Source organism: Phyllostomus hastatus, unplaced genomic scaffold (genome assembly GCF_019186645.2).
Source record: "Phyllostomus hastatus isolate PE091 unplaced genomic scaffold, TTU_PhHast_1.1 phas_contig_113, whole genome shotgun sequence".
Taxonomy (NCBI): Eukaryota; Metazoa; Chordata; class Mammalia; order Chiroptera; family Phyllostomidae; genus Phyllostomus; species Phyllostomus hastatus.
In genome coordinates, this window is record NW_025333530.1 from 12829822 (window position 1) to 12894145 (window position 64324).

Consider the following 64324-nt stretch of genomic DNA (forward strand, 5'->3'; position numbering starts at 1 on the left):
GATTCCAACAAGTGCTACATTCAAGGCTGCTCTTTTCTTAACAAGGAACATTGGGTAAATAGGAGAGCAGCCTGCCAGTGGAGCCAGAGCAGAACCACCTTGGAAGAGGGAATAAGCAACTGGCCTGATTCAGCAGCAATCACCTATCTGTGCTTCCCAGTTGTAGTGGCAGTTTGAGGGGAATGTGCAGCCTGGTTTGGAAAATCACCCCTGAAGAGGGCAACAACTCTGCCTGACTGCTAGGAGCCCTACCTGGTGTCAGTGCCCCCAAAGTCAGGCCCCAGGGTGAGGAAATAGCCTAGAACATCGGGTAGACAGGACTACTGGCAGGAAGGGCCATCTCAGGGCTCAGGCAGTAAGACTCAGTAGGCCTGGGATGGTTTCTAGTCAACAACAAAGAAAGCCTCCCCTGTGGTCCAGGATCTCGAGCACAGGGATCTAAAAAAGGACCTAGAGCCAGGAAACACATGCCCAGGAGCACTCAGCAGAAAACGGCCTTCTTCCCCATGGTTGTAGCGCAGAAGACAGGCAACATCCACCAAGTCCATACTTGGGTCACATGTGTGGGTACTCTGTACTTCACAGGATCCTGAGGGGAAGGTGATGGAAAGGAAGACACAACTGAGTAGCAGAAGCACGAATCTCATCAAGTCCTGCTACAAGGAGGCACACAAGGGTAGATATCCACCAACCAAAAGGTCAAAAGGTGGAAAGTCGTCGGAGTCAAGCTCTAGGAAAGGGCCAGTACCTTTTTCAAGATCTGGATATGGTCAGAGGGAGAAGAAAAAAGGCGAAGGTCCAGTCTTGAGAATATTCAGTATCAACTAGCAGGTATGCAGTACCTACTACATGCCAAGTGACTCCACCCAGTTAAGTCCTCATTCCCACGGTGTCCCTAGGCAACATTGTCATTTCTCCTCCTCCCCCTTACACCTCTTCTCAGGGAATAGCAGGCCTTTGTGCCAAACCTGAGTGTCATCCTAGGCGGCCCCCTCTCCCTCACCCCTCACACTCACAGGCCAGGTCCTGCCTTTTCTTCCTCATGACAGAGCTCTCTCCTCCTATTGTGGCCCTTGGGCCAAACACCACAACCGCAGTTCAGCACCTTTCATGCAGATTGCTGCAACAGTGCCGGCGCTGGGACCTTTCCTCCTGCCTTACCCATGTCCACACTGCTGTCAAAATGGTCTTTCTTAAACATAATTGCAATAATTTATAATAATTTAAGCCTGCGCCCTGCTTAAAGCCCCTTCTTGTCTCCTCAGAGCCCATAAAATGGTATCAAAATTCCATGGAATAAAAGGCCCGTAGACTACATGGCTCCCCAACACACTCAATCTTCCAGTCATCCCACACTCTTTGCCAGTCTCTAAACTATTCCTCTCCATCCTCTGGGCCTCTGCACAGGTTGTCCCCTTGTCTATCTCCCATGAGACCTTGAGACTGCAGCTTAGCATCCCCAGCACTTGGTACAAAAAAGTGTCATCTCATTTGAATGAATAGATGGAGGACTATGGGAAAGGATAAGTAAAAAATCTCATGAGGCTGTGGTATTTTTCCCCTTTGTAACAAGGAAACAGATTCAGAGATGTGAAGCCACTTGTCAAGGTCACACTGAATCAGTACTCATCCTACCATACTCTGCTGCCTCAGAAGAGCCCTGGAAGACCCAAGACAGGAGAAAAAGTGGAACAAGATGAGTTTAGGGCAGCACAGGGCAGGGGTCAATAGTGGTCGAGGAGAGGAAGTAGAGAATGAGGTCTGGAATGTCGGTGCTATGGTTAAATAGCTCACAGAAAAGAAGAGGCTTCAGAGACTGGGAGGTTTCAGGCAGGTATCACTGAGGTACAAGCAGGAAGAAAATCCTCCTCCTCTAGAAATCAGAATGGGACTAGAGAAAATCCCGGGGCTAAAGAGAAGACAGGACACCACGATGGGGGAATACTAGGCTGCTGGGTATGATGGCCAGGCTGTGTTCAGGTTATGAAGACTTGACTAATGGGGTGAGCCCTGAAACAGAAGTAATTCCTCCTCATTCCCAAACCCCTGTCAAGGGACAAATATAATTGTGTCCCAGTCTCAGGAAGAAAAATTGGGACACACAGACTTGATCTTTGGTCTATGGAAACCTCAGCTTCTTAGCCCTTGGTGGTAATGCTATTAGGAAATCCGGGATCCTTGAGGAAAAGATAAAGGCTTGAATAACCCTACTGTCCCCATTTCCCATTCCTACCCTCTTTTCTGAGCCTCTCTACCCCAGCCCTTCCCAGAAGCTTTCCCCATTTCCAGCACCACTACTCCTTTGAATGGCAGCTTCTTCCATGGTCTCCAGCTGTGGAAGACCATCTCCGTAAGACCCATGGTGACTGAAGAAGAGCCACCTCAGCCTAGGCCTGGCCCTGCCCTACCTGTACCTGGTCAGGTCTCCAGGCCTGGGGGACACAGCTGTGCTCTCCTCCAGCAGATGAGACTCAGGATGCCTACATGCCCTGGGAAGCACCAATGGTGCTGCTGGGCCAAAGGAGCTCAGCCACTTCTGCACCAGCCTGGAACAACTAAGTCAACTCAAGCCAAAGCAGCTCCTAGGTATGCCCTCTCAGAGGGAAGCTTGGACTCAAGCTGATCATGGAGAAGGCAAGTTACTCAGCTCAGGACTCTGACTTAGTTCTTCTGTGTCCCCATCCCCACCCAAAGCCAGGGAAAAACTTGGACCCAGGGTAACCATGAGGTCAACACGTGTCTACCCTCACTGTGAACTTCCAGCACTGTAGTATGCTCCGTGTGTCCCTTCACTAGATCTGAAGAAATGAGTGGCTAAACTAGGACGTGCCCACTGTCCCCCACCCAGAGACCTAATCATCATTACCCTTGGCCCAGTGGAAAGCAACAGAGAAGCTCTGCACATCACCCATCCCTTCAAGGAGGCTGGCCTGCCTTTCCCCGCCACTCCTGCTCAGTCAGCCCAGCCTGAGCCACCCACACCCCACCCCCTGTCAGCAGTGAGCCCTATCATCAGGTGCTAATTAAATCCCCTAATGAGGAAATAAGGATGCAGAAGCAGCTCCACCATGGCCTCCCCAGCCCACCACCCTCATCTCTCCATTGGACTTATCACTCGTCACAGGATGTTTACAATAATTTTTAATTTGTGCAATTATTAATCACTTTTCTATCTGCCTCATTTACATAATAATTAGTCATCTCACTGTTTGGCATGCCTATGAATGACAGTGTTTTAAATTGAATTAAGATTTTAATATTCTATTTTCCTGCTTTCTTTCCCTTCTACATGCTAATCAAAGTCAGATTTGCCAGCCAGAGGGAGGTGCAGAGGAGGCTGGCAGGCATTGGACTTGGCCTGCTCTGTGCTCCTGAGAACTGTGCTGGGAGGAGGGCCTGTCTGCAGGAAGGAAGAGCAACTCCTCAACTCCCTAAACCTGGCATTCAAGGGGTTACCCAGCCTTGCATAATGAGTAGAGATGAGTGAGGAGGGGGCAAAGAACTGGGGAAGGGGAGACCACACTGGCTCAGTGGGCCAGAGATCATGGAAAGCACTTTCATTTTTCTTCCCAAACAGGCTGATTTTTGCAAGGGGAAACTGGAAAGTACATTGCAGGCCAGTAATTGATCCCCTGTTACTAGTCTAGGTTAACTTTGATGGCTCAGTGGCCCCCAGGTAGAGAAGCAGACTGGCATAGTCTAAGACCCATGGCCATTCCTCAGAGAGACCAAGAAAACAAACCTGCCCCACTCCAGGCCCTCTGTCCAGGCTGGGATCCTCACAGACCTTGACAGGATACAGGACTTGTTGCCCTCTATCAGGATAGCAGTGGGTTTCTTCCTCCCTTCCCTACCTCCAATCCCCTCTCAGACCAGTACAGGAATCAGCTCTAGCCCCACCTTTCCACCCACTATTGCTTGCCTCTGTGTTGCCATGGTAATCCCAGGGACTTCCCTGGATACTCACTGCTGCTCCAGAATTCTCTGCTTAGGCAGGGCACCTCTTCCTGCAGCCTGCTTAGAACACATCCCCTTTTACCATCACTGAAGACAAAAGGTATGATCACCAACCCGTGCTCTGCAAAGTCAGATACTGGCCTCTCCCTTTACATGAGTAGGGAGAGAAGAGGTAGGAGGGAGACTGATAAGAGCCAATTGCCCCGGGCCAGGCCATCAAAGCTCGGGGCAGGGGAACCAAACTCCACTCTGCCACACAGGTTCTCCCCTGGGGAAGGATCCCATGCTCCCAAAGAGAGCAAGATCTCCCAGCTGTGCACTTACAGATCAAAGAAGGAAGTCTGCTGGATGGGAAAGAAGGAAATGAGGTCTTGCTGCCAGAGTTAAGAGTACCTGAGAGAAGAGCCCTTCTCCTTCAAAGGACTCCATGCCTGCTCTGTATTCCCCACCTGTAAGTCAGTCAGCAAGGTCAAGCAGAGATGGTTCCAGGCATTCCTGGTGTCCATTCTGGCCCCAGGATGTCCCTGGGCTGACCCATGAGCCCTTCTGCCTAGTGTTAATCCAGCTAGGAAGGCAATGGCCTCAGGAGCTGATAGGACCAGGAACCCACCTGCCAGTCTTTGCCTGAAAGGGCAGGACAAAAATTGCCAGGTTCAGGAAAGGCACAGGTCAAACCAAGAATTATAGGGAGCATTTGAGAAACTGGGCACCAGGGCTTTGGGATGTGTCCCAACACATCCCAAATGAGAGGGATCACACAGCCTTCTTCTCACGTTGTAGACCAGGCCCAGATGAGCCGACTTGATTTCTCTTACCTCCTTACTCAGGGGACCCCAGTCCTAACCACACCCAGCTTCACCCACCACGGCCAGCTCTCTGCTCCCAGGCTCTTCTGACTGTGAGACCTGCATACATAGCTAGTGTCACAGCAGCCTCTGCTGGCCACCTGAGCTTTCCACACCTCACCTTGGGATGAAAGAAAGGCCAGCACATCCTCAGAATTATGATCACCAGGCATTTCAGTAACTGACCTGGGTCAGTCCTGGTTTATACCTACTGTCTCAGCATAATTATTAATAAATAGCACACATAGTTGCACACATACACCATTCATTCTCAACAGTGTCCTCAACTGGAATAATAAATTAAATGATCTCCTCAAGATCCCAGAGAGACTAGGGAAAAAGGGGAAAAACTCCAAGCATGGAGACAAGTAACCTCTCCACCCAACCAGAGGGGCAGTTACTCCCTTTTAGTCATCACAGGAGGAAATTCAGAATCCACAGCCCTGGGCCAGAACACAGGCATCTTGATAGTCCTGCTGGGGAGAGAGGTAAAGCAGGTCTTTCCCATAGGAGAAAATACTTGACAGAAGGAACAGAAAGAAGACAGAAGAGCAGACCCAGCAAAAGAGTAGGAAGACTAAGGGCATAAAGTGCTAGTTCTACATATGTCCAGCAGATGGCAACACAGAGTATTCCTTATGGATTCAAGGCCATTGCAGGAGGACAGCCTCATATGGCTCTGGGTGTGACCTCGGCCCTTCCACAAAACCCACCTAGGCAACAAAGCCTCTCTCCCCTGTTTACCCAACCCTTCACCCACCTTCTCCCAGTTGGCTTCCTAGCCTGAATCACAAAATCAATAAATTAAGACATTTAGTTACCATTTAGTCCCCTTAAAAAATATACAGTAAAATATTTTCTTAAAAAGACATTTCAAAACCTCCCCCTTCCTCCCCATCTCCCACCCTACCTGAAGGCAGAAGAAAGAAGTCAGAACAATCAGACCCAGGGTAGTGGGACTCCTGTATCCCTTCCTCTCATGCTGTAGCCTGGTTGATGCAAGGCTCTTAGGGAATCCTTTTATCTCCACTCATCTGGGTTGGAATCCCTGAATACAAAGGTATAGGGGCCACTGTGTTTCTCTGTGTGATAGAAATGGAGTCATAGAAATCAGGGAATATCTATATATTCTGTCATTCGGAGAAGTTATTGCAAATTAGCTGCCAAGTAATATACAAATGCACACTATCTACATCAGATACCAACAACTGTGGTATTTGGGGGACTCAGACAGCAGTAACAGTCCCACTTCACAAAGCCTTGTCAGATGAGTGGGAAAAGAGAAACCAAGCTGGTGCATACAGGTTTTCCTGCACTGCCTTCCAGCTCCTAAGTACCCCTCCCAGGTGAAGCCTGCAGCCAGGCCCTGCTGGAGTCAGAGGAAATCACACCCCACATGGAAGCAGCTCAGGATCTGGGTGGTCAGCCCCTGGGCCTCAGACCCATGCCTCCACCATTTTCCCTCCAGCCTAATGCCAAGACTTCCCAGGCATGTGGCTGGAGCCAAATGGGATTTTTATGCCCCTTTTTGCCCATACAGGAGAGGATTCTTGTGAAAAGGAGAAATATCACAAAATCCTTAGAAAAATTTCAAAGATGTCCTACCTACACTTGTACATCACTTGCTGAGTCCTGAGAGTTCACATTTGCACGGTTTTTACCTGCAATGGAACTTCAACCTAGCATTTTGGTGAATTCAACAAATATTTATTGAGTGTCTCTTATAGTCCAAGCTTTGTGTAAGATGCTGGAGATTGTGATTCAAAGTTGGGCAGAAGGAGCGTACACACCACAACTGACTACAATACAAAGAAATTTATACTATAGTTATGTACGTACAAGTATTATGGAAGCAAGCTCAAAAAGGAAGCATTTAATTCTGCCATCCTTGGTAACAAGGGAGCCAGGGAAAACTACACAAAGGAACATTTGAGCAGGGCCCTGAAGGATGAGTACAGTTCTGCTAGGGAGAGGAAGAACAGGCCAGAAGCAGCAGTTTGGAAAACCAGAGGCCTGAACCAGTGGCATCTGACCAAGTGAGAAGTCTTGAGAGTGCTGGGAAAGGGCACGTTGGTCAAGTCAAAATGGACCCAGACAGAATGCTGAGCTCTGGCACATGCTGTAGACAGGGCTTTGTCCTCCATCTGTCTCCTACCTAACCATGGAGGACAGTCCAGTCCTCAGTCTTCTCTGTCAGTACTAGGACAATCATGCTTCCCCACCTTCTTCCCACAAAAGCCACAACCTCCCTGGGACTGGGTTGGCTGGCAGAGCTACTCCATGAGTACCTGAGAGGCAGTCCATGTGTTGATTAACCATTCACCTCATTGTGGCATTGTGGCCATGAAAATTCACCCAGATGACTAGAGATCTCAATCAAGGTGCTTTCAGGGCATCCCAAAAAATGGGTCACAATCCACAAACTAGCATGATGAATGTTGGGTGCAAAGTGCCACAAAAACTCAGAAAGGCTGAACTGAAAGCAGAACCAACACGGAGAGCAGTAAGTAGCACAGGTCTACGTTCCGAGTTCTTGAGTTCCTAAAAGGCACACAGGCCCTTCTAGCCTATGCCACACAACCCAGGGCCTCCCAGCACCTCAGGTGGCTGCTAGAGTTTATCCTTTCCAACACTTTGTTTAGTCAATATCAAGACTTTCCAAATTGTGACTCAGAAGTGAAGTCCTCTCCAGCATGAGACCACAAATATGAACTTCAGGAGCAGGAATGAGCCAGAGAATCCCACTCAAGCCCCCTCCTCTCCTGCACCAACAAAAACCACACTCTCACCACCCTAAATGTTGAGAAAACATAAAAGAACAAAAGAGTGGGGTTTCTAGAAGCTGAAGGTAATTATACTGGGTAGACAGTAGAGGTAACTGGGCTCTATCCACTCCATTCCCTCCCACAGTATGTGTCAAGGAGCCACGGAAACTTCCAACCATAGTCAGTTCAGTGGGAACCAATGGTGGGGTGTGGTCACCATGCAAGGTAATCCAATCTCAAATATTTTGATTACAATATAATATCTCAATGGAGGGAAGTGACAGTCCTGTTGTACTCTAATCAGAACACCCTGGGTGTTAGGACCCAAACCAGCTGCTGTACTTTAAAACTGGCAGCAGCAAACTGGAATCAGTTCAGAAAAGATAGTATGGGTCTCAAAATCGTGTACTCAAAAGATGGTTGAAGGAACTGGAAAAATGTCAGGCCCAACAGCTTTCCTCTAAGGTCAACATAACTGTGACACTACTTCCTCATCATAAAGAAGGTGCCACAATTAAGGGAAGAAATGTCTTACTGTCCACTACTCAAGCACAATGAATCCCAGAGATCATTCCCTTGGTCCCTGCTTTCAGGTTCATGTGATATGCCCCAACCAACACAGCACTTGCAGAATGGTAGAGTTCAGGAATAGTTCTTGTAGCTTATTCATTGTCCTTGAGCTTTGACTTGGAGACCACACTTCAGACCACCCCCCAAGGTTCACTAGGGGCATGACTCTAGACCCACTCCATTGACCACCTTGGTGCTCTCCTATGGTCCTTCACCCTTTCTGTCACCTCCTCCTCTCATGTCAGCCTCCAGCTGGGTATGCTTGGTTCTCTCACTGCAATGGGGGTGGAAGGGAGGGATGAGAACCCATGTGAATTGTCTATAAACATAATTAAACTTTCTATGTAGGAAGATTAGTTTGCTACTACCTTATTATGCAAAACCTGTCTACTTCAGTTCTAAAGTTTCAATACAAAACTCTCCTCCTATTACCTTAACCTCGTGGCTCCAGTAAAGGAAGAAAGTAGGGCATGGGAAAAAAAATTATCCCAACACATCCAAAATGTTGTCGTAGAAGAGGGGTTACTAGTCTGTTTTTGTAAGTTTCAAGATGAATAATTCAGACAAATGGTGAAGCTACGGGAAAACATAACTGAAAATAGCTATAGTTGTCCAAAAATGGAATATGTATGTCCCAGGAGGCAGTGAGAGGGTAGGAAGTGTTTGAGCGTGGATGGGAGTGGCACTTCCCGGAAATGTGACTTGCCAGGGGATTCCAGCATGGGTATGGGTATGAGGATTAGATCTCTTGAAGGCCCTGTCCAACTTTGATTCCAAGATTAATATAATTGGTACTGCAGGTTAGGGCAGCAGTTCAGCTAGTAAACCAATGGAAAATACTTTAGAATTCATTGGTGTGGGAAAAGTGTAGTGAATTAAAGTCCTTTAAGGTGTCTTCCAACTCTGAGATTCCTGTTTGTGATTCCAGGATCTGAAAGTGTCAGCTACTGGCAGATCTATACAGCTGACAAGATGCAGCCCAACCCTGTGTCTCAGCACAAAACCTGGTGTTTGTGTGTGTGTTGGGTAGAGATAAGGTCAGGAAAAGACAGGTATCTTCAGGGCCAGAGCTTGGATGCACACACACGTGCATGCACACTTCTCACAGACACAGTGAAAGTCCAGAGTTGAACTTGAGGCCTGAGCAATTCCACAATCACCCTCACCTAGCTTAGCTGGTCACAGAAGTCTGCTATTAGGGACACAGCTGCCTCCACCTCCTCTCCCAAAGCCAGGAAGAAGCTTTCACATTCAGTGAGGAAGACCATGGTAACTAATCTAAGTCACCAGATCTCAGAACCAATGTCAATATGCCAAAGCACAGGGACTCAAGTCAGGAGCTGGGGGATAGAGGACAGGCCTGAGCAGTTACTGCCAACATGACCCTGATAGCCAGTGGACCAAACTGCCCCCCTTCAGCCACCTCTGTGGGCTCTGTGACTGTGAGTGTTCTCTACTTAACTCACTGTGTGGCATCCCCCTTCTCACCTGACCCAATGCCACTGTTCTCTGCTTCCACCCCTCTACTGTATGTTAACAGGCAGAGGACACAGGAAACTTCCTGTCCTGGGTACTGCTCCAGATCAGGGTATGCTTGACCTCAGTGGTTCAAGTGCAGTCCTCCCTGTAAAGTTGTCATTGGCCCTTCCCACTACAGCTGCAGCCTCCCAAAAACAACTGTAGGTACAACAGCCCTTGACAGCTCCTTTCCCCACCCTGCAGGACATCATACACCCTACCCTGACTCCTCCACTTTATACTGGCCAGTCAAAAATGTCCTTTCTTCACCAGCCAGAAAGCTGCTTCTTAAAGGACAGCAGCCCATCCTCCTCCAGTCTCCTAACCTTGAACCTCAAATGCAGAATCTAAGCTTGGCCAGTGCAGAAGGCCATCCCTCCTCCCTCTCACCAAGGCACTGGAGGGGCTTCCACAGATCCCATAGGTGTTTCCTGGCAACTTCTGAAGCAGGGAGGAAACAGAACCCCTGGCTGTGCTCTAACCCTTTTCTGCTCCTGGAGTCAACTCTTTTTTCTGCCCCTTAGGAAACAAAGACCCCAGAGCAACTGCCCCAAACCCTTGGTCTTTCTATCAGTGAGTATACAACTAACCATCCTCACTGTGAGCCACTCCACCAACTGGTACTACTTTTAAGGCAAAAACAAAAGTAAAAACAAAACCCTTAATTAGTCACTAATACCTGCTTTTGAAACGCCTTTAAATTCAGAGAAAGCCCCACCCCCACCGCCACCCCAGGCCCACAGCTAGTTCTTACTGATCCAAATAAACTCAATTGGGTTCTACCTGGACTCCACCACCACCACTACCAACCCACATCTCCTCTTAGTGAGGGAATGGGCTGCCATGAAGTAGATGGGAAGAATCACTGAATAGGCCTATCACTACTACTCCCACTGCTCCAGACACCCCCTCTCCTGGGGACAGGAGACTGCCCTTCTTCAAATAGTACAACACTCAGTCCCACCCAACATTAGACACTGGATCTCCAAACACACTCAGAGAACAGCCATCCTGGTGGTTCAGGTAACGTCCAGAGTGGGACTAGCATGGAATCAACAGAGACACATACCATTGATGCAGCAAACAAGCTCTTGAAACATCTTAACATTTTAAGAGAAGATACTACTAAGCACCTACTACATGCCAGACACTAGGCTACATACTTTATTTCAAATCCTCTCAATAACCCTGGAAGGGATATATTTTCCTGAATTTGTAAATAAGTAAATGGTGGCTCAGAGAAGTTAAGTAACTGCTAGAAGGTAGCACCTGCCTAATTTTTGGTGCCCTCTTACTCTAGGAGACTGACTCCCCACTGACTTTCCCCATTAAATAGGGGAAGACAAAAAGGACCCCTCTGAACAAAGGGGCAAAAGTGAACTTCCCACTATGAGGAAGCAGCACAGGGGGTTGCTTTGCAGCAGCTTGGAGCCTCTTCCCAAGGCTCCTCTCTCTATACAACCCCCTACCTACTTCAGCCAGCACTACAGAGCTCAATAGCTCCCCTCAGTACACATGGGAGAATGTTACAAGCCCTGGAAGACAGAGCCTGTGACTTAGCATGGAGAGAGGCCCTCTCATTCAGGTGAGACTTAGCATAGTGGGGTACAGGGTAATGGGATAGAAGAGTAGCACTCTGCATAAAGCAGGAACCGAACCTTCTGTTCCCAACCCACCCACGTCACCCTACCCAGGGGCACTCCTGTCCCCCGGAAGATCCCGGGGGTGGGAACCACCAACCCAAGAGAAAACAATAAGCAGCAAAGCCCTGGCTCTCTCTATCTAAGAGCCCTTCAGGCAACATTTGGCTATGTGGTAATCCAAAACCCCTCTGGGAGGGCACCATGCCAACCACCCCATTCCAGGCTGCCGCCCTCCTTGATTGGGCTAAACCAGCTATTAGCCCTGTAGTCCAGGTTGTCAGAGCTCAGGTGATCCAATAGGGGCTGGGAGGACATACGGGGATTCCACACTAAGGACCCTTTAGTTCTGGTCTTGGGGAGGCAACTCTTGAGGTCAGAGTGGTGGAAGAGGCAATGCTGATATATTTTACGTGTGTTGTTCCCATGATAAAAGGCCTGGTCGAGCAGAGCCAGCCACACAGGAGCCCAGGTAAGGGTCCTAATGCATACCTTTCATTTCCTGACTTCCCCACAAAAAGGTGCCTCTCTGCACCATTCCTTGCTCCCCTTTGGTGACCACTACATGACCACTATTCTTCAGATTTCCTTCCAGAACCCTCCTCTTGGTCAATCGATGTTCCTAGTTCACATTCAGGGCAGAAAAATAGCACCAATAGTATATCTGGGCTATATGGAGTAGATGAGCCAGTATCAGAGTGACTTCCAAGCACCAAGATGAAGTCAAGTCCTCAACCTGACCAGGATAAAAGCAGCTGGGAGATCAAGTGAGTAAGCAAAACTGTTGGCAATCTGCTGGGTAGCCATGGGGGTAGAGGCCATAGGAGGGCCCTATTTCCCACAGTAGTAACTTCAGAACTCATTCTTCCATTCATTTCAGAGTCATAGCTATAGAAGGTAACAGAGTAAAGGACTAATTGTTTTAGAATCCTGGGCCTTCGTCTAGTTCAGATTTACTAAGTTTTCATAAAGGACGGACTATACTAATCTGGACTGGTGTGGCTCAGTGGATTGAGCACCAGTTTGCAAACCAGTCTGATTCCCAGTCAGGGCACATGCTTGGGTTGCACACCAGGTACCCAGTTGGGGCAATGCGAGAAGCAACCAACTGATGTTTCTCTCCCTCTCTTTCCTCTAAAAATAAATAAATAAAATCTTAAAAACCACCACCACCACCAGACTACATGTTGTTCCATCAGCCTCTTCCCCTGTGCATCCCTGCAAGACATGAACTCTAACTGCAAGCCAGGAGGTAAAAGAAGGAGGTTTCTCTAGAACCAGGCATTCCACTTACCTGTCCTTATCCTTCCTGGCTTCTCCCCTTTTAAAGCCTGCTTCCTTTGGGGCTCAGAATGGCCCCTCTACATCCCTCTGACTACTCATCCCTGAAAGGCCAGAAGGCCCAGCTCAAACCCAAAGCCAGTCATATGTGCACAATGTTATAGAAACCACCATCCTATTCCAAAGTGGTAGATGAAAGAACACACACACACAAACACAAAGATACAAAAATGTCATAAAGCCCCCCACCAAAAAAAAGAAAGAACACCTTTACCCGCAAATGACCAGGGATAACAGCCCAAGGTCATTTAGAAGAACAAGAACAGTTCTTCCCCCCCCCCCGCCCCCCCCAGCAAACATATGTCCAAGCTCCTGTTTTCCAAGACCACATTCTTTAGGCGTTAACCTCAAGCTGCCTAACAGGGTGTTTGAGAAATGCTCTCCATTGCCCTAGCCTTTGGCTGCAAGTGTTGTACCTTCTCTGCTGGGTCTTAGAATGATAATTGAGGAGTATGAAAAGAAATAAAGATAAATTAAAATTTAATTTTCAGAGAAAAAATGTTTTCATTCTAGATTACCTGAAAATATACTGTCTAGTTTAGGCAAATACACAAATGAAAGGTAAAACAAGTGTGCAGATGGCACAGCACCCTTCTATTTGGCATGCCTCAGTTGGTTCACAGGTATAGATTCTGATTTGTAGAAATGTTTTTACCTCATGCAACAAATATATCCAGATGGTGCAGGACACTGTCCCTGGCTGGCAACCCATTACCCATCAGCATCAGAAGCCAAGCTGGCCAAAATAGATGACCACCCTGGGTAGGAAGAGCACTGCCAAGTCTGAAGGAGACATAGTGACCAGGGTAAAGTGCCCAAGCTCTCTGTCTAGAGAGGTAATCAGTATGAAGGTCCTAACTATTCCCTCCAACCCAATGGTGGAAGCAGGGAACAAGAGAAAGAGTTTACCCTGACAGGACACTCCTACTCCACTTTTCTTGGGAAATCTAGAAATTTGGCTTTCCTGAATCTGCAGCTACTTACAGACTCTGCTGTCTCCCTGACCACAGAGGTGAAGTACATAAGCAATTAACATGTTTTACACATGGTATACACATAATAAAAAATAGCAATTAAAAATCATTACTATTATTTCCCCAGACATGCATTCCTCTCTTCACAGATTCTACCTCCTCCCAAGTCCCTGGTAAAAAGTCAAATGTAAATGCTTCTCTAGCACATTCAGGGTCTTGATAGCCAAGTTCCAAACTGAAACTCCCAGCAAGCAATTCTTCCAGGACTGCAGAACTCAGCACCAAGTACACTGTGGAGACTCTCATTACAAAAACTATTAGAAGCCCTGTTAAGAACTCCACTGTGGTGGGAGGCAGTCCCCTGAACTCTTGCTTTACTTCTCACCTTGCCACCAGAGTGAGATGGGACAGAACTGCAGGAAGTCTGATGTTTAAGTCCTGGCTCTTTTTCAACTCAGAGCAATTCTGAGCATACATACCTAAACTATACATAGATAAACATCCTTATATATAACTCTTTGTGGATTTGTGCAAATTCTCTGAAAGATCTAGCCAGGATGGAACTGGTTTGAAGTAAGGTATGTACACACTTAATGCATCAGTTATCTATTGCTGTATAACAAATTACTTCAAATTAGAAACTTAAAAAGAGTTATCATATAACCCAGCAATTCTACTCCAAGAAAAATGAAAATATATGTCCATACAAAACCTTGTCCACAAATGTTCACAGCAGCAGTATTCACAATAGTCAAAAAGTGGAACCAACTCAAATATCCATCACTTCATACATGAATAAAATGTGCTATATTCATACAAGGGAGTATTACTCAGCCACAAAAAGGAATGAAGTACTGATACATACTACAACATGGATGAACCTTGAAAATATTACGCTAAGTGAAAAGAGCCATACACAAAAGTCTACATATTATGTAACAGTCCCATTCACATATTATATGAAATGTCTAGAATAGGTAAATCTATATAGACAAAGTGATTGCCTAGGACTGTGAGAGTTAGGGACAGGTGTAGAGTGACTGCTAAAGGATACAAAGTTTCTTGTACCCACAGGGTAATCAAAATGTTTCAAGATTAATTTTGGTGATGGTTGCACAATTCTTTGATACCTCAAAGTCACTGAACTGTATGTTTTAAATGGGTAAAATCTATAATATATGAATTATATCTCAAGAAAGCTGTTTTTAACAAAATAATAAACATCTATAATCTCACAGTTCCTTTGGGTTAAGAATTTGGAGCTGTGTAATTCTGACTCAGGATCTCTCATGAGGCTGTGGTCACACTGTTGATCAGTGCAGATGCATCTTAAGGCTTGAATGAAGCTAGAAGATCCAGTTCCAAGCTAGTTCACTTACACAGTTGATAATGTTGTGCTCTCTACTAGTGAGAGGCCTCCATTCTTCTCCACATAGGCCTCTCCAGAGGGCTGGCTTGAGTGTCCTAAAGGCAAATGCTTCAATGTCTCTTATGAGGTCATAAGTCTCAGAAGTCACACATTTCTCATACATCCTATCAGTTATGTGTTGGGAACCACCATGCCTGGTTTCAGAAGCTGTAACCCCTGCCAAGGCTAAGGCTGAGGGAGCGACCTTGGACCATAAGCCACCAAGGAGACAAAAGCTTATCTCCCTGGCAGGAGGACTGCTTCTACCCCTTTTACTTCATTTGTAACTGGCTCCCAATGCTTGGTTGGTTAGCCAACGATGGGTAAGATTCCCCAAAGCAGGGAATGACCTAAAACAGGCACGGTCATGTGGGAGTCCCCCAAGGAAGGACTTTGGGGGCTACAGCAAAAGGGGGTGATGGGCCCTCACCCCTCGGCTTTGACAAAGCCTGAGTCCTCACTGTCTGCGAGAAATCTCCTAATCTCCTGGCTGCCTTACTTCCCTTGCTCCACCTAAGCCTGAAACAGTGACAGAGGGCGGTACAGCCCTGTGCTGGAAAGGGCAGGTTCCCTGGGCGATTAGGCCTAAGAAAGAATATGTAAAATCCTGTGAAACCTGCTTTGTTTAGAATGCTCTCAATTAAATGATAAGGGTCCAAACAAGAAGTTAGTTTGTTCCTCAAAGTTTTACAGCTCTTTAGCTATCTGACCCTGACTCAAAACAGGCCCTCAGAGTTCTTTGTTATCTATTGTTTGATCCTTACTGCCTGGCAATGATTAATGAGCCTTACCTGAATTCTTGTGTAAACAAACCCAATAAAAGCCATTGAGGAGAAGGCTCTTGGCCCTTCTCCTGTGAGAGATCAGCCACCTTTCCTCCCTAAGCAGATCATGCCTTGGTAGACTTATTCTCATCCGTGGCGGATGGGGGGCTCTGTGGACAAAGTTCCCCCACAGTTATACACCCCAGTAGTGGAAGGGAACTGCAGAGGGCTTGAATACTAAGAGTCAGAGGTCATTGGGAGCCACCTTGGAAGCCATCTATGGACACTTGAAAAGGAAGACAAGATAATAACCACTAACAATTCTGTGACACATACTATGTGCCAGCCACTGTTTTTAAGTTCACAATAGACTTGGAAATTAAGTACTATTATCTCCATTTCACAGATGAAAAAACTAGGACACAGAGAAATTAAATGGCTCATCATGGTCATGCACTTAGAAACAGCAGAGCTGGGATTCAAACTCAGGCAGTATAGTGCCAAAGCACACTCTTAAAAACTATGCAACATGGCATCACAAATATTACTTATTTCAATTAAGTGTTCACCTAGAATGGATGAACCAGTTGAAACGCCCATGAGTTTTCATTCCCCATGCTAGTTCAGTCTCATTAATTTTTGCCAAACCAATAAAATATAAGCTCATTAATGTTTTGTTTGCAGTTCTCTGGTTACTGATTAGGTAACATATTTATTAGCCATTCTGTTTATCCCTTTAGATTTTACCTATTCATATGCTTTATGCATTTTTATTTTGTTTTTTTCTTCCCAATTTGCAGTAGTTATTTCTATATTCAATCCCTATATAATGCAATCTCCTATCAGTTTTAGACACTACAAATATTTTCTTCTAAATTACTCCCATTTGTAGCCTGAACTACAGGATGCTTTGTTGACTAGAAATCTTTCATTATGTAGTCAAAGCTATCAAATCTTATGGATTGTGCTTTGGGGAATCTTCACAAATCTATCCTTAACACAAGGTCACAAAGACAGTCTCTGTTTTTTCTTATTGGCTTTAGCATTTTACCTTTCGTTTAGGTCTTTAATCACTGTAGAATCTGTCTTTGTTTTATATGGTTTGAGGTAGGGAATTGACTTTGTCCATACAATAAGCCAATTTTCTGAGCACCATTACCCATCACTTCCTCACTAATTTGTGATACTACTTTTATCAGATCTCCAAATAGCCATGTAGGCTCCTAAGTCCAGTTTAGCACTAACTTTTATTTTCTAAGTGAAAAGTTCTACCACTGTGAACGTTCATACTGACACAGGGCTCCCCCCACCCCGCATCTGTGGAGAATGCATTCGAGCATCCCCAGTGGACACCTGATATCATAGTTAGTACTAATTCTGTACCTACCATGTTTTTTCCTATACATACATACATACATATATATACCTCTCACTTAAAAAAAGCACTTTACAACTTCTCTTTAGCATGTCTAAACTGCCAGCATCACTACTCCTATGCTTTGGGGCCATTAGTAAAATAAGGGTTAGTTGAACATAATCACTGCAATACCACAACAGTTGATCTGATAACCAAGATGATATGAGGTGACTCACAGGTGGGTAACATATACAGCACAGAGACGCTGGACAAAGGGATGATTCACATCATGGGCAAGATGGAGTGGGACAGAGCAAGATTTCATTATGCTACTCAAAATGATGGGCAATTTAAAAGTTATTATTTCTGGAATTTTCCATGTAGTATTTTCAAACGTGTTGACTACATGTAACTGAAACCACAAAAAAATGAAATCCCAGATAAGAGGGGAGACTACTTTCTACATTAATGAAAAATCCAAATCAAACCATTATCCTCCATGATCCCTGGGGGTTCCACATTATTAGCTTATATTCTTCCCAAAAACAGAAAACCCAGTTAAGAAAGTGATTTTAAAAAAATAAATGTATGTTTATTAAAAAACCCAACCAAGAACAAACCCTGGGACACTGAGAAATCAATGTTTCTTCTGAAAGCCAGCAACAACAGCCAGTGTCGGCACACTTGAGACATTACAGATGCCTCAGTCCAAACATGAGGTCTCAAATATTCTTCCTCTCAAATGCTAGTGGTCAAAACTAGCATTCAAAGAGTTGCTGGTCTGTGTGGGCCTGATTATTAGCATAGACAACTGTTACAGCTGGATATCTGGCTGTCCTGTGTCTACTACCACAACCCAAACACCCCCACAGCCCCAGAAAAGTTACATGTCCTCAACACTCCACTTGTAGGCAAGTTCCTCCACCGCCTTCTTGCTGGCAAGCCTGGCAAAGCGCTTCTGTTCAAATCCATTGGATCTGTAATCAAAAAACACTAATCAGCCAGAATTCTGTACTGGACATTTATTTTTTTTAAAAAAAGAAAGGGGTTTACAACCTAATGAATTAGAAAATAGGCATGTGAAAATATTTAAGGCATATGCAATAGAATAAGAATGGCAAAATATATAATTCAGCCTTTTATTAGTACTTATTTAGATCATTTTCTCCTACTTGACAACTGTTTCAAACATTTACCACTCTCTAAAGGCCCAACTCACTCTCAGCTGATGTCTACATCTTATACCTTATCCATTTATTACCTAAACATTTAGTGAATTCTTTACATACTAGGTATACACTGTATCATGAAAATGAGTATGACACAGCACCTGTCCTGATGAACTCACAGACTAGTAGAGGAGAGTAACATTTAAACAAGTAATTAAAATAAAAAACGTAAACTATGGTAGAAGTATATATTGGGTATCACAGAAACAGAATGGAGATCTTACGCAGTTTGGGAGGGAAATGGGCAAGTATAGTCAGGAAAGGCTTCTTGGAGGTAGACCCTAAGCTAAGTCTAAAAGACAGAATTAACCAGAGGGTTGGAGGTGGGGAGAGACAGAAGTGTTGGAAGGGCATTTCCAGACAGAGTAAAGCATGAGCAATAAGAGCAAAGACACAAAAATAAGAAATAGCCTTCTATATGCAGGGATTCAAAAGCAAACTGGTATGGCTGGAGTCTAAAGTATGACAAAGGGAGTAGCACAAGACAAAGTTAGAAAGGTAGGCAGAGGCAAAATCATAATGAGCTTTGTAGACCAAAATGAAAAGCTTAGATTTCATCCAGTAGAGAGATATTTAAAGCAGGGGTATAAACTGTACTTCAAAGAGAAAACTCTGGAAGAGACCAGAGACAGAAAAGTGACTGCCATGGTACAGACAACAGATGATGAAAGCAATGACAAAGAAGAGGGAGAGAAAGAGAGAAGACATAATAGGACTTAGTGACTGACCAGGTATATAAAAACAAAGGAGAAAGAGTTAAGTTTGACCCCCAGGTTAATAACTGTAGTGACTAGATGAATGAGACTACTACTTATCAGAATAGAATACAAAAGTAGAACTTTTAGAGTAGGGGAGACTAATGAGTTGTTTTGAATACATTGTATTTAAGGTGCCTTAAGTACATATCAACAGAGGAATATAATATGCAGCCAGATATACCAGAATGAGCTGCAAATACAGATTTGGAAATCATGTACATAATGAAGGTGAAGGATATCATGTACATAATGAAGATAAGATTTGGCCAAAGAAGGCACATAAAGTAAGAACAGCTAAGGGTTATGAATGGAGCCCTGAGAAACATTTAAGCGATGTACAGAAGAAAAGCTCTTAATGGTGGCCAAGCAGAAATAATAAGAGAAAAGAATGAGGAGTAAGGTATCATAAAAGCCAATTCAGGAGTTTCAAGGAATGGACTTCAACTCCCTTCTAATATTATGCATCTCTCTGTTGTATATAAACTTCTTAAAAGGGCCTGTATTCACTATCTGTACTTCCTCATTTCTCATTCATTCCTTAACACATTAGAACCTAGTGTCACATAGTGAAACATAGTTTCACTATGTCACAGAGCTCTCTCACTTTAAGGTCATCAGTGACTTCTCTTATTGCCAAACCCAGTGATTTCTCCCTCTCCACAAATCAGTCACCAAGTCCTGCCACCTTATCCCCTAAATACTTCTCCACCTCTTCCTCTTCTCCATTCTTAGTATCACTACAGTACAGAGCTTCATCCCTGTAGCTTTATCTACTGTAACAACCTCATCTTTCTACTTCCAAACTATGTCTTTCAAATGTTTCAAATTACTGCCATAATGACTCATTCATTTAAAATAGAGAAATGGCCCTGGCTGGTGTGGCTCAGTGGACTGAATGCCAGCCTTCGAACCAAAGGGTTGCTGGTTCGATTCCATGTCAAGGCACATGACTGGGTTGCAGGCCAGGTCCCCAGCTGGGGATGTGCGAGAGACAACAGATCAATATATCTCTCACACATCAATGTTTCTCTCCCTCTTTCTCCCTCCCTTCCCCTCTCTAAAAATAAATAAATAAAATCTGTAAAAAAAAAAATAAATAAAGTAAAATAGTGAAATACTGTTAATCCTTCAATGGCTCCCCTTTGTCTCTAATGTGATAACCAAGCTCCTCAGAAATGTTTCCAAAGCCTTCTGTGACCAGGCCCTGCTTACGTTTCCAGTCCATCTCATAAAACTCCATTTCACATTTAATGCTATAATACTATGACAGTGATATGACTATATCACTATGACATTCCATATGCTTAAACGTAATCCTCTTCCTAAACTTCCTTCCTTTCCTTATCTTGACTGGTAAACAGACATCACTAAAGACTAAGCCATATTCCCCAAGGCTAAATTTACTGTTCCTCTGTGCTCCCAAAGCACCTTGAAAATTCTCTTTTAATACTTAGCAAGTAGCACTGAATTTATTTACTCTTTGTCTTTTCCTTTAGATAGAAACTGAATTCCTGGGCTCAGGGACTGTCTCTCACTAATTGTGAGACCCTGGCACTTGTATGTAGCTACTTAAAGTTATAACACGTATGCTAAGTGTCAGTGAACTAATTGGGATAACAGGCTTCCCTATTTCCTAAGGCCTTCCCTAAGGGATGAATAAGATAAGTAATAGGATTTAGGAAAAGGGAAGCTTATTATGAATGGCACCATATCCATCCTTAGAAGCATGCATGGTATTCTGGAACACCAAGGAAACTACTGCTTCTTGCCTTGGGTAGTAAGTACTTATAGAGCATGAACACTAATATGATCATATACACAAAGGACATATGAATAATAAACAAAACCCTAAAATTTTAAAAAAACAAAGTGCAAGAAAACTCACAATAGAAAGAGATTTGGACTAGAGAATTAGGAGCCCAGGGTTCCAATTCCAGCCTTATCAGGTGAGCTGAATGATTCTAGGTCAGTTGTTAAATCATCTGGGCATCAGTTTCTCTTTTAAAGAATGGGAGTTAAGACTAATTAACCTTATGGGTTTTTTGAACTGTAACATACTACAGATCTGTTCTAGAAATATTCATTTTCAGTGGGTCAAAAACAAAACTAGAAATTATGATGAAAGAATAAATAATCAGAAAGTAAGTTTGAAAAAGGGAACTAAAAGGAAAGAATGAGGAGTAGAGAAAAATTTCTGGGAGAGATGTTAGTAAATTAGACAGCAGTAAAAAACTAAGTGAGGAAGAGTTCGAACTTTTGGGTACACAAATTTAGAAAAGAGAAAAAACAATAAACTAGGATAGCAGGAAACATCTTTAGGGTTGTGGCTACAAAAATTCTACTTCTGGCTATATGGCAAATTAGCATTTGGGAAAATCTTCCTCCTATCACACAAAGGGCCAGTATGCAATCAGCTTCAAACCAAAGTAGTAAGCTAGCCTGAAACCACAGCCACCCTAAGGATACCTATGAATATGAGGAACTAGAGCCTTGAACTTGGATGGCAACTTCAGGAACAGAAGACAATGATTTAGGCCCATAAGGTAGAATGTGCTACTTTCTAGTTACAGCAGAGGAACTTGGGCAGACTAACCTTCCCTGAGATAGTAATTATTAAATATAGGCAAAATATAAAAATATAAGTATCTGAACATATTTAAACGCATGAGAGTGACCAAAAGCAGGCAGAATCAGGATGGGAATCTAAGTGTGAAAAGAGATTTGTGAGGCTTTTTGCAGATGGTACTACCCAATCTACATAGCTCATGGAGGCAGAAAAAACTATAAGTTTATTGGCTTGAGGTGTCAGTACAAAGTGTGAAGAGCAGCTGAAAATCCTGAAAAGGGATAAAACCCAAAATCTACATATAAACTGTCCCCAAATCCTTGGCTAACAGCTAAAATGTGCTTGTGCAGAGGAAACCCCATTAGACCCAATGAAAAAGCAGCAGCTAGAAATTAAAAGAACTGAGCAGAAACTTTAGCTGCTGCCCACTGCAAAGGAGCAGAGTTTGTAGTTCAAAAATAGTCAAGTTAACTGTCTGTTAAAATAAAAATCAACACACATCAGGGGAATAAAACAGAACTGAAAGTCTCTACAATGGATCATTCATAATATCCAGAACACATTAAAGAAAAGAGAGACTTCTGAACAAGATGGTAGCATAGGTTAATGTGGTAGTTGAATCCTCCCACAACCACATCCAAATTACAGCTAAACTACAAAACAACCATCATTTAGAACCACCTAAAATCTGGCTAAATGGAAGTCCTACAAGTAGGGAATTAAAGAAGTAGCCACATTCAGACTGGTAGGAGGGGCAGAGACATAGAACAGACTGGTCTCACATCCATGCATAGTGGATAAAAATCAGGAAGAAGAGCCATGGCTGCTATGGCTCAGTTGGTTGGAGTGTCATCCTATAAACCAGAAGGTCACACGTTCAATTCCAAGTCAGAGTACATACCTAGGTCACAGAATCCATCCTCAGTTGGGGTACATATGAGAGGCAACCAATCAATGTCTCTCCTTCACATCAATGTTTCTCTCCTTTCCCTTCTCTCTCCTTCCCTTCCCCTCTCTTTAAATCAATAAGTATGTCCTTGGCTAAGAATAAAAAAAATCAGAAGGAATATCTCAACTGTGGAGATCTTCCCTGAGGAGTGAGGGTTCCCAGCTCTACACCAGGCCCCCAAGCCCATGGTTCCAGTGTTAGGAAGAGAAGTCCCCACAACTTCTGGCTGTAAAAATCAGCAGGGATTGAGGCTGAGGGAGACAGAGAGCTACGGGAGTCCCAGGCAGTTCTTCTTAAAGGTCCCATGCACAAACCTACTCAAACTCACTCCCTCTGAGCTCCAGCACTGGGGAAGAAGCTTGAAAGGCACCAGAGACATATGAGGAGAAACTGAATTGTCCAGCATCAGGGCAAGAGCTGGGAGAATAGCATTCTCCTAGACAGAAGTGATGGCAGAGGCCACTATTACTTCTCTGAGCCCTCCCCGCACAGAGCCAGCAGGCAGGTGCCACATATGAGACAAACTTCATCACCCTGGCTCACACTATCTGCCCTACCCTGCCACACCCAATTTTGACACCCATCCAAGCCATTTCCAGTGGCTTTTCGATACAAAAGGCCTGTCTTAGATCATCCATCAGATTTTCCCAAAATCTTTCCAACAAGCAGCATCTGGCCTCAGCATGCCCCATACCTCTCACTAAGTGGCTACAAGCTTGGCAATAGCAGCAGCCAGCCTTGGGTCACAGCTTGGCCTCGAATGGACACTTCTGAGCCCAGCACAAGTAGGAGCCATCTGCAGACTGATCTGTAGCTCATGCCAGGTGGCCCCAGGTGGAACACAGATGGCAGCTGACCTTGGCCTACGTCTCCCAGGAGACCCCAGAGCCAGCACTACCACTGAACACCTTCAGAACCCGTTGAAGCATCATCACCCAGCCACCTCTACAAGCAATACACTCAAGGGGTGGGCTGAGCAGGCACCAGAGCCCCACTGAAGTAAGCCCTGCTCCATGGGGTGGGCCCCTGCACAGCTGATTCTCCACGAAGATTAGAGGTCAGTGGTCACATGCAGTCCTGGCAGCTGATTAGCCTAGGGGTAAATCCCTCCCATTGATGTGCCAACAGCAATAGAAGCTCAACTATAATAGGAGGGTATACATTGTCCACAGAGAAGGTTCACCTGTGGGGCCCAACCTGGGTGACTGGAGAGGCTGTGCCACTGAACCCTATAGGATACCTACTACATAAGGCCACTCTACCAAGCCCAGAAGACAAAGCAGCTCTACCTAATACACAGAAAAATACATAGGAAGGAAGCCAAAATGAAGACACAAACATGTCCCAAATGAAAAAACAAAACTCCAGAATAAGTACTAAACAAAATGGAGACAAGCAATCTACTAGATGCAGAGTTCAAAACAGTGGTTATAAGAATGCTCAATGAGCTTAGTGAGAAGCTCAATGGCATAAAAAAGGACTAGTCAGAAATGAAGAATCCAGTAACTGAAATGAATAATTTACAGGCAATCAAGGGTAGAGTAGACGAAGCTGAGGATCAAAACAGCAATTTGGAATATAAGGAAGCAAAAAAATACCCAAAGAGAACAGCACAAAGAAAAAGAATCCTCAAAAATGAAGATGGTACAAGGAAGCTCTGGGACAACTTCAAGTGTACCAACATTCACATCATTGGGGTGCCAGAAAAAAAAAGGAGAAGAGCAAGAAATTGAAAACCTATTTGAAAAAATGACAAAACTTGCCTAATTTGGTGAAGGAAATAGACACACAAGTCCAGGAAGTGCAGAATTCCCAACCAGCCAAACCCAAAGAGGCCACACTAAGAAACATCACAATTATAATGTCATAGGTTAAAGACAAAGAATCTTAAAGCAGCAGGAGAAAGGCAGCTAGTTACCTACGTGGGAGTTCCCATAAGACTGTCAGCTCATTTCTAAACAGAAACCTTACAGTACAGAAAGAGAATGCAAGAAATATTCAAAGTGATGAAAAGCAAGGATCTACAACCAGGATGACTTCCCAGCAAAGCTATCATTTAGAATGGAAGGACATACAAAGAGTTTCCCAGAATAAAAAAAGCTAAAGGAGTTCATCACCACCAAACCAGGATTATATGAAATGTTAAAGGGTCTTCTTTAAGAAGGAGGAAAAAAAAGATGAAAAAATAAGAACAATAAAATAGTAATAAATACACACCTATCAATTGAATCTAAAAAACAAAATAAACGAACATGCAGAACAAAAACATACTCATATATACAGAGAACATTTTGATGATTGCCAGATGGCATGGGGATTGGGGACATGGAGAAAAAGGTGAAGGAATTAAGAAGTATAAATTGGTAGTTACAGAACAGTCATGGGGATGTAAACTACTGTGTAGGGAGTAGTGTCATATATCCTAATAACTATGTATAGTGTTTGATGAGTGGAAGATTTATCAGGATGATCACTTAGTAAGTTATGTAATGTCTAATCACTGGGATATACACCTGAAACTAATATAATAATGTATGTCAATTGTTACTGAAAATAAAAATTATTAAAACAGGGAAAAATTCAAAATAAAAAAATAAAATGACCAAATATGCAAAGAAACAGAAAATGTGGTCAAACTCAAGAAAAAGCTATTAACAGGTGACCCAAATTTGCAATAAGCAGACAGGACTTGAGAGCACTAATTATAAATATTCTCAAGGAAGAGAAAAATGTCTCATAATGAATGAACACATGGAAAAGCTCAGCAAAGAAATATAAACTGTCAAATAGAAATTCTAGAGTTGAAAATACAATGAACTAGCTTAAATGAAAAATTCATTGTATAGGCCTAATACATTAGAGATGGCAGATGAGTCAATGAACTTGAAAATGGATCAAGAGAAATTATTCCATATTAAGAAGAGAGAAAAATTAATTAAAAAATGAACAAGACCTCAGACATCTCTTGGAGAATATTAAGTGGTAAAAAACAGTGTAATTGGAGGAAGAAAACAGTGGTTAAAAAAATAGTAACTAAAGAAAAAATAGCCAAATATTCCCAAATGTGAAAAACATAAACTCAGATCCAGAAAACTTAACAAACCCACAGCAGGATAAACACAAAGAAAACTACACCTAGGTACATCATAGTCAAATTGCTGAAAATCAAAGACAAGAAAATCTTGAAAGCTTCCAGAAAAAAATATATTACAATATGTGTGTGTGTTAATAATAAAAGAAATGAGGACTGAAGGTTGACTTCTAATCAGAAAAAATGGAGGCCAGAAATGATAAAACATCTTTAAAGGGCTGACAAAACTGTCAGAAGTCTGGTACTGTTGACCAAGGTACACTGGATACTCAGGTACTCAGAAATAGTACAATTATAACCCTATGTAGGCTATAAGTTAAGGATACATATTGTGATCCTTAGAGCAAACACCAAAACAAAATGCAGAGAGGTAAAACTAAAAAGATAATACAACAATTAAAATTGAATACTGCCCTGCCTGGTGCGGCTCAGTGGATTGAGCACCAGCCTGTGAACCAAAGGCTCGCTGGTTCAATTCCCAGTCAGGGCATATACCTGGGTTGCAGTCCAGATCTCCAGTACAAGGTGCATGAGAGGCAAACAACACTGATGTTCTCTCCCTCTCTTTCTCCCTCCCTTCCCTTTTGTCTAAAAATAAATAAATGAAATCTTTAAAAAAAACAAACAATGAGTTAAAAAAAATTGAATACTAACTTACACGGCTAAAATCCAAAACACTAACAATACCAATGTTGGCAAGGATATGGAGCAATAGGAATCCCCATTCTTTGCTGCAATGTAAAATATTACAGCCACTTTGGATGACATGTGGCAGTTTCTTATAAAGTTAAACACAGTCTCAGCATACAACCCTGCAATTGCTGAGTATTTATGCAAGTAAATCAAAAACTATGTCCACATAAAAACCTATATGCAAAAGTTTATTGCAATTTTATTCATAATCACTAAAAACTAGGAGCAACCAAGGTATCTGTAGTTCATCCATACAATGAAATACAGCTCAGTAATAAAAAGGAATAAAGTACTGATCCATGGAAGAACATTAATAAATCTTACATGCATTTTATAGGAAGTCAGGCCCAAAAGGCTACAGTGTATGATTCCATTCACATGACATTCTGGAAAAGACAAAACTACAGGTACAGAAAGAGAGCAGTAATTACAAAGGACTGGTAGAAGGGACTAAAAAGGACTTACACAAAAAATTTTAAGATGATGGATCTGTGCTATATAGTAGTAGGGTGGTATATGAATGATTCTGCATTTGTCAGACCTCAAAGAACTATACACCTTCATAAAGAGTAAACATCAATATAAGGAAACGACAAAAGAAAAAAATCACCCAGAATGTCAGGAGATCCCAGGATAGAGTGAAGACTATGACAAATGAATCTACCTATATTACAAATGTATGACATAACAGCAGTGGAAGGAGTGGGGAACAGGGAGCTGACCCTTTATATTGAATATGGTGTTCTGACTAAACTATAAGGGAAATAACAAAAGAAAATGCACATAAATGCTATACTCTGCTTGGCAAATTTGTTTCTCATTTCTGAATTTTTAAATTCTGGAACTGTTTACATGTATTTTGGGATAAGCAAAATGGAGAGTACATGGTGAGTGCCAGATTTCTAAATGTTGGAGAGGGTATTTATTATAAATAAGCAAGAAGGAAAGGTACTACTGGATTAGAGTTAGTTACATCAGTATGAACTCATATGTATGTATATACACAGATACATAAAGATAGATGAATACAGAAATAATCAGAGATATGTGGGTACATGAGGATTACTATACATGTATTACCTAGCTCTGTCTGCTAAGAGGGCTTAGAAGCAAGGACACCCAGTAACATCAATTACTTCTAGCAGTCAGATCTTGGATTCTTATACCAATTTCCACAAAAAGCAGCCAGAGTTCCTTAAAGAAATGGCTGATTCTAGGGTTGGGACACAGAAAATAGAAAATGAGCCTGGAGCATCTTACAGTATCAAAAACAAGGTACTCAAAAATAAAATGGGGGCATGAGAAAGGGACACCTGAAAGAATTCCTAATTCCCAATAGCTACAGAATGGAACAATTTAAATAAAAAAATAAATCAAATACTACTGCATTACAATCCAAAATATAAAATATACATGAGTCCATAACAATATAAATAAGATTGAGTAAATAGGGAAATGAAAAAAATCTTCCCTACAGAAAAAGTCCAAATATAAGTAGCTGTCCGCCCACTAGTCCCCTTTTGAATATAAGCTGAACTCAGTAACTCGCCTCCACAGAAGAGTACAGAAGGGGAAGAAACAATAACTTTAAAGTGGAGAAACCCATCAAACACTACCTTAACCTTGTGATTAATATAAACATTACTACTGATGTCACGTGACTAACGTACCCACTGAAGTGATGCAATGAAAAGGGCACTCCACCACTGTGGCATTCTTTCCAAAACCCCATAACCTCAGTCTAACCATGAGAAAAACATCAGAGAAACCCAATCTGAGAGTCATTCTACAAAATACCTGACCATACTCCAAAAAACTATGAAGGTTAAAAAAGCAAAAACTGAAAAGACAGATCAGAGGAGACTAAAGAGACATGACAACTAAGTGCAATGTGGTATCCTGGACTGGACCCTTAGGCAGAAAAAGGACATTTATGGAAAACCTGGTGAAAGCCAAATAAAATCTGCTACATTAATAACATACCAAGGTTGGTTTCTTAGTTTTGATAAACATATCGTGGAGATGTAATGAATGGTAGTGAAATTAAATGAGTGTATGGGAATTCTTTATACTATCTTTGCAAATTTTCCATAAATCTAAAATTATTTCAAAACACAAAGTTTATTTAAGTTTTTTTTTATTTTTTAAAGATTTTATTTACTTATTTTTAGAGAGAGAAGGGAGGGGGAGAGAGAGAGAGAGAGAGAGAGAAGAAACATCAATGTACGGTTGCTGGGGGTCATGGCCTGCAACCCAGGCATGTGCCCTGACTGAGAATCGAACCTGCAACACTTTGGTTCGCAGCCCGCGCTCAATCCACTGAGCTATGCCAGCCAGAGCTAAATTTTTTTTCAAAACACTGCAGATACATATTTCCTTCAAGTGCAAATGGACTATCCACCAAGGTAAACTATATATTGGGCCATAAAAGATCAAAATATTACAGAGCATATTCTCTGACCTCAGTGGAATTAAATTGGAAATCCATAACAGCAAGATATTTAGAAAAGTCTGAATATTTGTAATTAAACAATGCTCTCCTAAGTAACTCATGAATCAAAGAATGAACCAAAAGAAAAATTAGAATTATTTTGAACAAAATCCAACCTACATGCCTGAAAAAAAGTCTCAGCAAACTAGGAATAGAAAGGAACTTTCTTAACTCAATAAAAGGAATCTGTAAAAAAGCTATAGCTTAAAACAGATATAATGGTAAAAAACTGAATGTTTTCCTTCCAAGATTAGGAACAATGCAGAGTTTTCTTTTTCTCTAAGATTAGGAACGAGGCTCTTCTTACTATTTTTATTCTACATCTGCACTGGAAGTTCTGGCTAGTGCAGTAAGACAAGAAACAGAAACAAAAGGCATATGGGTTGGAAACGAAGATGTAAAATTGTATTCATACAGGACATGATCCTCTAAGTACAAAATCTTATGGAATCTACAAAAAGGCTATTGTGCTTTACTTCAAAGAAAACAGCTTGATCATATTTGTTGCCAAATTTGAACTCTCAAGTATAAATTAGAATTTTGAAAAATTTGTATCCATCACCACAAACTCTTTAGTGTCCTATTACTTAAAGATTTTTGTGATGAGATGAGAGGCAATGTTAACAAATCATCATTTGATATTGTATAATGAAATATGTCAATATTTGGAAGGTCTGAAAAACCAGCAAAATAGTATTTTCCAAATGAGTAGTGCACAATGTTATAAAATCATGAAGGTGTGAAATATCCACCCCAAAGTAGGGGAGGGGGGAATCCTAATAGATTTTAATGTAACAGTATTAAAAGTCTTTTTGATATAGTTTTAATTTTCTAAAAATTTATTTATTTTTAAAGAGAGGGGGAGGGAAAGAGAAAGAGAGGGAAAGAAACATCAATGTGTGAGAGAAACATCAATCTGTTGCCTCTTGCACACACCCCAATCGAGGACCCAGGCATGTGCTCCCACCAGAAACTGAACAGGTGACCTTTCGCTTTGTGGGGCGACGCCCAACCAACTAAGCCACACCAGTCAGGGCTTGGTATAGTTTTAGATTCCACATTACAAATAACCTTTGAGAAACTGGAGTTTTTGTGCATATCAAAAAATATAATACCTTCTTGTTTTCTAATCACCTCTATATAAGGCTGAATTTTCTTCCTATACTTCAACTAAATATATTACAACAGACTAAATGCAGAATCCTGTCTATTATTAAGCCAGACATGAATGAGATTTTCAAAATGTAAACCAATTCCTTGCCCTAACCAGTGTGGCTCAGTTAGTTGGGCATCATCCTGTAAAATGAGGGGTTGCTGGTTCAATTCCCAGTCAGGGCACATGACTGCACTGAGGGTGTGGTCCCAGGTCAGGGCACATGTAAGAGGCAACCAAACAATGTTTCTCTCTCACATTCTCCCTCTCCCTGATGGTTCTCTCCTCTCTTTCTCCCTCCCTTCCCTTCTCTCTAGAAATAAAATAAATGAAATCTTTTTTAAAAATGTAAACTAATTCAATTCTTCTATTTTTTGTTTGAAAAATATAATTATTTTTCTTTAAAAATATGGTCATTATGCTAATATGATGGCTTCATCACTTTTTAATGAATTAATAAATGCTTTTTAGACTTCTCAGTTTAATTTTAAATGTGATAAGTATTAAAAATATTAATAGATAACCAACACAAACAAAGGTTTTTCAAGGTCTTAAATAATTTTTAAGAATGTAAAAGGGTCTTGAGATCAAAAAGTTTGAGAATCACTGTTTTAGATGTTTAAACAACAATGTCCTTCAGTAGGCAAAAGGAGGTGGGATCCAACATGTAAGTAGAGGGGCTGACTTTGAATAGATGCACACATAGTTCATCTATGGTAACAGACTGAAAGTTAGAGCATGTGCGTTCATATGCAGGCAGGTGAAAAGAAAAGGTGGTAGAGGTCAATGAGGTACTACAAGTAATCACTCCTAAGACAGTGAAGGGATGGTTCAAGGGTTACATTTTAGATACAACATATAGAAGGCTCTAGTCTACCACCCATTATTCATCCCCTAAACCTTAGAAAATATTATTGAAAGTGACGATTTCAAAAACAAAGGGTACCCCATCTGGACCACCTGAGTTCTTTCTCTAGAGGTTTTTAAGCTTTGAAAAGGAAAAAAGGAGGAATGTTCTAAGCATGGGAAGTGGGATTTGAGGACCTCAGGAATAGAAGCAAGCAAACCACAAATTATTAACCTTGTCACTAGAGCAGAGAATGAAGCAGAGTATAGAGGTGATTTACAGTTAGAGAAGGTTAGGGCAGATGGAAGAAAAAACAAAAGTATAGGAAATATTCAGGGGTACCTGTCCACTCCATCCCAGCGATACCCAGGCCAGATATTGAATCTGTTGGGAGGAGGTGCTGGGCCACTATAACGAGGTCTCACTAATGAGAAAAAGAGAGAAAACACATCAGTTATCTATACAATTCAATTCAGTGGGGGGAAAAATATTATACAGAAATCTCAATATTAAGTTGAACCTAAAATCCCAAAGACAAGGACTCTAGGATTCTATGGGAAAGCCTTCTTTGCATATAGCTTTGTACCATCACCCTAACGATCCTCTCTCCTCATAAGTCATTTCCATCTCTGATGATTCCCAGATGGCTCACCTTTCTTATTCTTGTTCTCCTTGGCCTTATTCTTCTTGATAAAGTTGGCCATAGGATCCCCCTCTCTTTCTTGTTCTCTCAGCATCCGATCCAGATCTTCATCATCAATATAGCGGGCCAGAGGCTTTTGCATTTCCTTTATTGCATCCTCCACATTTTGTTGCTGCTGCCGGCTCTGGACAAGCCTGGGCAAAAAGAACCAAGAGTATCTGCTATACTGTTTGGCATTTTTACTCTTACACTTACATGAACCACACCACTACATTTGAAGAACCTCCTCTTTCTAGCAGCCTAGGCCAAATAATGAAAGGGTAAAATTCCTAAAATACCACTGGCAGTGGAAAATATATCAGTATTTAGAAAGGAGACTGACTGAACACAATGAGTTTCCAATTCCTAAAAACAGCATTAAAGGCAGAACATAAACCAACTGGTCAGAAGAGTAGGGAAATAATTCCCTCCAATCACTGCAGTCTTGTTTTACCTTTCAGTGGCTTCCTTACCCTTTTCCCCACTGGGCATACAGCTCATCTCTCTCTGAGTCCTTCTCTGCTTTTCTCCTTTGCTGTAAACGTTCCAGTTTCAAATTCCTCTTACGACCAGACTTATCTCGAAATATGGTTTCAGCATATTGGAATTCACCTACAAAGGAAAATTATGCCTTTAAAAATAAACATCAGGTATCAAAATCAGAAATAATATTTTAATAGCTCAACCACTTAAAATAGTAATCAACACTTAGGATTCTGATACTAAATAAGAACTTCTGCAGCCAGACTACAAGTAGTTCCTAGTAATACCTTAGTGCATATTGGTGATGATCTTGAAAACTATTATGTTTCAAGGAAAAGAACCACTTGGACCCACTGAGAAGTTAAAATAATGCATAATACCAGATAGCAATTAAAAGCTTAAAATATCAGGTACAATAAGCTACATTTAAAAAATAAAAACAAAGCTACATGAACCTCAATTGATCTCTGCGCTTTCACATTTTTACCTTCAAATGCCATGGTTTCTTGGTCCCGTTTCTTGAGTTCCTGCTGTTCTCGCTGTACGTCAGTTAACACCAACCCAGTTTTAGCCCCAGAATACATGTGTGCAGCCTATACAATGGAAAAGGAACCATCCAACATTAATGTGACAAAGCAGCAGTAGGCTCTATGGGTATACACAGTTAATTGCATTTTTGTCTAAAGATTGACAGTAACCAAATTAAAAACTCTAACTTTGTAACTGTATTATTAGCCACAGGATTCACAAAAATAGAAAAGAAATTAAATTTGATGGAAAATCGATAGTACTATCAAGTTTAAGAGTAAACAAAAACATAAACCAAGAAGATATGAAAGAGTAGGCTAAGCATCTGTATTTCTGATTTTTCAGCATATAAACTGCATATGTGAGGGCTCACTCTCAGGCCACTTGACCAGAAACCAGTATCAAGCTCTAAGCACTCCGGTAGAGACTCACACTATAAAATATTCCATTTAAAATACAAACTCAAAACTAAGGGGTGTCCAACGCACAGCCCACAGGCCACATGTGGCCCAAGATGGCTATGAATGCCGCCCAACACAAAATAATAAATTTACTTAAAACCTTTTTTTGCTCATCAGTTTTCATTAGTGTTTGTGTATTTAATGTATGGCTCAAGACAACTCTCCTTCCAGGGTGGCCCAGGGACGCCAAAGGTTGTACACCTATTAAGCTAAGCCCTCCAGTAGAGATCCACTCTGAAAAAATATTCCACTTAAAATACAAACTCAAACCTAAGATACTTAAATTGTGGATATATTTCAGGATAATGAAAAGATATGACCAAATCAAAACTTTTTACTGAACTCCACCTTGTATCAAGATAACAAACCAACCCACAAATGGACCATAAGAGTATATCCAGATTCCTTGAGCCATGTGCTAAATTTGATCAACATTTTTTGTCCATGGACTAAACAGATACATAAGATACATAAAATGTCGAGGGGTCCAGTTGAAACATAGCCCTTACTTTGTGACCCAAAAGAGAAGAAGCCTGCTTCCTGGGTTAGGGACAGGCTAATCTACCCTGCCAGGCAGGACCATACAGAGCAGACTTATATTAGAAAGTCTGTATTGAAGTAAGATGTGCATGCTACAGGTTCTATCATTCTGTTCCTTAACCAACTCACTGGAATAAGACTCCTTTACTAGTACTGGTGTTCTGTACAACACAATTACTCAGGGTTCATGTGGATTTTTTTCCGTAACTCAGACTACATCATAGATTTCAAATAAAACAAAACACTGACTTTCCAGGTGATATGATTTCTAAAAGTACCTTTATATTTTAAGTGCCACTGTTCAAATCTGAATACAGTGATCTACACTCAAATTAATAATAATTAATAATCACCACCATCACCATCATCATCATCATCTTGCACTAAATGCTTATTTTGTCCCAGGCACTGTGCTGAAAGTTTTAATTATATCAACTCATTTAGTTTTCACAATAACCTTATGAAGTACATACTGTTATCCACATTTTACCAATAAAGAAGCTGAGGCTTAGAGAGATTATGTATCTTGCTCAAATTTCACAGACAGAAAGTGAAAAAGGATTCAAATATATGCTACATTTGATGCAAGTTTTGTGCTTCTAACTCCACATTGTAAACTATAGTTCTCAGTTTATGCCTAAGAAAATAAGAAGTTTTCTAGACCTATTAAAATGAGATTTATGGAAACAAGATGATGCAAAGCCAGAAGCTACTTAGGAACTCTTATATTTGCTAGTTCATCTGGGCTAGGTTAGAGGTAGTCCTGCCTTCAGAGAGAAGGAAAGACACCTAGAGGTCCTTTGAACTAGATTTACTATACCACCAAACTACCCCTCCTCCTCCTTCCCCTCCCCCACCTCCTCTGGCTTGGATCTCTGGGGCTTGTATAGAGCTAGAAGATAGGAGTCAGAGACTCTAAGAGGAAAATATGGGTCCTGAAAATTCCTACCTTTGTTCCCAAAGGCTGAGTCCTTCGAGGTGGAGACAGATCGGAATCAGAAGATTTGGCCCTCTGTTTCCTCCTTGGTGGAGAGAGGTCAGAATCAGAGCTCCGGTGTCTAGATCTATTCCGTGGAAGTGACAGATCTGAATCAGAATCCTGGTGCCCTGACCTTTGTTTATTCCATGGAGGAGAAAGATCTGAATCAGAGGCTTTCCAACTGTCACTTGGGTAGGAAGAAGAGTCCAATGTGTGACTCTGATGTCTTCTAGGTGAAGAGCTTGAATGAATTTTTCTATAACTGGGTGAAGAGCCTTGGAATTGAAGGAGAAAGACTGTAATCCACTTGTCAGAATCTTAAAAAAGAACTTAATGCGTTAACGTTCAACATTCATTTAGTCCTCCTGTATCACTAACCTAAACACCAGTACAGATGACATCAGAGAACATATGGGGTTCCATTCCCAAGTTACTAGTGACTGTGATTAGTATGGGAGATCACAACATAATCTTCTATGTCATATTTATCTATACATAGAATAGGCAAAATAAGCTGCACTCAAATATCAGCGGTGTGGTGAAAATTAAAACTACCTAGGATATATTCTGAAGTCCTCAGACTAAAGGATAAGAATATATTTGAATTTAAAAATTAAAACAGTAACTAGGGACAAAAGATGTATGAAAAAACTTTACCACATAGGCCAAAATGTAGACATAAGCATCACAAATTATCTCCCAAAACCCCAATCAGCAATATGTATCAATGATCTTTAAACACAACCCTCTAATCTGGTAAATCAATTTCTATTTAGTTTCCTAGGAAACATATCTAGAAGTACTTAATTCCCAAGAAATCTATCTAGAAGTAAAGAAGGAAATAATCCAAAATGGGTAACAGTTTATGTGTACAGATGTTCATTATAGAATTACTAAAGCAAAATTTAGAAATAACCTAAAATATGCAGTATTAGGAAAATGGTTAAGTAAATGTATGTGATATAACACCAATAAAAATTATATTAATAAACAGATTTTTTATGACATGGAGAAGTAGAAAAAAAGCAAGATAATACATGTAATATGTATATAGTGCCTAGAGGCTCAACTACATCAAAATGAATAGAGAAAAGTCTATAAGAACATTGGCTACAAACACTAACAGTGATTGCCTCTGAATGACAGAATTTTGTATGACCTTTTTGCTGCTTCTTTATATATTTCTAGACATTCTGAAGCTTCTACAACAAATATAGAACTCTTATGTGGGGTAGGGAGAATAAACAAAAGGATATATAAAAATTTCTTTCTGCCCTGGCCAGGTGGCTCAGTTGGAGCATCATACCATACACCGAAAGGCTGAGGATCCAATCCCAGGTCAGGGAACATACCTAGGTTGTAGGTTTGATCCCCAGTCAAGGCATGTATGAGAGGCAACCAACTGATACCTGTCTGTCTCTCTCTGCTCCACCTTCCCCTCTCTCTAAAAACCAATAAATATATCCTTAGGTGAGGATTTTTAAAAAATTAACTCCTTCCCTCCTACTGCAATGATTTAATTCTCTTCAGTCCAATTCTCACCATTTCCCTACAGCTTTTAACACTTCTCCAAAGAAACTCCATTTTCATTTCTAAAGACATAAATACATAACAAAGCAAGTAAAAGATCCAAAGTAAAGCACCTAGAGAATAAGTTTCTCACATGTACAATCAATGCTCACCTTTAGAATCATGCTCTTTATTTCTAAAATGGAATTTTGCTTGCTTTTTTCGTGGAGGAGAGAGGTCCGAATCATATTCATATTTGCTATTCTTTGAGACTGAGAGATGAGAGTATCCTAGCCCCTTCCGATGTGAAGAACTTTTGCTAGAGGATTTTTCTGGGACTTTACTGCTTTTGGTTCTAGGCAGTGAATAAGGAACACCAGGTGACAAATCAGGGGAGTCATGATAGGACCTCTTGATCTGCGATGAATCCAAGGAATCAAGAGTCCTTTTTGCTTGAGAAGTGTCAGGGGAGCTGTTACCGGCCCTTCTATGGGGACAGATATCTGAGGAACTGTGATGGGCCCTCTTAGGAGATACACCTGAAGGACGATAATGTTTCCTGAGAGGAGAGGGATCCGGTGAATCTTGCTGGGGCCTCCTAGGAGGAGAAGGATCCGGTGTGTCATGACGGACCCTCCTAGGAGGAGAAGGATCCGGTGTGTCATGACGGACCCTCCTAGGAGAAGAAGGATCCGGGGTGTCGTGACGGACCCTCCTAGGAGGAGAAGGATCCGGGGTGTCATGACGGACCCTCCTAGGAGGAGAAGGATCCGGGGTGTCGTGACGGACCATCCTAGGAGATGAATCCAGGCAATCATGACGGACCCTCCTAGGAGGAGATGAATCCGGGTAGTCATGACGGAGATGTCTGTGTGAAGGTAGATCCTCACTGTGGTCTAAACACAAACAGCACAGTCAGATTCCTACAGATGCTGTCACCTCAGTATCCAAAGTTTCAAAAGATGCCCCAGCAGCATAAATCTCAAAACCACTCAGAAAGCCCAAAACTATTCTGCACAGCTCCTTTGCTTAGGGGCAGCAAACCAGTAACCAGGAACATCTTAAAAATAATCTTGTTTATTTGCCCTAACAAGTCTTAAATTTGCAAAGCATTTTAAATACATTTCTCATATTATACCTTGTAAGGCAAGCAGGGCAGGCATCTTGTTTCACAATTGTGAAAACAGATGATCCAAGGAGCTGAATGGTTCTCACCTGAGATCACGGCTCCACGATGAAGAGACAGACTAGAACGCCAGTCTTCTAACTCTCAACCCAATGTTCTTTCCAAAATCTTATTTGTGCAGAGTTCCCAAATGAGAAGTTCCTACCAAAATTTAGCCTACACAGCTTATAGTTTGTACTCACTCTTCTTTAAAACGACAAATTACCTGGCTGGCGTAGCTCAGTGGATTGAGTGCGGGCTGCGAACCAAAGTGTTGCAGGTTCAATTCCCAGTCAGAGTACATCCCTGGGTTGCAGGCCATGACCCCCAGCAACCACACATTGATGTTTCTCTCTCTCCCTCTCTATCTCCCTCCCTTCCTTCTCTAAAAATAAATAAATAAAATCTTAAAAAAAAAACGACAAATTAACTAAACCTGTGACACATCAAAATGAGCTACCAACTATTTAATCCATGCCAATGTACTCCTCATTGAAGGAAGAGAGACCACCAGAAAAAAAAGATCAGCATTTACTGACCCCCTACTACATGCTAATGTTTTATACAAATTACCTCAGCCCATTCTCACAAGCCTAGGAGATAAATACTACTCCATTTTATAGATAAAAAAGTTGATACCCAGAAAGATTAAGTAATTTGCCAGTCACATTGCTAATAAGTAGTGGAGTAAATATCCAAATCCAGATCCATTGGACTTGAGTCCATGTGCATTCTTTAAAAATATGTAGTTGAACATTCTAAGAAGAGAGGCCAGGATGGCAGAAGCAGAGTATAGGAGGGGAAAAGTAGGAGATTGAGGTCATAGGTAATAAGATGCCAAATTGTGTAGGGACTTAAGGACTGTGAGGACTTAGTGAGAAGGGAAGCCATTGGAAGGTTTTGAGCAAAGAAGTGAGATGATTTGACTTTTAAACAATCACTTTGAGTTCCAGCCAAGATGGAGGCATAAGTAGAAACCCTTCACTTCCTCGCACAACCACAGAAGGATACTAACCAATCTAAAAACAATAAACAACCAGGAAATCAAACTGCATGGAACTCCAACAACCAAGGAATTAAAGAAACATTCAACCAGACCACGCAGGCGGGGCTGGCTGAGAGATCCCACACTGGACAGCGTGAGCAAGGCAGGGCTGTGTGAATGGGAAACTAAGATTCAAAGCTAGCTATAAACTATGGTGGGGATTGCCATGGCGGGAGAAACTCCCAGTCTCACACAAGAGTTCACTGGAAAGCAAGTCTAGAGGGGAGTAAATGAGGCACATTGTTCTCTCTGACCCCTCCCCCACAGACAGCACCACAAAGCAGCAAAGAGGGTTGCCCTACCCTGGTGAATACCTAAGGCCCTGCCCCCTTACAACATAACAGGTTGACCAAGACAAAGAAATGTGGCCCAAATGAAAGAAGAGATCAAAACTCCAGAAAAAAGCCCTGGCTGGCGTAGCTCAGTGGATTGAGCGCGGGCTGCGAACCAAAGTGTCACAGGTTCGATTCCCAGTCAGGGCACATGCCTGGGTTGCAGGCCACGGCCCCCAGCAACCACACATTGATGTCTCTCTCTCTCTCTTTCTCCCTCTCTTCCCTCTCTAAAAATAAATAAATAAAATCTTAACCTCCAGAAAAAGAGCTAAGTGACAAGGAGATAGCCAACCTGTCTGATGGAGAGTTCTAAACACTGGTAATCAGGATGCTCATAGAACTGACTGAGCACAGTCGCAAAATGAAGGAAGAAATGAAGGCTAGCCAAACTGAAATAAAGCAAAATATTCAGGGAACGAACTCAAATCAACCAGAAGGAAACCAAAACCCAATTAACAATTTTGAACAAAAAGAAGAAATAAACATCCAGAAAGAACAGAATGAAGAAACAAGAATTCAAAGAAATGAGAAGAGGCTTAGGAACCTCTGGGACAACTTTAAACTATTCTAATATCTGAATTATAGGGATGCCAAAAAGAGAACAAGAGAAAGAAGTTGAAAACTTATTTGAACAAATAATGAAGGAACACTTCCCCAATCTGGCAAAGGAAATAGACTTCCAGCAAGTCCAGGAAGCTCAGAGAGTCCCAAAGAAGTTGGACCCAAGGAGGAACACACCAAGGCACATCATCATTAAGTTACCCAAGATCAAAGATAAAGGGAGAATCTTAAAAGCAGCAAGAGGAAAGGAGACAGTTATCTACAAAGGAGTTCCCATTAGACTATCAGCTGATTTCTCTAAAGAAACCTTACAGGCAAGAAGGTGCTACAAAGAAGTACTTGAAGTCATGAAAGGCAAGGACCTACATCCAAGATTACTCTCTTCAGCAAAGCTATCATTTAGACTGCAAGGGCAGATAAAGTGCTTCCCTGATAAGGTCAAGTTAAAGGAGTTCATCATCACCAAGCCCTTATTATATAAAATGTTAAAGGGACTTATCTAAGAAATTGAAGATTAAAACTATGAACAGTAAAATGACAACAAACTCACAACTATCAACAACGGAACCTAAAAAAAAAAAAAAACACTGAAAACAAAAACTAAGCAAACAACTAGAACACAAACAGAATCAGAGAAATTGACATCACGTGTAGGGTTTTCAGTGGGGAAGGGTAGGGGAGGAATGGGGGGAAGGTACAGGGAATAAGAAACTTAATTGGTAGTCATAAAATAGATGGGGAGAGGTTAAGAATGGTATAGGAAACAGAGCATTCAAGCCCCGGCTGGCGTAGCTCAGTGGATGGAGCGCGGGCTAGGAACCAAAGTGTTCCAGGTTCGATTCCCAGCCAGGGTACATGCCTGGGTTGCAGGCCATAACCCCCAGCAACCGCACATTGATGTTTCTCTCTCTCTCCCTTCCCTCTCTAAAAATAAATAAATAAAATCTTAAAAAAAAAAAACAGAGAATTCAAAGAACTTATATGCATAACCCATGGACATGAACTAAGGGGGCAGGGAATGCTGGAAGGTTGCGGGGTGCAGGGCAGAGTGGGGAAAAACTGTTATAGAATAATCAATAAAATATACTTTTTTAAAAAGACTTTATTTATTTATTTTTAGACCAAGGGCAAGGGAGAAAGGAAGGGAGAGAAACATCAATGTGCAGCTGCTTCTCGAGCTCCACCCACCTGGAGCCTGGCCCACAACCCAGGCATGTGCCCTGACTGGGAATGGAACCAATGACCTTTTGGTTCATAGGCCAGTGCTCAACCCACTGAACTGTACCAGCCAGGGCCCAATAAAATATACCTATAAAAAAAAGAATCACTTAGCTTCTATTTTGACAATAGATGGTAGGGGAGCGAGAGAAGGGTGACTTAAGAGGCTGCTGCAGTCCTCCAAGTGAGAGACAGTGGGGGTAGCCAGGGGGAAGTACAAGCAGGGAATGAGGTATCTACATATATTCACATGAGATGGTACACAGGATCTGATGAAGTAATTGACGTAGGGTATTAGAAAAAGAACAGAGTTAGGGAGATTCCAAGATTTTGGCCTGAGCCATTTAAAGAATGGAGTTGCCACTTACTAAAATGGGAAAGACTGTAAAGAATGGGAAGAGATCAATTTAATTTTGGAGACGTCAAGTTTGAAAAGCCTATTAAATTAACATATGGTATATGAATCTGGAATTCAGAATAAAGTCCCAGGCTGGATATGTAAATTTGGGAGACATCAGCATGTAAAGAGTATTTAATGCCATGCGATCATCTAGATATTCAGGGTATACAGAAATTTTTAAAAGTTATATAAGAATCCCAGAACACTCGAGCATTTAGGAATTGAAATGGTAATGAAACCTGAGACAGAATGAGCAACCACTGAAATAAGAGGAAACCAGGAAAAGCAACCAAGTCAGTTGACAAGGGGCTACAAGTGACCACTGGCTATAACACTGGGGTAGTGAGGACGAAAGCCTGATTGGAATGGGTTCAAAAAAGAATGGTAAGATCAGAAATGGAGAGAGGGAGGATAGGGAATTTGGAGAAGGAATTTGGTATTAAGAGTAGGGTGGCATTAAAGTGAAGTGATACTTCAGGGTCATGAGAGTAATTTTTAAATTATTGCATCCATAAATATAGTATTTTACATGTTAACATTCTTTTTTTCCAAATATAACCTCAATACCACTATCTCACCTAAAAAATTAACAATAATTCTAAAAAACTAACAATAAATCATCTCTCCTATCCTGCAAACCTTCAGATTTCCCTAATTGTCTCATTTATTTCTGCTACCAGATTTATCGGGATATTATAATTCAAATACCATACAATTCACTCATTTAAAGTATGTGACTTAAAAAAAAAGGTATGCAACGTAATAAATTTCTAGTATCATCAAAAAAATGTAGTTAAGGAAACAATTTGAAACTTTCAGTTTTCAAAAGCATAGGAGAAAGATTGTTTATAGCAACTTAGGACATTTCCAAAATCTAGTTTCTCCTCTCCCTCTGTTACTTAATCATTGAGAGCTATGGCCCAAACACAAATAAAAGCCAGGTAGGACCCAATGAATACTTGTTAAATGGATGAATTAAGCCTATTCAATTCCTTCACTTTGGAGAATAGGCCTAAATAATTAGAATCCACCCGTCAGAGAAAAGTACTGATACCTGTAGACCTGACAATAAATGTAATCCATGAGGTTGATAAATTCCATGTCATTTATTAAAAAGAAAGTAAGGGTCAGAGATCAGTAAGGATATTTCCAGCAACAAATGAGGATGGAGCAGTGAGAATAAGGCAAAACAAAAATAATTATTTGTGTGTGTGTGTGTGTTTATGTGTATGTCACTTCCTAGACCTACAGAGATGGAGACCAAAAGACTGTCTCTGAAAAAAGGACTATGGAAAAAACTGAAACACTACTACAGGATAAGGCAGGAAATAATAATTAAAACAGTCTTACCACTATGTTGTACACCTAAAACTAATATAACATTGAATGTCAACTGTAATTGAAAAGTTTTTAAAACTATAAAGAGTAAAACAGGATTCAAATGAAAGAATACTAGTAAAGTTTTCATTCATAAAACAAAATAATGCACTGAACATTAACTGAGAAAATGGTCTATAGTCAATTGTCACTTTTGCTGTGCATTTTTTTCAAATCAGAGTTACAGAATAATTAACCTGAAGGCACAAGAGTATAAGACAATGTGCAAAACGAATTAGCATCAAGGGTGAACTGGAGTTAAACAACTATCAAGTAGCAAAATCCTCATTTATGAAGGTATGAACACAAGGGGTAAAAAATCAGCATACTTCCACTGGCCACAAAGCTCGAATAACTGCTGCATCCAGGGCTGTGACTCACTGGGACTATTTATTAGTCTGTGTCCTGCAGTAAACAGGACTACCTACTAAGTTGCTGAAAAGGGGAAATCACTTCTAAGTCTCAAGTGATGATTTACCAAGGAGCAACAGGCTACAAGAATCAAATACCTTTTAGCAATTCAACAAACATTTATCAGTACACCTCCCTATGCTAGCCTGGAGGAATAGCAAATTAAATAAGACTTGGTCTCATCTCTACTCAGACATGACGACAAATGCCCTTTGTCCAAGAACTCAAACATTTTGTTAAATACAGAATTAAATTATTGGCCCACAAAGATGACATAGAATGGACACATGAAGAATAATGCCCTGTAAAATACCAATATTTAAGGGAAAAACAAATAAAGATTTACTGAAACAAGGACAGAAAACATTGGTCCTTAACCCATACATGAGTTGCTTCATTCAGAGAAAGGACAGAAGTTACTCAAGTCTTCAAACTCTGCTCTTCAGGTGCTTATAAACTCCTCCAAAGTCTTGCCTGTATACTAAGTACTCACCAATTCTGGGCCAAAGAAGAATGGGTGCTGAAAGGTCCCCAATGATTCACTTTCTGACCTCAGTAACCTTAATATCAAAATAAAAGAAAAAGTGGGATACCTGGTCTTTCAGTTCCCATGTCTTACTACCTCCGAAGGTAGTAAGTTCTGAATTCTATTTCATGCTATATTTTTCAGGATCAATGACAAATAAAAACAAACTATGCGTTCCTCAAAAAAAAAAAAAAAGTAGAAAAGGAAAAAAAAGGCTTCCCCTATAAATAGAAAATTTAGATTTATCTCCTGTTGGAACTCACCTCCCAGAAGCTTCCATTTGGCACTGGAACGAAAGGTTTCCATCTGCTTTACCTCTTCTGGTCTCTCATCCACAAATTCAGCCACCTGTGGGAGTGAGGACATTATGTTGAGGAAACCCACAGGATACAGCCAAGGAGTACTGCTGTCTTGAGAACCTTAAGTTATAACCATTCTCATTCCTAATACACATGGCACATACAAACGCGAAATAGCCATGAAGAGATTTAGTGGTTCTCAGTTATGTTCGCTCCATAAACATCTGATTGTCACTGGATGGTTTAATTCTAGGTCTTTCTCTAACTAATCAATTCCCCTCCAAAGGTTAATTTCATTCATTACAAGCCTTTTTATCAACTTGCCAGGTACACAACTGCCACCTGTAAGATAAAAGCTAAATTCCCTTTACTGTTTTATTTTTACCTCTTTATTTTTATTATATTGCATTCAAAGTGAAAACACAAGCAGGCTCTTTGTCATGCCTATCACTCATCAAGGGTTTTGGGTTCCTTATAAAACCTTTGTTTTTATAGGTAGTCACAATGATAGCTATTCTTGAACCCAGCCAAAAGAAGTCATGAAGACGTACAAAGAATCATAGAACCTTCGAGAGAAAACTATGCTTCATATCATCCAAACTACCAAACAAATGTGGAATCTTCTTTATAATATCCTTGATAAATGATTACTCACCTAGTCCCCTCCCTGTCAAGGAATCAATTCACTAACAGGGAACTCATTATGTTAAAAGGCAATCCACTGCATTTTGGGGACAATGCTAGAAAGTTCTTAGTTTTATTGGACCAGTACTTACCTTCCTATAACTTCTTCCCATTAACCATAGTTCTGACCTCTGACAACTGATCCTCCTTCCACATTACAGACTTTCAAAAAGGGCTGGCATGATAAATTCTAGTTACAGAATAGCAACTATGTGCAAGGCAATGTTCTACTTTACTATCTCACTTAATCCTCACAATAGCCCTGCAAAGAAAGGTTCCACACTACTAAAGGGCAACTATGACTCGGATAAATTAAGTAACTCTCTCAATATCACAAAGTAGCAAGTGGCAGAACTGGAATTCGAACCCAAGACATAAAACCTCTCTACTTCTCTTCTCCCAAGAGCCTACCATCATTCCTCATATAACCTAGTTTTCACACCTCTTCACATGCATTAAAAGCACAGGCTTTCCAGCAAGATGAGCTGAGATCCAAATCCCCAGCTCTGTCAGTTTGGTATTTGTGTAACCTCTGGCAAGTTATTTTCTCTAAGCTTCAATTTACTCATTTGTAAAAGTAGGTTTCAAAGGACTGTTAGCAGGACTCCATGAGATAGTTCATGTGAGCTTAGCAGTACTTGTGCATGGTGAATGCTCAATAAATTATATCTATTATTCTTTGCTACTACTGCTATTGTGGTTGTCCCAGTTATTTGGCCATTATTACAGCTGGTGGTGATCGTTTTGCAGTAATACAAATGCATTCAACGACCAAGATCTGTTTTAACGAGTTTAGAGGACAGCGTGGGGTTAGAGCCTCCCTATTTTGGTTTTGGAGCAATCATAGGAGCAAAAAGTAGTATTATAAAGGAAAATTAATAGAGGACTACATAAAAATTACAATTTTTAAATGTCAAAACTATTATAAATTAAAAGGTAAAGATAAAATATACCTATGAAACATAAAACAGATAATATATACTTATATAAATATCAAATAAATCAATGAAAAAAAAACAATTTTCTAAAAATGGACAAAATACCAAGAAATTCATAAAATAGAAATGCCCAAGAAACTTATGAAAAATTACTCACTTCACTATTTTTCAGAGACTGGATACCATTGTTCACCTGCCAAGCTGGCACAGGCTTGCCATGGGTTCTGTTGTTGTTAATAATGTTCAAGTATTGATAAAGAAATGGAAAAGCTGGCATTCTCATACCAGTTTTTACACTCAAGTAGTACCAGAAGTGTAAATTGGTACCACCTTTTGGAAAGCAATATAGGACTGTAGCTCAAAAGGACCATAATTTCATTTAACAGGAATAAATAATGGATTCCTACAATGATTTCTATATGTTTATCAAAGCATTTTGATATTTTTTTCTTTTTTAAGTATATTTTACTGATTATGCTATTATAGTTGCTCCATTTTTTCTCCCCTTTATTCCCCTTCACCCTGCATCCCTCTCCACCAGCATGCCCCCACCCCTTAGTACATGTCCATAGGTCGTACATATAAATTCTTTGGATTCTCCATTTACTGTACTATTCTTAAGCTCCCCTTATTTTCAAACTTCCAGTTACACTGCTTACCCCATGTACCTTTTCCCTATTCTCTCCTCACCCCCTCCCCACTGATAAGCCTCCACGTGATCTCCATTTCTGTGATTCTGTTCTAGTTGTTTGCTTAGTTTGCTTTTGTTTCTTCTAGGTTCAGTTGCTAATAGTTATCAGTTTGTTGTCATTTTACTGTTCACAGTTTTGATCATATTCTTTTTGTTAGATAAGTCCCTTTAACATTTTATATAATAAGGGCTTGGTGATAATGAACTCCTTTAACTTGACCTTATCAGGGAAGCATTTTACCTGCCCTTCCATTCTAAATGATAGCTTTCCTGGACAGAGTCATCTTGGATGTAGGCCCTTGCCTTTCATGACTTGGAATACTTTTTTCCAGCCCCTTCTTACCTATAAGATTTCTTTGAGAAATCAACTGATAAGTCTTATGAGAACTCCTTTCTAAGTAACTTGTCTCCTGTTCTCGTGCTGCTTTTAAGATTCTCTTCTCATCTTCAATCTTGGGTAATGTAATTATGATGTGCCTTGGTGTGCTCCTCCTTGAGTCCAACTTCTTTGGGACTCTCTGACCTTCCTGGACTTCTTGGAAGTCTATTTCCTTCACCAGACTGGGGAAGTTCTCCTTCATTATTTGTTCAAATAAGTTCTCATTTTCTTGCTCTTCTTCTTCTCCCTCTGGCACCTCTGTGATTCGGATGTTGGAACGTTTAAAGTTGTCCTGCAGGTTCCTAAGCCTGTCTTATTTTTTAGAATTCTTGTTTCTTCATTCTGTTCTGGTTGAATGTTTACTTCTTCCTTCTGTTCCAGATCGTTGATTTTAGTCCTGGTTTCCTTCCCTTCCCTGTTGGTTCCCTGTACATTTTCCTTTATTTCACTTAGCAATACCTTCATTTTTTCCTCTATTTTGTGACCAAATTCAACCAATTCTGTGAGCATCCTGATTACCAGTGTTTTGAACTCTGCATCTGATAGGTTAGCTACCTCTTCATTGCTTAGTTCTTTTACTGGAGTTTTGATCTGTTCTTCCATTTGGGCCATATTTCTTAGCATACCTGTTACATTGTAAGGGGCAGAGCCTTAGGTATTCACCAGGGTGGGGCAACCCACATCACTGCATTGTGGTTCTGTGTGTAGGGGAGGGGTCAAAGAGGAAATAATGCTACTTGCTCAGCTCTTGCCCCACTCCCAATCACTTCTTCCACCACCCACAGCAAACTGGACCCTTCTGGTGCTGATTCCTGGGTGGGTGTATTTGTATACATCCTAGGACCCTATGGGTCTCTCTAACAAACTCTCCTATGAAGCTGGGAATTTCTCCAGCCACCACAACCCCCATAGATTTTTACAGCCAGAGGTTTTGAGGCTTTCTTTTCCCACGCTGGAACCCTGGGTTGCGTGGTCTGCCTCGCCCCCCAGTTGTTCCTCCCAGTTTATCTGCACACAAATGTAGGACTGCCAGCCTCTGCCTCACCAGTCCACTCAGTCCTCTAGCTGCTGCCGTGCCACATGTCCTCTCTGCCTCAGCTGCCTGTCTCCGCCCCTCCTACCAGTCTAGATGAATGTTTCTTCTTTAACTCCTTAGTTGTCGGACTTCCGTACAGTTCAATTTTCTGGCAGTTCTGGTTGTACTTTTTTTTAAATTTGTTGTTGCCCTCCTTTTGGTTGTGCGAGAAGGCAGAGTGTATCTACCTACACCTCCCCCTTGGCTAGAAATCACATTTTCATGTTTTAAGACAGGAAACAATCCAGCAACAAAACATTTTAAATTAATATGTATACTGAGCTACTACACAACCATGAAAAATCACATTCTCAAAGAATATTTTAAAGTCTTACAAAAGTATTCACAATATATTATTAAGTGAAAGACCAGGTTCAAAAACTATGTATACAGTATGATCCCAATTATATTTGAAAAAAAATAAATAAAAGTATGCATAATCTATGAATTAAAGACATATCTATCTCAATGTTAGGAGTTATTACCTCTGGATAGTCACAGTATAAGTGATTTTTATACTTTTTTTAAAACTTTAAAGTTTCTTAAAATTCCCAAATACTCTATGATAAATATATATTGCTTTCATAAAATAAAATTTTATTAAAACAAATGTTAACATTAATTAGGTATAAGTGATTCTGACTGAAACTAACTGATTCCTTATGATCACTATTTCCTGTCTAATTACTAACAAACTATCTTTTAAATAATCAAGTGTAGAATATGCTGGGGATAAACATATACTAATCTGGAATTCATCTTTATAACTTTATCACAACATAGTCTATTAACAGCTCTCCTTTTCACTTGTTTCTCAGTTATTCTCAGCAAAGGTTCCATGACTATACCAATGCTAGATTATTTGCCTACACTTTTGCCTACTTGGCTCTTATCCTTCAAAACTCATGTCAGATACTGACATCCTTCATGGAATTTACCAATGGAATAAAAGGTGTGCTACTTTCCCTATGCTCTAATAGCACTTGGTACATAAGATTTGAAACTCAGTCTACCATTCTAGGGTATGACCTCTAGAGTACAGATACTATGTTCTAGTAATCTACATATCTCCATCACTTAGACAAGAGTATACAAATTTTAAAGTTTAACTGAGTCAATGAATAAAAGAAACAAAGAAGAAGTTTCTTATAATTGAACCTGATCCTTGTTTTTAAGATAGCTTCCAACAAATTGAACCTGTTGAATTCTCATCACAGCTCCATCACTGATGTTGAGCCTCTCTCTACAATTAGTTCCCTTTTCTATTTTGATGGGCCCCGCCATAAACAAAGAAGATAGTATAGGCATCATCAAAGAAGACTATTTTAAAAGACCTCTTTAATAGTATTCTGTGCCCTCAACTCACCCTCTTACAAATCTACCCTGGACTGGGAGTTAAGATTGAAAGACCTGAATTTCAAAGTCCTCAGAGCCTCAAAGATACATACCACAGGCAAATCTCCATCATCTTCCTCTTCCTCTTGTTCTGGCTTACTGGTGGAGATAGATGTCCAGCTCACATCATCATCCACAATGCGCATTCTAAATGTGAAAAAAAAGATCAAAAAGGATTAACATTCTTATTATTTTTAAGATTTTATTTATTTTTAGAGAGGGAGAATGCAGGCAGAAAGAGAGGGAGAGAAAAATTGATGTGTTAGAGAATCAATCAGCTGTCTTTTGTACCACCCCAACTGGGGAGCTGGCCCATAATCCAAGCGTGTGCCCTGACCAGAAGGTGAACCTGTGACCTTTCAGTTCGCAGCGTGGTGCTCAATCCACTGAGCCATACCAGCCAGGGCAATGTTCTTAAATAATAGCCTATGAACATTTATCTACTAGTTTTAGGATAAAGCTCAAAATCCTACAAGATCCTCCATGTTCTACCATGTCTGTTTTCACATACTCAGTTCCTTCCCTCTGCCTAAACTATTCTTGTCATTCTCTACTGGAAAACTCTTACTCATTCTTAAGATCCTAGCATATACTTATATTTAACTTTCATGAGCATATCTTCCTAACTACTCTTCCTTAACTTCCCCAGCTAAGAACCCCTGTTGCACATTCTTGGAATACTTTCATTGCATATACCACAAAGGACATAAATCATTAGTTGCCTATTTAGTTGTTTAAAGCTTGTCTCTTCATTAAACTATAAGCTCCATTAGAATAGGAACTATGACTTTCTCATGCAGAGTGGTATTCTCCACACCCTGCAGTAACTGGCATAAGAAGTACTGAATAAATGTTTGTTACATTGATAAACTATGAATGATTGCAAATAACAATAACTGCCATGTGAACAGTTATTATCTGAAAAACGAAGATCACTTTATATATCTCTAATAACAACAACCACCATTTGATATCAGTGACATCACTATTACTTTCTTTTAAAAAAAAAGCTAAAGTTTAGACAGATAAAATATCTTGCCCAAAGGTTCAGACAGATAAAATATCTTGCCCACATGGATCACAAAGTGGCACAGCTAGGACTCAAATTCTGATCAGTGTTGCTCCAAAGCTCAAGATATTTTCACTACATGGCCCTGATTCCAAAGAATCCATACAAGTCAGAGGGGCAGAAAGACAGAAAGCAAGAATAAGGCAAGAACCAAACCAGGAAAGGAAATGGATCACCTCTGTGGACATATTTGACCTTACTGGGTATATCAATTTCTGAGGGCAAATAGAGTGGCTTAAAACAACAGAAATGTCTCTCACAGTTCTGGAGGCTTGAAGTCTGAAATCACAAGATATCTGCAAGGCAAGTGTCCACTGGGCTGTAAAGTAGAATATTTCCTTAATTCTTCCAATGTCTGTCAGCCCCAGGCATACCTTGGCCAATTGCAGTCAGTCTAATCCCAGCCTTCACCTTCACAGGGTTGTTTTCCCTCTGCCAGTTTCTGTATCCAAATTTCTCTCTTCTTAGAAATGCCATTTATATTGGGTTTGGTGCCCATCCTAATCAACTATGCCCTCACACTTACTCCTTGGTAGTAGTGTAAAGCTTAAATAATTCATGTCTAAAATACCTAGAATAGTGCCTGCATATGACAAGAACTGTATAAATGTTAGTTACTGTCGGTATTAGCAGTACTGAGTAAGAGCAAGTGAGTACAGGCTTCTGACTCAGGACCAGAGTCCTTGCGACTGGAGGTTCGGCGCAGGTTCTGGGTCCTAAATACCCAGACACAGAGGCTTTGAATTAGCTCCACCATTATTCTCGGGACACAAAATTCATTCTCTACGGGAGCGAACGAAAGACTGTAAAGGCGAGAAACGAACAATGCAGGTCACAGCCTGACTTGAACTGAAGAGAATGCCCAGCGGCGCGAGCGAGGTCTGCACGGGCTCCGGGCTCGGCCAGGCTCCGACGAGCCCGCAGCAGAGAGAGGCCGAACTGTGCGTAGGAGGAACAGCCGTGGCCGAGGAAAGCGTTGGAGAGGTGAGGGGCGCCGAGCCCCGCCAGGCCCAACTCACCCCTTGCCGCCGGCACTGCCAGGCTTAGGCCGCTTTTTGCGACGCTTGAGAATGGACTCGGAGCCCCTGCCGACGCCGGGATCTGCCCTGGACAAGTAACGCTTCAGATACTCGGCCTTGGAGAGTGGCAGAGCTGCCGCCATGGCAGCAGCGAGGGCGGCGCCGGAGACGAAACGCTGAACGACGGCGGTGGGGAGGTGGGGCCAGAACCGGAAGTGGCGGCCTGCGTTTGCCACCGGGAGGGCTGACCGGGGAGAGCACTCCGGGGCTTACCAGGAACGAGGAGCTTCCGGGACCTACTCTACAACCTTATGAGGGCGCAACCACGTTTCTTCCGTTTGTCCATCCATCTACTAATTCAATACGCTATGCAGAAAGCGCTGTTGTAATCGCGAAGTTATAGCCACGTACCAAACAAGATCTCTGCCCCCGGGACCTTTCAGGGAGACCCTGGTGTAGTGGTTAAAAACAGGCTCTGGAGTTCTGGTTCCATAACTTCCTAGCTCTACGACCTTGGGCAAATCATTTTACAAATTGGAGATAACAAAGACACCAAGTTCAATGGTTATGAGGACTGAGATAATATTACTATGTAATGTGCTTGAAACAGTGTCTTGCACATAGTATTATTTGTATTAGTGTAAGTATGTTTAGGTAATGAGGAATCTGCTCTAATAGGCTTCCTTGTACCACTCAAGGCAGGAAATCAGGAATTCCAAACTAAACATAACTACTATGAAAAATGTGGAAAGTTGTATATGTTCCCCATGTTTGATATTGATAGTCCCCAGCTAGCTCTTTTAGAGAAACTTTCCAATGAAAAGGACCTGCATCTATTTTCAGCATAGCAAAATAGGAGAAACTACAGAGATTGAATTCTAATACTCAAGCTTGGGGGGAAATAAGACTTTCCTTCCTCTGGGTATTAAAAGCTTTACCTGATTTATCTTGTTTAACCTTCACAATCCTCATATAATTTTATTAGCCTTATTTTTACAGATGAGAAAACTGAAGCTTGGAGAGGTTAATGAAGTTGTCCAACTTGACACAGCTGGTCCTTGAGAGCAGAAATGAGCAAAGTGGGGTGCAAGAGGTACTAATATTTTTTAAATTAAATATTAGATGTATTTTTATCTCATGTATAATTGTTGTCACTGTTTTAAAGTATATTAGTCAAAATGGCATTGTTATGCTTTATAAATACACATCTTGGGATACATGTTCAAAAATATACAAAACATGTTTGGAGATCACTGCACTGAAGCTTGAATTTTTTTTAATTTTCTTTTTTCAATTAACATTACATGCAATAATACATTTGTTTTAGACATACAGCATAGTGGTAAGACATTTATATTAAAATGATAAAGGGATCCCCCCAATAAATCTTGCACCCATCTGATGCCATACATAGTTATTAGAATATTATTGACTATATTCCCTATGCTATACTTTTTTTTTATTGTTCAAGTACAGTTTTCTTTATGTTCTACCCATCACCCCCATCCCTAGCACTCATCCACACCTCCCACCCTTGAACCTACCCTCTTTGGCTTTGTCCATGTGTCCTTTATACATGTTCCTTGATGACCCTTCCCCTAATTTCCCCCAGTACCCCTCCCTCCCCACACCTCTGGCTACTAACAGTTTGCTCTTTATTTCAATGTCTCTGGATATATTTTGCTTGCTTTTTTATTTTGTTGATTAGGTTCCACTTATAGGTGAATACATACAGTATTTGTCTTTCACCACCTGGCTTATTTCACTTAGCATAATGTTCTCCAGTTCCATCTGTGCTGTTGCAAAGGTTTGGAGCTCCTTCTTTCTTTCTGCTCAGTAGTATTCCATTGTGTAAATGTACCACAGTTTTTTGATCCACTGATTTACTGATGGGCACTTAGGTTACTTCCAGCACTGGGCTATTATAAATTGTGCTGCTGTGAACATTGGGGTGCATAGGTTCTTTTGAACTGGTGTTTCAGGACTCTTAGGATATAATCCCAGCAGTGGAATTGCCACATCAAAATGCAATGCCATTTTTAGAAAATTCTATACTGTTCTGTATAGAACAGTTCTATACTGTTCTATACTGTAAAATTCTATACTTTAGGAAATTCTATACTGTTTTCCACAGTGGCTGCACCAGTCTGCATTCCCACCAACTCTGTACTAAGATTCCCTTTTCTCCACAACCTCACCAGCACTTATTGTTTGTTGATTTGGTTATGATGGCCATTCTGACTGGTGTGACGTGATATCTCATTGTGGTATCTCAATTAAAACCATTTGACCATGGTTTTAATTTGCATCTCTCTGATGGCTAGTGATGCTAGTGATACAAATGAGCATCCTTTCATATGTCTCTGGGCCCTTTTTATGTCCTCTTTGGAGAACTGTCTGTTCAGATTCTTTGCCCATTTTTAAACTTAGTTGTACGTCTTCCTGGAGTGGAGTCATGTGAGTTCTTTATGTATTTTGGAGATCAAATCTTTGTCCAAGGTATCATTTGCAAATAGATTTTCCCATATGGTTGGTTCCCCTTTCATTTTGCTGATGTTTCCTTTAGCTGTGCAGAAGCTTTTTTTTTTTTTTACAAAGTCCCATTTTTTTGTTGTTGTTCTTTCCTTTATGTCCCTTGCTCTAGGGGACATATTGGTGAAAATATTGCTGTGTAGAATATCTGAGATTTTCCTCCTTATGTTCTCCTCTAGGACTTTTATGGTGTTGTAACTTATATTTAAGTCTTTCATCCTCCTTGAGTTTATTTTTGTGTATGGTGTAAGTTGGTGGTCAAGTTTCATTTTTTTGCACGTAGCTTTCCAGGTTTCCCTACACCATTTGTTGAAGAGACTGTTTTTACTCCATTTTTGCTTCTGCCCCCTTTGTTGAATATCGGTAGACTTGATTTTATTTCTGGGATTTCTATTCTGTTCCATTGATCTATGTGTCATGTCATGTGTCATGTGTCAGTACCAGACTGTTTTGATTATAGTGGGTTTGTAATATAGTTTTGCATCAGGTATTGTGATCCCTCATACTTTGTTCTTCTTTTTCAAAATTGCTGCGTCTATCTGGGGTCATTTACAGGTTCCATATAAATTTTTGAAATGTTTGTTCTATATGTGAAATATGCCACTGGTACTTTAATAAGGATTGTGTTAAATCTATAAATCACTTTGGGTAGTATGGACATTTTAATGACATTAATTCTTTCAATCTATGAACCCAGTATATGCTTCCATTTATTTGTGTCTTCCTTAATTTCTTTCTTCAGTATTGTGTAGTTTTCTGAGTACAGATCTTTCACCTCCTTGGTTAGGTTTATTCCTAGGTACATTATTGTTCTCATTGCTATTGAAAATGGATTTCTTTTCCAGATTTCTGTTTCTGATATTTCATTGTTGGTATACAAAAATGCCTTCAATTTCTGAAGATTGATTTTGTATCCCGCTGTTTTGCCAAATTCACTTATTAGGTCGAGTAGTTTTTTGGTGGAGTCTATAGGGTTTTCTGTGTACACTGTCATGTCATCTGCTAACAGTAACAGTTTTAATTCCTCCTTTCCAATTTGGATGCCTTTCATTTCTTTGTCGTGTCAGATCTCTGTCACTAGGACTTCTGGTACTATGTTGAATAGAAGTGGTGAAATCAGACACCCTGTCTTTTTTCTGATCTTAGTGGGAAAGGTTTAGATTTTGCCCATTGATTGTGATATTGGCTGTAGGTCTCCCATATATGGCCTTTACTATATTGAGGAATGCTCCCTCTACACCCACTTTGCTGAGTGTTTTCATCATAAATGGGTGCTGCACCTTATCAAAAGCTTTTTCTGCATCTATTGATATAATCATGTGATTTTTGTCTTTGCTTTTGTTTATGTGATGTATTACACTTATTGACTTTTGAATATTGTACCATTCTTGCATCCCTGGGATGAATCCCACTTGGTCACGGTGTATGATCTTTTTCATGTATTGCCAGTTTGCCAATATTTTGCGGAGAATTTTAGCACCTATGTTCATCAGCAATATTGGTCTGTAGTTTTCTTTCTTTCTTGTGTCTTTATCTGGTTTTGGGATTAGGATGATTCTGGCTTCTTAAAAAGAGTTTATGAGTCTCTCCTCTTCTTCAATTTTTTGGAATAGTCTATGAAAGATAGGGATTAGCTCTTCCTTAAATGTTTTGTAAAATTCTGTGAAACCATCTGGTCCAGGGCTTTTGTGTGCTGGGAGTTTTTTTCATTACTGCTTCAATTTCACCAATTGTTATCAGTCTGTTCAGGCTTTCTCCTGCTTCTTTATTAAGTTTTGGAAGTTTATATTTTTCTAGAAATTTGTCCATTTCACCCAGGTTTTCAAATTTCTTGGCATATAGCTATTCATAGTAATTTCTAACAATCCTTTCTTTTTCTGAGGTATCGGTTGTAATCTCTTCTCTTTCATTTCTCTCTTTATTTATTTGGGTCCTTTCTCTATTTTTCTTGATGAGTCTGCTTAAAGGCTTGTCTATTTTGTTTATCTTTTCAAAGACCCAGTTCCTGGATTTACTGATCCTTTGAATTGTTCTTTTAGTCTCCATGTTGTTTAATTCTGCTCTGATCTTGGTTATTTCCTTCCTCCTACTTGCTCTGGCCTTTGTTTGTTGTTCCTCCAGTTCTTGTAGGCGTAGGGTTAGGTTGTTTATTTGAAATGTTTGTATGTTTTTTAGGTAGGCTTGTATCGCTATGAGTTTCCCGCTCAGGACTGCTCTTGCTGTGTCCCATAGGTTTCAGACTGTTTTGAGTTCATTTTCATTTGTTTCCAGAAATGTTTTTATTTCTTCCTTGAAATCATTCCTAACCCATTCATTTTTTAATAGCATGCTATTCAACAATCTCCATGAGTTTGAGTGTTTGGGTTTTTCATCCTTGGGGTTGGTTTCTAGTTTAAGTCCCTTGTGGTCAGAGAAAATGCTTGATATGATTTGAATTTTTTTGAATTTGTTGAGGTTTGTTTTGTGTGCTATCATGTGGTCTATCTTTGAAAATGCTCCATGTGCACTTGAAAAGAATGTGTATTTTGCTTCTTTGGGATGCAAGGTTATATATATATATATATATCAGTTAAGTCCATTTGATCTAGGGTATTGTTCAATGCTGCAATATCCTGTCTGATACTTTGGAAAATCTACCCACTTCTGACTGTGGGATGTTAAAATCCCCTACTATAAGTGTGTTGCTGTCTATATCTTTCTTGAAGTCCTCCAAAGTCTTCCTTATATATTTGGGTGCTCCTATGTTGGGTGCATGTATGTTTATAATGTTTATGTCTTCTTGATAAATTCTTCCCTTGAGAATTATGTAGTGACCTTGTGTGTCTCTTATGGCCTTTGTTTTGAAGTCTGTTTTGTCTGATATGAGTATTGCTACACCAGCTTTTCTTTGCTGCCCATTTGCTTGGAATATTTTTTCCAACCTTTCACTTTCAGTCTGTGTAGGTCTTTTGTTCTGAGATGTATCTCTTGTAGGCAGCATATGTGCAGGTCATGTTTTCTTATCCATTCAACTACTATATATCTTTTGACTGGAGCATTTAATCCATTAACATTTAAGGTTATTATTGATAGGTACTTGTTCATTTTCCCTGCTTTGTACCTGTGTTTCTCTCTCTCTCCATCTTTTTCTTCCTCTTCTTAAATCAGTCCCTTTAGCATCTCTTGCAGAGCTGGTTTGGAGGAGGTGTATTCTTTGAGGCTTCTTTTGTCCAGGAATCTCCTTAGTTAGCCCTCCATTTAATTGAGACCTTTGCTGGATAGAGTAGTCTTGATTGCAGGCCTTTGGTTTTCATTACTTGGAATATTTCTTGCCATTTTCTTCTGGCTTGGAGCATTTCCATTGAGAAGTCAGCTACTAGCCTCATTGCAGCTCCCTTGTAATTTCCTGTTTCTCTCTTGCTGCTTTTAAGATTCTTTGTCTTCAAGATTTGTCATTTTAGTTATGGTGTGTCTTGGAGTGGGTCTCTTTGGGTTCATCTTGATTGGGACCCTCTGAACTTCCTGAATTTGAGTGGCTTTTCCCCTCTCCAGGTTCAGGAAGTTTTCTGTCATTATTTTTTCAAACAGTGTTTCTATCCCTTATTCCTTTTCTTCTCCTTCTAGTATTCCTGTGATTTGAATGTTGTTGCATTTCATGTTATCTTGCAGTTCCCTTAAGCTATTTTCAAATTTTTTTTTAGTCTTTTTTTGTGCAGCTGCTCCGAGTGTTTCTTTCTACCTTGTCTTCCAGCTCACTAATTCGGTCCTCTGCTTCATCCAGCCTGCTTATAATTCCTTTTAGTGTTTTTTTATTTCAGAAATTGTATTCTTCATTTCTTCCTGGTCTCATTTATAGTTTCTGTTTCCTTCTTCATACTGTTGTAGTTCCCACTCACTTCCTTGTAGTTGTCTGTGAGTTCCTTAAACATCCTTATCACCATTCTTTCAAATTCTGTATTCTTGCCTCCATTTCATTTAGCTCTTTTGCTGGGTAGTCTTCCATTCCTTTTGATGGCGTATTCTTTTTCTGTCTCTCCATTTTAGGTGACTCTTTTTGTTTTTGTGCTTCCTGATGCTCTGCTTTGCTAGCTGTCTTTGTAGGATGGACCTTTATGGTAAGAGTTCTGTGGGACTCAGTGGTGTAGTCTCATTGATCTCCTTGTCTAGATGCTCTAAGTTTTCCCTTTCTTCTGTTTGTGTGGGCTTTCTTGTTGTGCTTGAGCTTTACCTGTTTATGGTTCCATTGTTGGAGGGTTCTCCCCTCCAGTGGATTTACTTGTGTTCACAACTCCCACTTGTCTTGTGTGTGATCAGGGCAGGGCAAAGGCAAAATGGAGTAAGACAGCAGGAAAGTATTCTATGGGATTTAACGTACTAACAAGTAGAGAACAGATAGGAGATCCTTTGGAGTACAGCAATAACTGTGATATTTCACCCAACTAGCCACTTTTTATAAAAGGTGAAAAAGAGATAAGACTCTTATTAGAGGGGAAAAAGAATGTGAGCTGACTTTAGGAAACAAAGCACTTATGTGAGGTTAGATGGTGTGATATAGTGAGAGGAAGGGATAGAAACTTGGCACGGAGTGTGAGAGAATGAAGTTAACCACAACAGTAATAAGCTCAAGAAGGCGGCAAATTGGATTAAGACCAGGAAAGGGTGCTGTGTTAGATTTGGAATAACAGTAATATAATAAGAAATATAGACTCTGAATAAAAAGTATAAGACCAAGAGTAGTGTGTTATTAGAATATGAGTGAAGGGAAAGAAGAAAAATTAAAATGCAATATGAAAGGAGAAAAAAGAAAACCAATCAAACAAAACAAAAATACTAAACAGAAAAAAGAGAAATAAAAAATAAAGATAACAAAAAATAAAATGCAAGTTCTGAAGGATAGTAAGGTGAAATTTGCTTCAGCCATTACTGTTAGCCTTCTGATTTTTTTTTTCGGATCTGCCTTTGGTCTTCTCACAGCTCCATGTCTTATTGTCTTACACTTGGGGGGAAAAAAAAGGGAAAAAAAGCCTCCTGCTGACTTTAAATATACCAAGCAGTTTTGCTGGTCTTCTGACTGCTGCTGGCGGAGCAGGGGCCAGTCTCCATTTTTTTCCCTTCCTGTGGTTCCACAAGGATGGGTCTCACTATGGGCTACAATATTCACAGGTGCCCAGTTTCCAGCCCACACCTTCAGAGTGTTGTGTGGCCCACTGTCCACTCTACGCATTTATTCAAGGCCAGCACTGATAATCTACATCATTGTGCAACCCTTTGATTATTCCATGAGGTGCACTGAGTGGGAGCAAATCACACCCCTCCTCCTCCCTCTTTGTTGGCCTGGGTGCTGCATGCACGCAAAGTCCCTCCGGGGCAGTGTAGTTCCCCTAGTGAACTAAGTCTCTCTGGATGCTGCTACCTCTGTGAGCCCCTGTTGCCCCCCTTTGATCAGTTGTGCAGCGCCCTGAGTAGAAGCAAATTGCTCCCCACCTCCTCCCTCCTTGCACAGTGGCTGACAGCCTTTTCTGAGTGAATTTCTCTTGGTTGTGTGGGGCCATTTCTAACAACTGCCCAGCTTTCCACTCAGACCACCTCTCTATCTGGGTTAGGGCCAGTTGTGGCCCATCTCTTCTCCTATCTCCATCTGGCTCCCCAGTTTCTCTAGTACTGTCCCAGCTAGCAACCACAGTCCCAGCCAGAGTACACCACAGCAGTGGTGTACTCTGCATCTTTATCCTCCCAGCGACTTTAAGCATCCATGTCTCTCCTGGTGCAGGTCTGTGACCTCCTCAGTATGGTAGGGGAGCAGGCTGCTAAGTTACAGTCCCTGATCCAGTTTGCCTCCATTGCTCCTGCAGCAGCCATGGTCTCTGGAGCAGGGCCTGGGGACTTTCCCTTTGGCCTACAAAATCTCCTTACTGTCCGTTTTTAAACATCGTCTGCGACCTTTGGCTTTCAAACTTCCTGTTAGCTGGGATTCTGTTAGCTGTTCACTTTGTATTTCAGAAGATTGGTTAGGTGTCCCAGTTGGGTGCACCAGCAAGTGGGTTCAGCTCCCACCAACTTCGCCACCATCTTCTGGACCTGAAGCATGAACTTTTAACCACTGGGCTGTACTGAGTGGTCACAGCACAGGCCCAGGGAGGAAAGGCTTGTGAGAATGAAACACTGGACCAAGATAAGGCTTCACTAGCTGGAGGGCACCAGTCCACTTTGGTATATCTCAAATTGAACTTCACAGTTTGGAAAGCCTCATATTTCTGCTCCAGTGGACATTAGCAGTGCAGTCCTCTCAGCCCTATCAGCCCTTTTCTATATTCAGTTCCACTGCTACTCAGTACCCAGCCTTTCCTAGACAAGACTCAAGATCATGTCACACCCCTGTCTACCTCACAGGGCAATTAAGCAAGATCAAATGAATTTATGTGCTGTGGCATGATATGGGCTTTGCCCTCTCTTTGCTTGCATCTGGTAAAGCAAATGCAGTAATTGTGGACTTGACCTCAAAATGCTCAAGAGCTCAGGTTTCCAAATGGCCTGGGTTTTGAAACCGCCCTATCAGAAGCTGTACTTTTTTCTACAAGGTACCTAGCCTCTCTGAGGCTGTTTCGTCACCTGTAAAATGGGGATGATTTTATTTATAGGTGCTTTTTCCCAGAAAGGCTTTAAAGCAGAAAAAGACACTTAAAAATCGTGATATGAGAAAATACATCTAAGAGTACTTCACAGTTACTAACTCACTAATCCTCACAAAAACCCTATAAGGTAGATGCTTTATTACCCCCATTTTACTGACCAGGAGTTGAAGTATTAGAGGTGCAGCACTAAAGGGCTTTCTGAATCCTAACGTGAGCACACAGAACCGACACTAGCTCTTTTCTCTTCACAGTTGAGAACACTTCCATTTTTCTGTAAAGAGAATTATGCAAACATTTTAAAAAATAATAAAGCCAAGTGTCTTAAACACCACTGCCCTAAATTTAAAGAGTGGCCATTCCCTGCACATGGCAACTGACATGCTACAGACAAAGGAGGAAACATACTAACAGTGATAAGTCTTACAGAACCCACCGTCAACACTTTCACCTAGCAGTCAATTATCCTTTATATTTATCCCATGTTCACTATATCATGACAGATATACATTCAATACCTGTGTTCACAGCTCTAATGGCTAAATACGGCTGTATTTAATATGCTTGAAATATGAAGTAGAAGTACCCTCACAACTGAATTCCTTTCCCTGTTTATTATAATCACAAAACTCAAAAGTTATCCTGATGGCTGTGAAACTGAATCTACATGTTCTTAGGCTGGCACTTTGACTTTCCTCTTCCCTGGTTTTAGAGCAGGACCCTTCCCATACCTGTTGCCTCTGTGCTACCTCCAGGACCCTCACAAGGCTCAATCCAGGATGGGAGATTTGCTGAGGATTTTATTAACCATATGCCATAAGCTAGAGGCTGTAGGATAGGGCACTGTTAGATGTAAGCACCCACCCCCAACAGGCTGTATGAAGTGAGACTGAAGTTGAGTACAAAACTGAAGACTGCCATGCCTCAACCCTGTCAAAGCAGGATGTACCTTGGCTGGGTTATCCCAGTCTGGCACCTTCTCCTCAGTCAATCTTTCCAAGTTCAGAAACTCAGGCTATCTTCTCCCAATAACTGATTGGAATTTGGGAGATTGCCTCATACCAAACTTATAAGACTCAGTAATAAACCAGAATGCCATTATTTTGACCTTCACAATTGGAAATGAAACTGACATCAGGATCCATCTTCCAAGCACAACCATCCCATAGGGAAAGTCATTCATTCAAGAGACCAAATGATCAATCAGGTGGCCTGATGAATGGTGATCCCAAGTCATTGGGAAATACATTGTGGGTAATCTATTAGAGTAGAACACTTGCTTAGAAGACTATTCAGCCCTGGTTGGTGTAGCTCAGTGGATTGAGTGCAGGCTGCGAACCAGGCATCACAGGTTTGATTCCCAGTCAGGGCACATGCCTAGGTTGCAGGCCATGGCCCCCAGCAACCACACATTGATGTCTCTCTCTCTCTCTCTCTCTCTCTCTCTCCCCCCCCTCTTCCTCTCCCTCTCTCTCCCCCTTCCATCTCTAAATAAATAAATAAATAAAAAGAAGACTATTCAGTGTTGTAGCTTTACAATTTGTGAGTCATTGCTACCTTTAGTCTCCAAATTCTTAAAACACTTTATTCTTGCCCTCACTTACAGAAATTTGAGATACAGGTATGGGAATCTGTCCCATATCGACGTGGTAAGATGCCAAAGAATTCAATATGGAGAGATGTCTGTAAACAGAACCTTTGGAAACAAATATATAAGAAAGAGGGAGGAGGCAGAGATTCCACATAAGGAATGTTCAAACTGAAGGGGAAAGGAGGGGTGCAGTATCACAGAAGCCAAGGAAAGGACAGAGAGAAATGTCCACTATCAAGTGTGACAGAAATAAAGACTAGAAAATGAGAACATTTTCCAAGTGGAAAATCCCACTTATGTGATCTTTGAGAATAGTTTAATAGAGCAGTGAATATACATGAGTGTGACTACTAAGTTATCTCTAACCAGACAATTCTTGGGAGTTTGCCTCACGAAACACTAAGGTTTGCCACAGTACCTTAATCAACAGTTTTTTTATAGGTTTAATTCTTTTTTAAAATATATTTTATGTTATTGCAGTTGTCCCATTTCCCCCTTCACTCCTCTCCACCCTGTACACTCTCCCACCCATATCCCCCCCGTAACTCATGTCCATGTGTCATAAGTTCTTTAGCTTCTGTATTTCCCATACTATTCTTACCCTCCCCCTATTTTCTACCTACTATCTATGCTACTTATTCTCTGTACCTTTTCCCCCTCTCCTCCTCCCACTCCCCTGTTGCTAACCCTCCATGTGATCTCCATTTCTGTGCTTCTGTTCCTGTTCTAGTTGTTTGCTTAGTTTTTTTTTTGTTTTGTTTTGTTTTAGGTGTGGTTGTTAATAATTGTGAGTTTGCTGTCATTTTACTATACATGTTTTTTTAAATCTTTTTCTTTTTTTTAATATTTTATTTATTTATTTTTAGAGATGGAAGTGAAGGAGATAGAGATAGAGAGAGATATCAATGTGCGGTTGCTGGGGGTTATGGCCTGCAACCCAGGAATGTACCCTGGCTGGGAATCGAACTTGGGACACTTTGGTTCCCAGCCCGAGCTCAATCCACTGAGCTACGCCAGCCAGGGTAAATCTTTTTCTTAGGTAAGTCCCTTTAACATTTCATAAAATAAGAGCTTGGCGATGATGAACTCCTTTAACTTCACCTTATCTGAGAAGCACTTTATCTGTCCTTCCATTCGAAATAAAAGCTTTGATGGATAGAGCAATCTTGGATGTAGGTCCTTGCCTTTCATGACTTGGAATACTTCTTTCCAGCCCCTTCTTGCCTGTAAGGTCTCTTTTGAGAAATCAGCTGACAGTCTGATGGGAACTCCTTTGTAGGTTACTGTCTCCTTTCCTCTTGCTGCTTCTAGGATTCTCTCCTTCATTTTTACCTTGGCTAATGTAACTATGATGTGCCTTGGTGTGTTCCTTCTTGGGTCCAACTTCTTTGGAACTCTCTGAGCTTCCTGGACATACATTTCCTTTGCCAGAATGGGGAAGTTATCCTATATTATTTGTTCAAATAAGTTTTCCACTTGCTGTTCCTCCTCTTCTCCTTCTGGTACTCCTATAATCCAGATGTTGGAACATTTAAAGATGTCCTGGAGGTTCCTAAGTTTCTCCTCACTTTCTTGAATTCTTATTTCTCCATTCTTTTCTGTTTGGCTGTTTTTTCTTCTCCTTCTGGTCCACTCCATTGACTTGAGTCCCAGTTTTCTTCCCATCACTATTGGTTCCCTGTGCACTTTTCCTTCATTTCTCTTATTGTAGCCTGCATTTGTTCATCTAATTTGCAACCAAATTCAACCAATTCTGTGAGCATCCTGATCACCAGTGTTTTGAACTGTGCATCTGGTATGTTGGCTATCTCTTGGTCACTTGAAAGTATGGGTTCTAGGGCATCAATTTGTTCTTATGTTTGAGCCATCTCTCTCTTTTTTTGGTCTGGTCATGCCTGTTACAGTAAGGGGTGGAGCCTTAGGTGTTCACCAGGGCAGGGGACCCCAGTCGCTGGGTTGTGATGTTGTATGTGGGGGCGGGGTTGAGGGAACAATGGCGCTTGCTCCATTCTCTGTGGGACCTCAGTCCCTTCTGCCACTTCCCCTGAACAAACTGGGCCCCTCTAGTGCCAATTCCCGTCTGGGTGGGCTTGTGCATGCTGTGGAACCCTCCAAGGACCTCCCCTGTGAGGCTGGGTGTCTCTCCGTGTGCCTCAACTCCCACAGGTGTCCTCATTCAGCGTCCCAAGGTTCTATTTCCCAGCACTGGGATCCTGGGTTGTGCGCAGTGCCTTGCTTTACAACTGTCGCCTCACTGGGTCTGCCGGTTGCCACCCCTCGGCCGGGGTCTGCCAGCTGCCACTTGCACACTCAGGATCCACCCGCTGCGGTCTTGCACGCCCCAGATGCCTTACGAGCCCTGTCCCAACTCTCTGCTTTCCAAGCAGTGATCCGCGCCTGGCTGCCCGACTCCACCCCTCCTACCGGTCTGGATGAATGGGTGTATTTCAACTTCTTGGTTGTCCGACTTCCATTCAGATCAATTTTCTGTCAGTTCTGGATTTTATTCTATTTCTAAATTGCTGTTGTCTCTATCTTAGTTGTGCGTGGAGGCATGGTGCGTCCACCTATGCCTCCATCTTGGCCAGAAGTCCCCTTAATCAACAGGTTTTTATTGAACAAATACCTTGCAGCAGGTATGGCAGAAGTCATCAGGGATTAATGCAATGCAAAGAGCACCAGCAGGGGAGTCCAGGGCCCCAGGCTGCAGGGTGCCGAGTCATACCACTGTAGGCAGTGCCCTCCCTCTCTGGTTGAACCTGTTTCTCCATTTGTAAGTGAGAGTGGGACTAAAGGACCTCAAACACCCCCAACTAGCTCTAACATTTTCCAGTCTCAGAGCTTTTGCATTTGCAGTTTCCTGTGCCTAGAAATCTCTTCTCTCAGCAATTTGCATAGCTTACTCCCT

The 64324-nt window shown here is 41.1% G+C and overlaps 1 protein-coding gene across 1 annotated transcript; it reads right to left on the reverse strand.

Moving 5' to 3' along the window:
* Nucleotides 1–17709: 17709 nt before the first annotated feature.
* BUD13 (BUD13 homolog) lies at nt 17710–50865 on the reverse strand. Its single transcript, XM_045838739.1, has 10 exons — nt 50686–50865; nt 48651–48744; nt 43400–43484; nt 36272–36994; nt 34560–34864; nt 32569–32674; nt 32072–32210; nt 31569–31753; nt 31259–31340; nt 17710–18116 (listed from the first exon to the last, which is right to left on the reverse strand). Exons 1-10 carry the CDS (start codon nt 50826–50828, stop codon nt 18023–18025), a joined length of 1956 nt encoding a protein of 651 aa, XP_045694695.1. The 5' UTR covers nt 50829–50865; the 3' UTR covers nt 17710–18022.
* Between the last annotated feature and the right edge of the window lie 13459 nt (nt 50866–64324).

Coding starts and splice junctions, on each gene's coding strand:
- BUD13 (XM_045838739.1), bottom strand. CDS start 50,828: ATGGCGGCAGCTCTGCCACTCTCCAAGGCCGAGTATCTGAAGCGTTAC. Junction 48,745..50,685: donor GGCAGTGCCGGCGGCAAGGG/GTGAGTTGGGCC, acceptor TTTCACATTTAG/AATGCGCATTGTGGATGATG. Junction 32,211..32,568: donor AGAAACCATGGCATTTGAAG/GTAAAAATGTGA, acceptor TTTCCTTTGTAG/GTGAATTCCAATATGCTGAA.